Source organism: Chenopodium album, chromosome 15 (assembly GCF_948465745.1).
Source record: "Chenopodium album chromosome 15, dcCheAlbu1.1, whole genome shotgun sequence".
NCBI lineage: Eukaryota > Viridiplantae > Streptophyta > Magnoliopsida > Caryophyllales > Amaranthaceae > Chenopodium > Chenopodium album.
Window position 1 is genome coordinate 44,057,665 of NC_137848.1, and position 72,089 is coordinate 44,129,753.

The 72,089-nt window shown below is 36.3% G+C and overlaps 2 protein-coding genes and 3 non-coding genes across 5 annotated transcripts; 2 read left to right on the forward strand and 3 right to left on the reverse strand.

Annotated features, from left to right (window-relative positions):
- The first annotated feature begins 6,467 nt into the window (after window positions 1-6,467).
- LOC145582299 (uncharacterized) lies at window positions 6,468-12,511 on the forward strand. Its single transcript, XM_081639298.1, has 3 exons — window positions 6,468-7,469; window positions 12,025-12,104; window positions 12,199-12,511. Exons 1-3 carry the CDS (start codon window positions 6,579-6,581, stop codon window positions 12,290-12,292), a joined length of 1,065 nt encoding a protein of 354 aa, XP_081495424.1. The 5' UTR covers window positions 6,468-6,578; the 3' UTR covers window positions 12,293-12,511.
- An 8,371-nt stretch (window positions 12,512-20,882) lies between these two features.
- TRNAQ-UUG (transfer RNA glutamine (anticodon UUG)) lies at window positions 20,883-20,954 on the forward strand. Its single transcript has one exon. It is a non-coding gene; the product is annotated as a tRNA-Gln (tRNA).
- A 4,103-nt stretch (window positions 20,955-25,057) lies between these two features.
- Window positions 25,058-25,139, reverse strand: TRNAS-GCU (transfer RNA serine (anticodon GCU)). The gene has a single exon. It is a non-coding gene; the product is annotated as a tRNA-Ser (tRNA).
- A 428-nt stretch (window positions 25,140-25,567) lies between these two features.
- Window positions 25,568-30,727, reverse strand: LOC145582300 (thioredoxin-like 3-1, chloroplastic). The gene is made up of 5 exons (XM_081639299.1): window positions 30,209-30,727; window positions 29,919-29,993; window positions 26,049-26,115; window positions 25,925-25,942; window positions 25,568-25,825 (listed from the first exon to the last, which is right to left on the reverse strand). Exons 1-5 carry the CDS (start codon window positions 30,511-30,513, stop codon window positions 25,727-25,729), a joined length of 564 nt encoding a protein of 187 aa, XP_081495425.1. The 5' UTR covers window positions 30,514-30,727; the 3' UTR covers window positions 25,568-25,726.
- Window positions 30,728-34,971: 4,244 nt separating this feature from the next.
- On the reverse strand, window positions 34,972-35,078 carry LOC145583624 (small nucleolar RNA R71). Its single transcript, XR_014100245.1, has one exon. It is a non-coding gene; the product is annotated as a small nucleolar RNA R71 (small nucleolar RNA).
- Between the last annotated feature and the right edge of the window lie 37,011 nt (window positions 35,079-72,089).

The window sequence follows — 72,089 nt, forward strand, 5'->3', positions numbered from 1 at the left end:
GATATGACAATTCGGTTCATAATCCAAGCAATTGTACCCAATATTGAAGGCTATAGCAAAAAATAATACTTCTAATTTATATCATTCGGATGTTTTTTAAATTTCTATTTAGCTCACTCAAAGTCATGGTCCACTTATCAAAGAACTAGCATAATAGCAGAATTATTGATCACATTCAAGAAACTGAATCAAGCATGCCAAGGTTAATATATCCAAAAATTAAATTCTGCCAATCTTATAACATCTCTGATTATTGAAAACAGATATTGTAAAGATGCTTCAATTTAAAAAATAAAGATAGAAGATAGCAATGTTAATTTCTAAACAATAAAAATAGATGATACAATATTTATTAAAAACTATAGGTCACACATAAAATTTGTCGGTGAAGGGTTTCAGTGACTGCCCTATGTTTGAAGTTTCGAAACTCACCTTAGTCGATGTATTTGATATCACAACAGAAGCTAAATCTTCCTTTGTCGTGTTATTACTCTCATTCAACCTCCTTCCTCTGCCACTAAACGGAACAAAACCTAATGGTTCCTTAACATCTTTCTCTGGCTTAGGAAGAGGTTTGGAAACCGGTTTTGGAGGCTCTTTATAGTCCAAAGGACGAGCAAAATCAACCTCTACATCAGTTTCAATCACACAAACCGCGTTTGATGGCATAGCTTCAACAATATCAACAAACAACGTCTTCCCCTGATGCCTAATAACAATAGTATCTCCTACAGTCAAACAAGCATATCCAGAACAAAAGGTGCTCTCAAGAACAGCTTTAGGGCTTCGAATATCCAAAAAATCCACACTATGAGGCTGCAACTTCACAAAAGTAGCCCTATCAAGAGTAACATTCTTGAGATGGATCTTATCTCCGCCTTCTAGACACATGTTTTTCATCATCCACTCGGGCATAAACACCACTCCCTCTTCACCACTAAACTCTAAGACTCCACAATGAGAGATTTTCTCCTTGTTTCGATTTTCGATCTTGAAAAGCATCGGAAATCCTACCCCTTCGTTCATCAATTCTTGTAAAGCAGATTCTGGCATAATAATTTTGTTTCCAACCTCTAAATTCGTTTTCCCTATATAAGAAAACGGATAAACGTTATACCATTTATTGAAACCTGCTTCCCATCGACTATTAGTCCTCTCCTCCTCTTCGCTAAGGACATCATCACCCTCACTATAATCACCAAGTTGTTCGTCATCATTAATATCGTTGATGTCATAATGATCAACACCTTCCATATTATAACCATCATGATTTTCTTCATCATTAAAATAATCGTCGTGATTTTCCTCACCATTATTATTATCATAATGATCAACACCTTCACTATAATAACCTGACGGATTCATAATTACGGTTGAAAGGAAACCTTTATTTTATTTTATTTTTTTTGTTTTTAAGCAAAGAGAGTTATTAAGCTAAAAGAGTTGAAAATATACGGAAGTATTTGATTAGGTTATTACTCGTACTTTTTTTGAGTACTTTTATAGATTATAGAGCTAAAATAATTTAGAAAGTTCGAGTTTATGTAGAAGTAGAATTCTTTTTTTGTTAAACATGATAAACCTAAGAATAGAAATTCTATCTTACGTAAAAAATAGAATTCTTTTTTTGTTTTTTTTTTATAACAAAATTCTATCTTACGTAAAATATAGGAATCTATTATTATTCTAATTTAAAACATGATAAACCTAAGAATAAAAATCGGTTAACAATTTTATTTAGCAAAAGGGTTAAAAAAAACTCTACAAAAATATTTTATTCATAAAAAAAATTAAAAAACAAACAAACTTTACAAAAATAAAATAAATTAGGGAAAATCTCAATGATAATCTCCTACTTTTATAGTTTTTCAACGGCGATTCCAAAATTTTCAAATTATCAAAAATAACCCCTAAATTCTAATCAATTGCTCCATATTAAGGGTCTGTTCTCATTGACTAAACTGAACTAAACTGAACTTGAACTTATTAGAGCTGAACTGAACTGAACTGAACTGAACTGAAAATAATCTGATGAGAACAGGGCTTAAACATGACATTACTAAGTAAAAAAAAAAAAAAAAAGGTTAGATGCATGTTAAATGGGGATTTTCAAGTTAAAAGCTCCTAACCTGGGTTAACTAGGAGCATAGTTAAGCTAATTCTCTGTAAAAGATAATTCTGCTATTCTAGAAAAGTGATTTTACATGCACAGTAAAATTTACAAGAGGATTATAAGTAAATACTCTCTTATTCTAGAGGAAGAAGAAAGATATAAAAGAATTGCCATCAAGATGAACGAGGAGAAGGAAAGTACTATCATACCCAAAACTAGAATTTTTGTTGCAGAAGACCGAGAACTAAAAGTTAAAGAACACCAAAACTTCGTTATCATCCAACATCATCGATTCATCGCATTTAACTCCAATTAATTCATGCCATGGTACATTTGATATCCTTCATTTTTCATAATCTCTTTATTGGGTACATCAAGATACATTTATAAATACAATGATGTTGTAAGTCCATCCATTGGGTCAATGAATTATCAAAATCCCGGGTAAAATTCATCAATTCCCACCAATTGGGTAGTCTATTTTTACAAAATTGAGCAAAACTAACAAGAAATAAAGTAATAAACCCACCTAATCTGTAAATTGGCCAAAACTTTGAAAAAGTTTCAACCTTTGATTGCCGCTTATATATAAGAGTGAACAAGTTACGTAGTAAAACAATCACAAAATACTACCTTACATTATGATCTTTCTTGTGATTTGAAGCGTAAAAAATATATAAAGACTAAAATCACAAATTAAACACTTTGCATACTACAATACATTATGGTCTTTTTTACCAATTGAATGTTGGTGTAATGATGATTGAGAATACACTTTGTAAGGAGGACCTGTGTTCGATCCCCGCAATAACAATTGGAAGGGGAATGAAATCTAACCACCTAGAATTAATTCCAAATTCGAAATAGCCTAAAGGATAATTCGGATGGAGCACAAAAAAAAATACATTATGATTTTTTGAAAACTAACAAAACAGAATTTGTCTTTTTTTTAACTTTTTATGATCGCTGAGAGAAGTTGAGTTTGAGTCGTGACGTAAAGTGTCAATTTCGTGAGTGACAGATGAAGGACAATGTAAACGAAAATTTTGTGGCAAAAGTAAACATTAGTTAATAATCTATTTTTAATCATAGTTAACAATTTAACCCATTCATCCCCAACTTAACCATTTATTAGTATCAATCTATTTTTTTACTTAGGGCCTGTTCACTTCAGCTTAGTTTCACTTCAGTTCAGTTCAGTTCAATTCATTTTTGCTCCAATCAGTTCACTTCATTTCAGTTTAATTCAGTTCAGCTCCAATCAGTTCCATTCAGTTCAGCTCTTAATTTTCCTATCTCATAAAATATTCATTTCAACTCAGTTCAGTTCAGTTCAATTCCAATCAGTTTAGTTCAGTTCAGTTCAGCTCCGTTCAGTTCAGCCCAGCTCAGTTCAGTAAATGTGAACAGACCCTTAGTAATGTCACGTTTAATAATTGAGTAGAAATTAGGAATCATTTTTAATAATATAAAAAAGGAAAATTTCACAAGAATAATCTAACCTTTAGTTGGTTCTTCCAAAATAATCCAACCTTTGGATTAACCCTGAATAATCACACCTTTACCTATTTGTAATACCTTGTATTTTCATACGTATTTTTCTAATTAATTAATTAATTAATTATTATTTCATAAAAAGGGTATTTTAGTAAATTAACTTACTATTTGAATTTTGGAGCAAAAGTGATATTTGAATTTTGGCGCCAAAAATATTTTGAAACCTAATTATTATTTTTAGATTTTGGATAAGATTAGTGAGATTGCTGCCCCCAGACTCATGAAAAAATTGGCAGATATATATTTCACGAAGGTCACTACATCTGTGGATTCCACTTTCTCCTTATCTCCGCGTCAGGTTGCCTTATGGAAGTCCCAACAGGGGAATCACTCTTCGGCCTGGTTGCGAACGGTCCCGATATCGGGTTTAGGTCAGACTATGAATGGTAAGACTTACCGTAGTGTTCTTTGCTATCGATTGGGTGTTCCATTGTTCTCCGTTTCAGCACCGTGTTCTACTTGCTCAAGGGTTTTTGATGGAGATATTTATGGGGATCATGCACTATCTTGTGCTGGGATAGTAGGTATTAAACATCGGCACAACGTTGTTCGTGACACCCTTGTTGATATTTGTTTTCGGTCTGGGATTTCTGCTCAAAAGGAGGTTAACGTTGGGTTGACTGGTGGGAACGAGGGGGCGCTACGACCAGCAGATGTGTTGCTTTAATCCTGGGATAGAGGTCGTGATGTATGTGTCGACTTGACGGGGTCTTCACCTTTGACACATTCGGGGTTGTCTGACTTCATTCCTGGTCGTGTTGTGTCGGCGGCGGCTCAGCGAAAGCGGGACAAGTATGGGGCACGTTGTAGGGCTATTGGCTATGGTTTTCTTCCTTTCTCCTTTTCTTCATTAGGGGAATTAGACAAGGATGCTATTGCGTTGCTGAAGCGGGTTCAGGCGTTCGCTAAGTCTCAGGATATTGGTGCTCGTGCAGCTGCTCACATCTTCAGTAGGATCGGGTTCGCTATAGCTAGAGGGGTGGGGGCCCAGATTGTATCTCGGCTCCCTACCAATTTCTTGTAAATTGATTGACTCTGTAGGTTTTGTTATAATAATAATAATAATAATATCGGGGTTGGGTCAGACTATGAACGGTAAGACTTACCGTTCTGTTCTTTGTTATAGGTTGGGCGTTCCATTATTCTCCGTTTCGGCACCGTGTTCCGCTTGCTCAAGGGTTTTCGACGGGGATATTTTTGGGGATCATGCAGTGTCCTGTGCTGGAATGGTGGGTATTAAACATCGGCACAATATTGTTCGTGATACCCTTGTCGATATTTGTTTTCGCTCTGGGATTTCTGCGAGATAGGAGGTTAACGTTGGGTTAACGGGAGGACATGACAGGGCTCTTCGACCAGTAGATGTGTTGCTTTATTCCTGGGATAGAGGCCTTGATGTATGTGTTGACTTGACGGGGTCTTCTCCATTGACACAATCAGGATTGTCTGACTTCGTTCCTGGTCGTGTTGTGTCGGTTGCGGCTCAGCGGAAGCGGGACAAGTATGGCATGCGCTGCAGGGCTATTGGCTATGGGTTTCTTCCTTTCTCCTTTTCTTCTTTGGGGAATTAGAGAAGGATGCTGTTGCGTTGTTGAAGAGGATTCAGGCGTTCGCAAAGACTCAGGATATTGGTGCTCGTGCAGCTACTCACATCTTCAATAGGATTGGATTCGCTATAACTAGAGGAGTGGGGGCCCAGATTGTATCTCGGCTCCCCACTAATTTTTTGTAATTTGATTGACTTTGTAGGTTTTGTTTTTAATAATAATAATAATAATAATAACAACAACAACAACAACAACATTAATAATAATAATATTAATAATAGTATGAATAATAATGTTGAAATCTGCTCTGCTCGGCTATCTTGAAATCTGCTCTGCTGAAATTTAATCTGTTCTGCTCTGCTGACCCCTGCTCTGCTCTGCCAATAAGCTCAAAAAAACAGAGCCTAATTCTTCCACACTTAACAAAAAGAAATTTTTTTTTGCAAAAAAGAATATTCTTAACGTAAATTCCACCACTACACAAACAATCACTTCTATTTATTCCCAAACAATCACCAATTAAAAAAAAAAAATTGTCAAAAAAAAAAAAAGTAAAATGAAAATGAACACAACATTCTAGACTGTTCTCTAAATCAGAACCCTCCAGATCCCAACCCCACTCCACACACACCTAGGGATGTCAGTGGGGCGGGTCAAGTAGGAGACCCGCCCCATCCCCGCCCCAGTGGGGCGGGGATGGGTCTTGGTTTGGTGGGTGGTGGGGCGGGGATGGGGATGAAAACGATACCCGCCATGGGTAATGGGGCGGGGGTGGATTTTAAGTTGTACCCGCCCCACCCGCCCCACTTCGTACCCGCCCCATCCCCACCTCATACCCACATATACTTTTATATTATTTTATAAAAATAATTACGTGAAATAAATATTAATTATAATATTTTGTACTACACTTATGTTATAAACAAAAATGTGTGTAATATTAAGAATATTTTTTTTAATATTATAATCCGTATTAATTATGTAGGATTGTGTATTTGAGACACGGAAATTTGGTGGGTCTTGGGTGGGGATTAGGCGGGTATTTGGTGGGGATTAGGCGGGGATGGATATCCAAGTGGGGGGTGGGGCGGGGATGGTTTTGGAGTTGTACCCGCCGGGGCGGGGATGGGGATGAATATTAGACCCGCCGCGGGGATGGGGATGGGGATGGGGATGAAAATGATAGGTGGGGATGGGGATGGGAAGGCCAACATCCGCCCCGCCCCGCCCCATTGACATCCCTACACACACCTACACACTTCCTTTTTCTTTTCTTCGCCTCCGCCCCACTTCTCGCTCCCCTTCTTTCTCTCTCTAAAAACCCATCACTTTCTCTCTCTTCAACCTTCTTCTCTGCAACAATGGCGAAATACGGCGAAGGAGACAAGCGTTGGATAGTACAAGACAGACCAGACGGAACCAACGTCCACAATTGGCACTGGGCTGAAACAGATTGTCTTGAATGGTCTAGAACAAAGCTCTCAGATTCTCTATCCAATCTCACAATCTTATCCGGGGAGGGAAACCTCTTCGTGAAGATAACAAAGCTCGAGAAGCTTGAAGGCGAGGCGTATGTGAACATCCGAAAGGGGAAGATTATCCCCGGGTACGAGCTCGCCCTTACCCTCTCGTGGGAGGGCGAGGCGAGGGACGATTCAGGAGTTTGTGTTTCAAAATCAGTCGGTAAAATCGAGATTCCGTATATCTCCGATGAGAATGCGGATGAGGATCCGGAGGTTAGGGTCAGTTTCGACGATGATGGGGTTGTTGGGAGAAGGATAAAAGAGGCGTTTATTGCGAAGGGTAAGCCGGTGGTGTTGGAGAAGGTGAGGGAGTATGTGGAGAGTATGGCAAGAGGTGGGCCGTGTAAGGAGGAGCTGGAGGTGAAGAAGGTGGCGCCCAAGGCGGGGGCAGGGGAAGGTGAGGGTTCGAAAGGTGGGGCGGGTTCGACACCGGCTGTGGCGGTACCGAAGAAGAAGGAGATGAAGAAGAGTGAGGAGAAGAAAGGGTTTAGGACGGTGAAATTGAGTGAGAGGTTTCGGTGCAGGGCGGTTGATTTGTATGAGATATTGATGGATGAGAATAGGTGGAAGGGTTTTACTCAGAGTAATGCTAAGATTAGTAGGGAGGTTGGAGGAGAGTTTAGTATTTTTGACGGCTCGGTTACTGGGACTAATGTTGAATTGAAGGAAGGGAAGTTGATTGTTCAGAAATGGAGGTTTGGGAATTGGCCTGATGGTGTTTTCTCTACGGTAATTTCATTTCTCTCTCTCTTTTTTTTTTTTTTTTTTTTTTTTTTTTTTTTTTTTAAAATTTTTAATTTTTATCTATTTATTTATTTATATTTTATATTTTTGAGTTATGTTTTTTGGGTAATCTCATTTTTTCTATGTTGATGATTTGAATTGTTTGATTGTATATTGTTGCTATTTATTGATGATATTTGATTTTCATCACATTTGATTTGTTGTGAACTTGTGATGTTAATCTGTGTTGATTGGAAATGGTTTTTTTTTGTTGGATTTTGCTTCAAATCTTGACATGGGTTTTGAAATGGCGGTTCGGAATTTATACTGTATAGTATAGGGTATTGATTAGGACTTCGGATGTGTAAATGTTTGATTTGAGTTTGTCTTCCTTGTTTGATCATATTTGTCCAGCTCTGGTAGATAGAGATGGATTTTTTTTTATTTTTTTATTTTTTTATTTTACTAAATTAAGTAGATCACTTGTATTATCCTAAAGCTTTGGAGTTGAGGAAGAGGAGTTAAAGTTGCTTGTGGAAAAGTTTGAGGTTTTCATTTGGTTAGATGGCATGTTTTTCTAGGAAAGATAGACATAATACGAGAAAAGTTTCCGCCTTTGAGTAAAGGAGTTACTGATCATGATGAGCAGGAGAAAGTTTTGCTTCTTACATTCAAGTTCCTATTCTTTTGCTCTGTTGTTGTTAACTAGATTTTCTTGAGGCATTGAATCTAATTACTCAATTGATAGTTTCAGTTGTATCAAATTGATCAAAGGCTTATAGTAATGTGATGAGTAAGTCTACTTAGGGCAATTAGTGGAAAAAAAAGGTGACTTAAGGGGCCATCGGTAGTTATAGTTTTCCCGCATTGAGGGGAGATTACATTGCCTTGCTTGGCTCTTAATGTTTAGGAATATTTTACATGTCAACTAGTTGCCTGAATTTTTGCTACCTCTGGCTCCAATTAAGTTATATCAGGTATTGGTTTACAATTATGCTTTTTACGCGTGTGTTAATATTGTATATTCACATGTAAGTTTGGCTTTTTTGCATAGTTAGATATACTTTGTTTTGCGCCTTGTTTGGATATAAGGAAAGGGAGGGAAAAGAAAGAAGGGAAACGGAGGACATTGTCTATAGTCTGGATAACAATTTTAGAGGGAGAGGGAAATGGAGGGAAAATTTTCATTAGTTGTTTGAGAATAAAATCTTTTCAAGTTTGGAAAGAAAAACTAGTAAAGTTAATCTTCTTCTCATAATCAGACATATCAGACTCCACCAATTCCTTCTTCCGTTGCATTGCTCACTCCACTGTTGTTTCCCTACTTCTGCCATTATCACCCTTAAATTTCACAATATATATATCCCTTGATTTGAATAATTGAGTCTAATTATGCATTACGAATAATAGCGTAGAAGGGAAGTGATTGAATCGGGAAATTAGGGTTTCAAAATTGAGGGAAAAGAGAAGGGAATTAAATTGGGGAAAGTGATGAAGAAATGAAGAGAGAGAAAATGTGGATAGTTGAGAAGTAATCTGTGAAGAAGATTAATCCCTTTTTAATTTATTTTATTCAAATTTGTGTATTTATTCTGGGTATTATTTTTGGGAAATCGCTGATGTTTTATGGGATTTGAGGATATTGAAAGGGATGATGGTACAAGGGGGTAGTTTCCATTCCCATTCTTTCCTTTTCTCTTTTATCTAAATAAAGGAGTTGGATTTCTTCCCTCCTCCGCTCCTTAGCTGAAATTGTATCCAACTTAATGATAAGGGTCTCTGGTTTTTGCCCCTTGTCCGGGGGCAGTTTTGCTCAGTCAACTGTATTAAGGACTGAGAGTTCCTCGTCTGAGGGGCTGAGGGAGGGCATAGAGGTGGTGTGTATAGGACTGACCCCCTTTTTGTGTGTGTGTGTGTGTGTGTGTGTGTGTGAATTTCATTTCCCTTGGAGTACATTTATAGTTTTATACTAGTACATTCATATCAAGGGAACACTTTTCAATTGTATGATTTTATATTCTGAGTGGAATTTGAAACTAAGGGTTTCATATAATCTTATGGCATGTCGAAAACTGATTCTTAAAAAGTGGGGTAAGTACACACTTTGCTGGAAAACCAGGGTTAAATGTTTAATTCTGTCACTGACATCTGACCAATAATAAATGAGTGATTTGTGCATGACTTATACCTAGAGTCAAGTCTTATATTTTTACCTCTTTCAAAACAAGAGTAGATTTTAAGATATTGAAATGTAAATGAACCTCTTCCTACAGGGCGCTGCCCTTACTTGATCAAGATGAGCCTTAAGACTTGTTGACCTTACAAACTTAAGACCATTGAAAATGCAGAAACAGCTTGAATTTGTACTCTTGATTGAAATTGGTTCAGAAGGGCACCTTGCCTAGATAGAAATCATCATAAAAGAGTCAGTGCTAACTGCTAAGTGTGAACACATTAGCCCTTTCAAACCATTCATACATTTAAGCATGTGCCCCGTACAACACCTGAAGCATAAATATATTCTCCTTTTCCCTGGAACCCCTTGATTATACGGATACCTTAAACAACTTGTGCCGGAGAAAGACCTTATCCCAAGCAGTATTTTGGATATCATAAAGTGACCTGCCAAGCTCAACTCTTTGGTAACTTCAAGGTGTTAAGCCTGAGAACTGAGAGGATGCCTGAAACCTCTTGACTAGTACAGATGCCCAAAATAACTTGTAGAATGACCTTATTCCAAGCACTATCTAGAATACCAAAAGTGACCTGCCAACTGCCAAGATTAGTTCTTTGTAAACCTGGAGGAAGCATGAGATCTGAGAAGATGTCCTGAACTGATTTGAAACTAGAGAGTAGGAAGTCTATGTAATTGAAAATTTCACAAGTTATGATAATGTAATTGGAAATTTACCCTCTCTAGAAAATTCCATTCCATGCTAGCCCATAAATATGGATCAAAATAAGAAAATATACTGACCTATTTTCTGGCGTGCATCATTTATTATCTATGAGAACCTACGTACATTAGATCGGCTCAGCACAAGTCATTAAGTCAAAAGGGACAAGGGAATGAAAGAAAACCTATGCAAGGAGATACACTAAAAATCTTTGAAATATAAGAGGAAAAACATGAGTGAATGACAGTTTATATAAGTTCCGATGTAGTTGCACCCCTTTTTTTACTGAGATTACTAGAAGTTTCATTAGCATTCCAGCAATGCTCATCTTTTTTAAGGATAGAGTGGTTTAAGCTGAATAGATCATATTTAAACTATGAGGGATCCATTTATCTCTATAAGAAGTCGATTAAGTGGCTGCTTTTAGAGAAGACTAGGAAGATGGCACAGATGGAAACAAAGGTGATTACATTATTACCCAAAAAGTATAAAAATTGATGATTAGATAGCTGATAAGCTGAACTTTAGCCAAATAGTTTCTTTTTATGATAAGCCGGAGAGCGAAATTTTGATTTTTATTTCTTATTGGAAATGGATCTGAAATTTTTCCACTGTCGAGATTTCAGCTTCCTGGTTAATTATGCTATCCGTATTTGGTTCCTAAAATACTTCGTATCTTGCAAAACAAATGTATAGAAATTAATTCTACACCTGATGCTAAGGAGAATGGGGCAGTGAAGAATCACTAAGCAAGCATAAACAGTTTTGAGTTTTGACAAAGAAAGAATTATCCTATGAAAATGGCAGAACATTGAAATCATGTGCTGGACTAGAGAGTTACAACTTACAAGTTATTTTGAGCTATAAAATATTTCTTAGTATCCTTCTCAATTATCTGTTTACTGCAAATCAGACATTAGCTCATTGCAAATGCCAAACTGACACAATCCTTTAAATCACACGACCACAAGAGATCTAATAGTCTGAGAATACATACTCTATAGACCCACTTGTCCACCCCAATAGCAAGATAAGAGGTAATACTATTCTATTGAAGCTTATATTTTGCTGAAGATCATATTGAGAGTTTAAAGCTAAACTTCAAGCCTGTTCCCTTGGTAAAATTGATTGAAAGTCTATATTTTTTGATACCCAAAGCCCCTATAAATTTAGGATGTTGAAGAAGGTGTCACCTTATTTCACCCTATGTAGATCATGATTATGAATTGCATTGCGATTACAATAATTGACGTATATAATTGAGTATCTTACTGATAGCTGTTGGGATCTTAAACAGAATAACGTGATTGTGAAAGTTTGAGGTGGGCTGAATTTTGAACTACTAAATAGAGTATACATTAATATGTGTGAAACCGCACTTTAATGCTTTTTTGTATGTGGTGTAATTACTAGTCTTGTTGTTGTGTGGGAAGGGGGATGGAGAGGATTTTGCTGTACCAAGTATTATAATATTGTAGCATTTTGCCCATTGTTGCCATTTAACATGTTGATGAACAAGCTAGCAGTGCGAGAACCTCTGCAACGAGATTCTGTTGTAATACTACTACGCATTATTTTATTATTGTATTTATATTTTACACCATACATTTAATTTTTGATTGATGTAGTCTTTCTATTGATCTCATAATAATTGGTGTATCCAGGTGAAGCTGACATTTGAGGAGCCAGAATCTGGTGTCACTGTGGTTAAGTTGGTTCAGACTGATGTTCCCGAGGAAGATAGGTTGGTTGTAGTTTAGGGTTTGTGTCTGTCTAATATATTGTATGTATGCCCACTGGTTCTTGATAGATTGATGGTATGCTCTTATCTGATGCAGATATGGGAATGAAACTGTGGTGGAAAACACAGAGAGAGGCTGGCGAGATCTTATCTTCCAAAGGATTCGAGCTATCTTTGGCTTTGGACTTTGACCACTCAGCTAAAAATATTCCTTTGCCATTTCAAGTGTAACACACTCATTGATATATTCCTTGTTGTTTAGCCATGAATGTTATTTGTTGAAGTGGCTGGACTATTTTCAGATGATCATGAAAGTATCGTGGACAATATCGTGTCTCCATCTGTCATATTATCATGTAACAGTGATTCTTTTCAGAAGTTTTGAAGTAATGAAGAGGCTCTTCTCTTCTTATTTTTGTCGGTTTTCTATTTCTGAATTGATGCAGCTCATTTCTTTCAGTTTCCTCATTTTTGATAGCTTAACTACTGCATAAACCCCGATAGATGAGCATCTTTTCTTCTATTTTCTGTGTTTATTATTAGTCTACACTCTACACCCTGATAATTGGGCATCTGAATGTTTTTGACTCATATAACTATGAGCATAGAAGGGAAGGAGCTGATGTTTTTGCTGCCTAGTTAGAAATCCTTTTGTCCTAACAAGCTATGGTCAGTATAAGGGGGCGTTTGGTTCAAACAATGGTATGGGTTTGGAATGAGGAATGAAACCTGGGTGGTATGGGGTTGGAACTTGATACTTAATTTCATGTGTTTGGTTTTTATCTAGGAATGATGGTTTTCCTTTTAATTTTAAACCTAAAGGTATGGGTATGAGCCATACCCACCTCTTCCCTTGGGTTTCAAAAACCCATACCTTAGGGGTTTGAGGTATGGGTTTGAAAAATGAAATTTCAAGAAACAAACACAAGGTATGGGTTTTGGTCATTCCAAATCTATACCTTATACCTAATATGCTTGAACCAAACACCCCCTAAATGATCCAACTGTTGAAACTGAAATGGATTGGATACCTCGTGCCAAAGTGTGCCCAAAAAATGTGTTCAGTATTCCTGTATAAACTTGAGCTATGTTTTTGTTATTCCCTCCATATTCTATTGTTACGTATTGACTTTGGTGGTTATCGTGTAGAGACTTTGACAATAAAATGTACTACGTATTATAAGTGATTTACAATTGGTGCTTCCAGATCCTTGACCTCGGCAGGTTGACCAGGGGCCTCCTCACCTTGCGGCAGGTGTTCCGGAGTCTTGAATATATTTGTAATAAAAAATGCGCATTTGAAGATCGTGAAGGTTAGTATTACAACAGAAATGGACTGGAGGAAGTATTTTGGAATTACATTTAATCCTATAAGGCTATTAAAAGTCTATGCAAATATAATTCTTAGAGGATTTTATACTATAATGGTTTGGCTTACATTTTGGAGCCAAAAGTAAAATTCAAATACTCCCTCCGTTTCAATATCATAGTCCCATATGGAATCAATTACATAAAATAAGAAAAAAAGGATATTTAGAGTCTAACATTAAAGTAAAAAACAATTCATAAATAGTTTTGCCTTATTTAAATATTTTTGATTTTTTTAGGAAACCGTCAACCATAATTGCATAATTTAAGGGAATAATTTCTTTATTTAGAGTCATGTCATCAATTCACAATCAATTAATTTAACCAATTCGAATTACAATATGGTGCGTGATTTATGGATGGAGAAAAACTGGAATATGCAGGCTCTTAATGTTTTGTTCACTGATAGGGAGGTTGAAGCTATTTGCTCCATTCCTATCCCTCTATTTGATCGGAGAGATGGATGGGTATGGCATTTCTCGAATGATGGTAGATATACTGTTAAAAGTGCCTACAAGATGCTGTCTTTGAGGAATGAGCGTGAGAAGGCATCTACTTCTGGTCGCCATGATGACTTTGACTGGAATGCTCTTTGGAGTGTGGATGTTCCTCCAGAGATGATGAATTTTGCACGGAGAGCTGTTAAAAATGGTGTTGCTACACGAGTAAATTTGCAACATCGAGGCATGACCATTGATAATATGTGTGGTTTATGTGGGGAAAAGAGTGAGGACAGTCTTCATATGCTGATTTTCTGTAATGAAGCAAAATTAGTCTGGCGTCTCTCCCCTTTGCGCTTGGAAGTTGACAGGTATGAAGGAAATAATTTTAGAACTTGGCGTGCATCAGTGAGAAGTAAGCATAAAGACCACCAATGGTGGAGTATTTTTTGGAGTCTCATTTGGGGTTTATGGCTTAGGAGGAATGCTTGGGTTTATGAAGGAAAGAAAAAAGATGTTGGTGAGCTTATTCAAAAGGCCGTGGGTTTGGTGGGAGAGTATGTGCAAGTGTTAGAGGCGAGTAGTATCGAAGGGTCGGTTCGGCCTCAACCAAATCAGTGGTCTGCTCCTAGTTCTGGGATAATCAAAGTTAATTCCGATGCGGCTGTATTCAGCAACAAGTGCGTGGGATTGGGAGCTGTGATGCGGGGTCATCTTGGTGATGTGGTGGTCTCCTCGTGCTTAAAGGTGAGGGGTGCTTTTGACGTGGATGTTGCGGAAGCTATGGCTATGAGGCATGCTCTGAGCATCACTCTCGAATCTGGCTTCATTAAGCTTTGTCTTGAAACCGATTGCCTTAAGCTCTACTCTTGCTTGGTGAAGTCGGATGCTAGTCTTTCTTTTTTTGGGTCGATTGTTCATGATATTTTAAAGCTTTCTAGTTCTTGTTTTTCTTGTTCTTTTTCTTTTGTTAAGAGGGAAGGAAATCGAGTTGCCCATAGTCTAGCTTCTCTTTGTAATAACTATGGGGAGCTTAGAGTTTGGATGGAAGATGCTCCTGCAGCTGCTTTGGAGTTTGTATTGGCTGATATTAGTCTTCTCTCTACTTAATAAAGTCTTGCATTTCCCGTCAAAAAAAAAATAAAAAATAAAAAATAAAAATAAAATAAATAAATAGTTTTGCCTTATTTAAATATTTTTGATTTTTTTAGGAAACCGTCAACCATAATTGCATAATTCAAGGGAATAATTTCTTTATTTAGAGTCATTTCATCAATTCACAATCAATTAATTTAACCAATTCGAATTTAATATGTATAATGTAAGAAATAAAAACTAAGTTAAAATGGAATACATCCAATATGGGTAAATTTTTTAAAACGCCCAAAATAATATATGGGACTAACAAATTGAAGTGGAGGGAGTACCAAGTAAAAATAAGTGAAGAAAAATAAGTGAAGAATGATGTTTCGAGAGTAAAGATTGTTTATTAAAATACTCGTCCCACTAAGAATTGGCTTTGTTCTTTTTTATCTTCCTAATGTATGTTCTAATTAGTTCTTTTTTGGAAAATTTTCAATGGTGATCCTCGAGTTTTGCTATATGGAAATGGTGATCATCTTGAAATTAAATTAATTTTTGGGTCCGTTTTACGCACGGGCTGTATATAAGTTACGGAGTATTATTTATGATACAAAAATAACTTTTACAATCTAGTAACACTGCGCATGCATGGTGGTTATATAAAATCAAATAACTAAAGCTTAAATCCTTGTTATAAATTTACATTTAACATCAAATATGAAATTAGAATCTATTTCTAAAAGAGAACATTTAATATCTTAAAAGTGTTTATGATCTTTTGACATGTTAGCAATGCCATACAATATGGGTTTTCCTGAATATTTTTACACCCTTTGCCCTTTCCTTTTCTTGCCATTCAACTTTTCCTTCTTTGAACTTTAATTTATCTCCTTTCAATCACCATTTTTATCGTAGAACAGATTTTGCACAACATTTTTGGAGATATTTTTGTCAATTTTATTAAGGGAATTCAAATGACGTCAAAATTGCTTAATTAGAAATTTATATTAGGAAAGGAAAAAGGGTAGATGATAAAGGGCCAATGAATTAAATAACACATTCAATTAAATTGAATTTGAAAGATGGTCGGATAAGAGGAAAAGATTAAGAAATTCAATATGTTGAATAAATAGGAGGTTACAAAATTTTTAGAGCTATTATTATGTAAATGGGGAAGATGGAAAAGTTCTACAATAACTAATGACATATAAAGAAGGTCAATAAAAGAAAAGGATTATTAAGAAATTTAAAAGAAAAGGACACGTGGCAAAATATTATACTTCATCTGTTTCATAATGTTAGTCTTGTGTACTATTTTGGACGTTTCAAAACCCATATTAGATATGTTCCATTTTTAACATAATTTTTTTTGGAATTAATTGGTTGTGGATTGATGACATGACTTTAAATAAAAAAATCTCTACTTTGAATTTTGCATTATGACTTATGCTCCCCCCCCCCCCCCAAAAAAAATAAATAAATAAATAAAAACCTTAAATAAAGTAAACTAATTATGAATTATTTTGTACTTTAATGTTAGATTTTAAATATTCTTCTTTTTTTATTCTATGTGATTGATTCTAAATAGGACTACATTATGAAACGGAGGGAGTAACGAAATGTAGAAAGAAAGGACACGTGGCAAATAAGGTTTGTGTCTTTAAATACTAAATAAAGATACTGATTATACAAAACGACCTTAGTTAAAATTTTTATCCCACTAATAACCTTATTTTATTAAATAGTTGATTAAAATTAACTAAGTGTAGACACCTGATTGTGTCTCCCCAAAACCAAACCCAGTGATGAGTACCTTTCATGTTACTTGATTATCGAACGAAGTGAAAGTGTGAAAAGTCTTGTGATGCGTCTGTTTTAATAAAATATTCTTTCTTTCTGTTTTAAAAAATGTACTCTATTTATTGAAAATGTCCAGTCCAATTTAGTTTGGTCCATGATAAGGGTCTAATGATTGTGTAGTTGGATTGGGCTCGAAAAGAGCTTTCCAACGACGTATTATAAACACAATTTCGATGAATAATGAGGAAGTTATGGCTAAAATACTAAATTGGACCTGAAATGGTTTTATGGCCCAATGATCTAGTGGAGGGCCCATTAATTAATATTCCTAAAATTATTAGGGTTGATTTTAATCTTCTAGAATAATCTAGAAGGTTATTTTGAGTTCTAATGGATTAGAAATAATAATTATATCTTTTATGAAAATAAAGAATTCTATTTGGATTAAAACAAATGTTTTAAAGAGATTAAATCTGATTTTTATAGATAAGTACGGGTGTTGTTAATCGAATTTAATTAGATTAAGGATTCCGTACAGGTTTTTAGAAAACGCGTGAATCAACGCGGAACGACAAAATCAGGGCGCAACGACAAGCCTGTCGCTGTCGACAGCGACAGGCCTGTCGCGTCGCGCTGGATCCTGTCGTTCTGGGCAGTTTTACTCCTGATAGGATTCGGTCTTTTTTTTATCGTTTCCGGGCTATTTTCTCTATAAATAGGGTCGCATTTCCCCGTTTTTTATGGATTCAACAATTCACAACAATTCATCATTCATCTTCTTTCTTCTTTCTCTTTCAAGCGATAGCTTTTCTTTCTTCCTCTTTCTAGCTAGCCTTTTTCAAATAAAAAATATCGCATTCACGAGTTCTAGACACACCTAGCCAAGCTCGAACTTGTCTTCGCCCTAGACGTGAAAGGTTGATAATTTCTGAGGGTTTGGTCCCAAATCCCTATTTCAATTATTTAAATTAATTGTTTAATTTAATATTTTCTTGAAGTTACTAACGAGTATATTTTGTTATTAGAAAGAGATACGAGGCAACAAAGTAAGTTTGTTTTATTGCTATATTCTTTTGAAAGCATGTTTAAATTATTTTACTTCCTAGTATCATGTTAGGATGCTTTTATTGCTTTCTAATATCATGTTAGGATGCTTTTATTGCTTTCTAGTATCATGTTTAGGTTGCTTCCTATTTTCTTCTATCATGTTAGGGCTAAAGATTTGATCTTTATTGTTTAGTGACATGCTAGGGTTTGGTATTAATCTTGTTAGTATCATGCCTAGGATCTTGCTATTATTATGCTTTGATGAAATTGGGATTATCATTATGTTGATGATTGTTATTATGTTGCTTGATATTATTATTGTTATTGTTTGATCACGCCCTCTCTTGCAGGTTTAAAGGGAACTTGCATTTGTAATCACGCTTAATAAGATAATTAATAATCTTGTTTAGGCTAATATGATTATAATTCAAGTGATCGCCAATAATAGTTTTGTTTGTGCATTAATATTCAACCAACATAGATTAAACAGGTTTAGGATTAATATATTGATTGTATGTTGATCAGAAAGCGCACATGAATATGAGAAGAATAAAGTAGAGGCCTATTTCTAGGCAGATTCAATCTCTTTTAGGTTGGATTTGTACCTTCATCCCCGAATATCCAGTCATGGTTCCAGACCACTGTGGAGTTAGCGATCTCATGGATCGTTAACCTTTACCCTGTGAACGGTTTACAAGTTCCTAAAACTTGTTGGCGACTCTTTTACTCTAGCTTCCTTCCCTTTGGACGCCACCATGCTTAAGTGTATGATCACAATGGGGCTCAAGTGTGGGATGCTTGAAATATTCCCACAACTAAGGTTAGTTTTTTTTTTTTTTTTTGAAAAAAAAAGAAAAACACTTTAACAAAATAACAACCACCATCCATCCACCCACACCCCCAGCTCCACCAGCTAGCCACCCTATACCACTCCCTTTCACTGTCAACGACCCTAATTGCCCAACCACCTCTAGATCACCGAACTTGGAACCACGACCACCCCCAGACCATCAAACCCAAACCCCGATCACTTTTGACAGTTGAACACATAACGACGACCACCCGCATTACCCATAACTCCAAACCCCGACCCATCGATCCTCCCTCTCTCTCTTTCTTCTTCGGCCTCTCTTTTACCCTCTGTCTCTTTATCTTTTGCCTCCTCCCCACCAGTATCAAAAACCTCAAACCTTAAACCCACCACCCCTCTTCGACTGAAACGACCTAGGTCGGAGAAGGAATGATTAGAGGAGAGGGCGGAGGCGATGGTTTGGTGGTTTGGGTCGTGGGAGGTTTGGCATTTCAGATGAGGGGTGTTCGGTGGCTCCATTTGGGTTGGAGGTGGTGCTAGCTAGGTCTGGTGATGGATAAGGGTGGAGGTGGTAGCTGGGTTGGTGGTTTTTCTTTTTAATTTTTTTTTTAAAGCTAATCATAGTTGATTTATTTTTTTTATTTTTATTTTTTTTAAAACTAAATAATACCCATTAATGTCATAAGTGAGAAAAATTTCTTAATTAGGGTCATTTTGTACAATAAAAAAAGGGAGGTCACCATTTCCGTGTAGTAAAACTTGGGAGTTATCATTGAGAATTTCTCTTCTTTTTTTTCTTTTTAGTTTTGCTTCTTCTTTTATATGGTAATAAAAATTCAATGAGTAATATTAAAAATTTATATAAACCTCTTTCATTAAAAAAAAAAAATTATAAAAACCATAATTTATTAATTTTTTATTGGTAAGCGAGGCCCCACATTCCTTTTTATCAAAAGAGTAATTTGTGGGTGGGAATGCCTGGGTGGTGCCTCGATCCCGGGTTTCGGGAAGCGGCTCCACTGCTATCACTCCCATGCACAAAACTTTTATATAATTTAAGAGTTGTTTTTGCAACACTTCACCCCATCACTTCAAACCCCCAACTCTCAAGGGCCTGTTCAGCATTAGTTTTTAAGGTAGCTGTTAGCTTTTAGACCTAGTCAAAACACTACCTTAAAATAATACTAGTGTTTGATGAATTAGTGTTTTAAGTATCTGTTAGAGGTAAAGGTAGCTTTTAAGTAGCTGTTATTGAAAGCTAAAAAAGATAGCTTTTGAAATTGTAAAGTAGCGTTCAACCCTTTTTTTTTATTTATTTTTTAATGAACTTTTTTTTTCCTATTCTTTTTGACTTAGTATTATTTGTTTTGGCCAACCATAATATCAAAATTTTCTATTTCATATCCTTTTTTTTTCCTTTCATTATGAGGAGTATTTTTTTTTCTATCTTTTTTTTTAAATTGATTATTTATTAGCAATATATGTTATACTACATAATATTTGAAATTATCAAACATATATGATACATAATACGTCACACTAATAATAATAATAATAATAGTAATAATAATAATAATAATAATAATAACAACAACAACAACAACTGTATTTATAGTTTCAATCGCTACTTTTACCGAATACTCATAGTATGAACCGCTAGCTTGACAGCTAACCTCTAACAGCTACTACCTCACCGCTCACAGCTACCTTTGCAGCTCATAGTTACTCAAAAGCTAATAGCCAACAACTACAACTAGTTTTACCGAACAGACCGGGTTCTGGGGAATGGCTCCACTGCTACCACTCCCATGCACAAAACTTTTATATAATTTATATAATTTAAGAATTGTTTTTGCAACACTTCACCCCATCACTCCAAACCTCCAGCTCTCAATTCTCATTTTTTTTTTAAATAACTTCCAAATAACTCCCACATCCCTAATTGTTCTAAAAAATAAATAAATAATTCCCTTTAAAAAAAATTTCTGTAACTTCCACTTATACTGATTATCCTAACAACATACAAAATTACATATAGATATAACCCATGCTAATGCATGGGTACATTCTAGTAAACCATAAAGTCCATAATTTATACAAGTAATAATGACATTGATAAATACGGAGTAACATTGTCAAAGTCAGTTGTGTTAAAAAGGAAAAAAAGGGAGAAAAAAATTAGGAGAAACAGTTAATATTTTTAAAATATAACTGAAAAATGTGACCATCAAAGGTTCTATGGTGTAGTGGTTAGCACTCTGGACTTTGAATCCAGCGACCTGGGTTCGACTCCCGGTAGGACCTTTTAAACATCCTTTTTAGACTTTCTTTTTCAATACAATATGCAAAGACATCCTTTTTAGACTTTCTTTTTCAATACAATATGCAAAGACATCCTTTTTAGACTTTCTTTTTCAATACAATATGCAAAGCCATTTTTGCTTCACTTAATTAACAATTTCAGAACACAAGAAACTTAAAAAAAAAATAAATAAATACTTCCTCCGTTTTTTTTTAGTTGTAACAGTTTGACTTTTACAATGTTCATGTGTTTCACTTAGACTAACTATGATGATTTATACCTAAGGAAAAATTTAGTCTTGTGAGATCTTGTTTTTTTTTTTGCTCAATTCATACTAATTTAATATCAAATGTTTATCATTTTTATATATTGGTAATTAAAGACATTAACGATTGAAATTATGAATCGACGATCGTGAAAAGAAAAGTGTTGCAAATAAAAAAAAAACAGGGGAAGTATATTATAAAATATTAGTATTATGAATCTATACTTGTAACTAATTAAGCACCATGTTACACATTTACGATCAACAACAATTTGACTTTTACATTATTCATATATTTACTTTGACTATATTTACATTTTATCAATATATAAAAATTATATGTTGTCATGTAATTATTTTTGGTTTAGTATTTATCAAACGGTTGACGACGTTTTGTGATAATGATTGGGCGGCGTGTCATTTGACTCGGTGTTCTTTGACAAGTTATCTTGTGTTTTTAGGTCGCTTGCCTGTTTCTTGGAAGACTAAGAAACAACCTACCGCATCTCGCTTTTCGGTCGAAGCCGAATATCGTTCTATAGTAGTTGCTACTTGTGAGTTGAAGTGGTTGAAGGCATTGTTGCTTTCTCTTGGAGTTGTTCATTCGAAGTCTATGCAATTGTTTTGTGATAGTCAGTCGGCCTTGCATATTGCTAAGAATCCGGTGTTTCATGATCGTACGAAGCATATTGAGGTAGTTTGACATTTTGTTTGTGATGAGTTGTTGAAGGGTAATATTTCTACCTCCTATGTTTCTACGAATCATCAGTTGACAGATACTCTTGGACGACAATAGTTTGGGTTTTTGTTACGTAAGTTGGGCATTCATAATTTGCATGCTCCAACTTGAGGAAGAGTATTAGAAGTCGGTTAGTTTTATATATGTTATTATTGTATATTTGTCAAGTTTATCTTGTTAGGAGTTTTAGGCAAGTTAGGCCTTGTTTTAATTGTATTGTGTGTTAATATTAATACAAAAGCTAAGTCGTTTTCTCCAATATTTTTTTTTAGTTTAACATAGTACCAACCTTTTATACTTCTTTTGTTTCAAAAAAAAAAAAAAACCTTTTATAATTCTTACTAATTTATAATCTATATTATTATTAAAACTCTAAGGTAAGGAGTGTTATATCGCCATGTATCTTTTTTTTTGTGTTATTGCGCCACATCATATTCCAAGCTTGCCACATAATTGAAGTGTAGTAATGTTTAGTCTTCTTGGAAAACTCTTCATTGGTTTAACCTCCATGTATTAATATTTAATTAATTGAAAAACTCTTCATATGTATAACCACTACTCTATTTAAATTTCCTTCTTATTAATAATGCAGAATAATATAATTTGATTGAAAACCTTTTCATATATACATGTAACCGCCCTATTTAAATTCCCTTTGAAATCCTTAATAATTTCAAAATAATATTATTTGTACTATAAGAAATTAATCATTACTCCATTTTTTGTGCATTAATTCATAAAATTGCAATAATTAATAGTATATATTGACATCAAAATTTTAAAGATTTGATTTATCATTTTTTCTTGATTAACAAAAAAAAAAAAAAAAAAAGTCAAACCAACTAGTTGACACAAACAACTAACTACGTACTTAAGATCTCATCTTAAAAAAAAAAAAACCACACACACACACACACACACTATTTAAGCTCTCAGTGTCAAACAAGGCCAAAGTATAGTTTGATTAAAGTAATAAATTTATAATAAACCGGGGTATCGCCCAAGCTTATAACTAGTTATAAATATTAATGGTCAAATTTGTGCATTGACATGTATCGGTCAAATTGTTGTGATTATTACAATACAGAGGGAGTACATGATAAGATATTCTGTAACATTTAATTATACTATGTACAACATTTACTAAAAACAATTGATATACATTATGTGCAATAAATATTTTCATTCATTTTAAGTTGTTATCTCTCTATCTTAATGTTCATCACATACGTTACCATTTTCCATTTAACATTCACAAATAAATTTTACCTAAATATCATGTAAACTCATTTGTTACAAACATTATGACATAGTGTTAGTATAAGTAAAATACTTAGTACTCAACTTAAAGCTAATGATGAATAGTGTAAAATGTCAAACTGTGACACTTAAATAGTACTTGCTTGACTTGTGTTTCCGTAGCCGTCTAGCATTTTATTGACTTATTGTCACTGTACTTAAAGATTAATTTAACATGTCAAAGGTTCTATGGTGTAGTGGTTAGCACTCTGGACTTTGAATCCAGCGACCAGGGTTCGACAGTATTATTTTTATTGTGACTTTGTGAGGATGTCTTTTAAACAATTTATTTTTACCTGTTTTAATTTGGCCAAATCTCAGGAAAATAAGTGTGAATAGTGACTTTCATTAAAGTTGGTCTGTTCTTAATGTTAATTAACATAATTATAAAATGAACTAGTTTAAGGCCCGTGACATGCACGGTAAGTCTAATTTTTTTAAGAAAATTAATTATATCCAACAAATAAAATTTGATAAAACATACAAATCAAATATATAGAAATTATAATGTCATAATCTATATTAATAGGCAAAGCAACAAATTATCTAAAAATGGATTTTTTTAGTCTACCCAAACTCTAGAATTTTTCAAGCGGGGCTAAGGACCTGTTCTTTTCAGCTTAATTTCAGTTCGACTTCAATCAGTTCAGTTCAGTTCCTAATTTCCTTCTCTCATAAACAATTCATTTCAGCTCTATTCAGTTCAGTTCATTTCAGCTCCAATCAATTCACTTCAGTTAAGCTCAGCTCAGCTCAATTCAGTTTTTAGAACATGCCTTTGATCAGGTTTAGTGGTCATATTAGTGAATACTTATTTATTAATGCATTTTTAAATAAACATCAAAAATCAATTGAACAACAAACTAAAATCTCCACTAAAATTATTTGCAAAAGTGCAAATATACACAAAATTACAAATAATATATCATTTTCATATCCAAAAAAATCATTTGTTAAATACAACATTTATTTTATAGCCATACTATACTCTATAAACCAATTTGTGATAATATATACGTATAGTAGTAAAATTTCATAAACAAAATTGTAATTAACTTGAATATATATTTATATTGAATTGAAATAAATATTAGCTAGAGGTATTTGGAAAAAAATTTAAGTGATGTTTTAAAGTAATTTTTTTAACATCTATTATATGAATCAATTTATAATAACTTTTTTTGGCAAAATATAATAATACTCTATTTAAAAGATAGTTAAAAGGATTTGAAATAATTATTTATTTATTTTTGAAAGAAGTTGAAATAATTATCTAGGTTAATTAGGTAAATGTATATAGAATAATTATGAATACTAAATAAAAAGGAATATATATTTGTCATAAAGATAATATAAAAAATTTGGAATGATATTATTATAGAATTAAATATTAACAAAAAAAAAAAAAGAAGTTAAAAAGGAAAGGGGAGTTTTGGAGGGAAAAAATAGCACCAGGATGTGACAAGTGTCACTCTCGATGTCTGTTTTAATATTAAGTTATTGATTAATAAATTAATCTGTTTTTACCTAATTGGTCATACATATATAAGCAACCAATTTATGATTTTCAAAACAAGCTTATACTTTTTTTTTTTATGAGGGAATCAAAACAAAGCTTGTACTAAGGCTCAATAAAAGACGCATGTTAAAACTTTAAATTATGACCAAATACTTAAAAAAATAAAAAATTTACAAAATTAAATATTAGGCTCTTGAATAATATTTTTAAGAGTTGAAGATTAATTTAACATGGCATGATTACTTAACTAGTCGAATGCAAAAATAACAAAAAATTGGTAAATCGTCGCCTGAGAGATTCGAACTCTCGCGGGGAAACCCCATGTACTTAGCAGGCACACGCCTTAACCACTCGGCCAAAGCGACTTAATTGTTACACAGTTCACGGTAAAAGTATACATTGTAAAACCTAAAAAGATTTAATTATCTTCTTACTTTTGGCCTTTTGGGGCACAAATTGTAAGTTTTGTAACTAGGCAGATCTGCTCTAATTTTTTCTTGGTTTCGCATTTAAAACCAAAAAATAGTTAAGATTAGTAGTCAATACAGAGTATAGAATGATTTATCAGAACGAATGACAATAGACCAATACATGACCAATCCGATATCAAATATGACTTGAATCAATTGCCTTAGTCCGAAACCAATCCAACCTGCAAGTTTGTCACCTCTTTATTACTTTACTTCATTCACTTCATGTTAAGCCTAGAATGAGTTTTTCACATGGACTGATATATAAGCAATGAGAACTTAATTGGACATAACCGAAATAGTAGTACACAGTTAGCAAATCGGAAATATAACTTTGGTTGTTTTTGATTTACAAGGAAAGAAAAGTAATCTTTCAACTGACTCTATACAATATAGTGATGTACCAACAAAAATGAAGATTTACCGAGGTTGAAGAAACTGAAAAAAATAAATGGTAATTAAGATAAGAGAGGTCTGTAGATTTATATGAACTGCTGGATCATGTCCTTCACCTCTTCCAAAACTAACCAAGCTTTATGGCCACCAATTACTTCCGCTTTCATTTCTCCGTCTAGCCATAGCTGCAAACAAGAAAGTGAGGTTAGCATTTCAATACCTTAGAATCTTTAAACAGATTTACAAAACTAAATGAAATATGAGAATAAGTAGATCAAACTCACTTGGATCGTGGGCATTTTCTGATGTTACATGCAAAATAGGGAATTGATGGTTAAAGGAAGTTAGAGAGAAATAAATGGATGTGACTGTAGAAATAAGCATGGATTATAGAGGAAATTGTCTCACTGAAATATTTCCGCGCTTGACTAGAGCTTGAGGCACATTGTTCACATCCACGTAGTAAAATTTGACCCTTCAAGAAAAACAGACAATGGAGAGTTAATTATAAGAAGAAGAAATCTATTAAGAACTACAATTTTCTATCTTGGCAGTACTACATACATATGCATATAACCATATAGGTATAAGAAAGTTAGGAAGCTATACCCTTACACATATATAAAGCTAAACCTACTGCATGATAGTTCATATAGTTCAAAATTTATAACCATAACTGTTTGTAATCTTTTGATGAACATATAATATTGTTGGGCATCTTCCAAGAGGAGGATCAGGAAACCAAGTGGTGAGACAAATCAAACTCAATAACTCGAGGAATAGCCTAAGAATATTCAAATGGAAGAAGATGAAAGATTGAATTAATTACTGAATCACTCCTCCTCCTCCTCCTCCTCTTCTTCTGCCTGAAAGCCATAATCCCATAAGTGGGGTTGGTTACATGAACCAACATGAGGACTTCCTAGGAGGTCACCCATCCTAGTACTACTCTCAACCATTGTGGCACAAGCATATTGAATCACTACAGATGTAATAAACAAATTACTGAATCACTACAGATGTAATAAACAAATTACTGCAAGTTTATGGTGGATAAATTTTGTACAGGGTGTGTTCTTCCCAAAACAATTAACTCTACTAAAAAACCAAGCGACTAAAGTAAGCATACTATTAGTTTGTTGCTGAGTTTTTATGGCTCCCTACAAGCATATGAAGCATTGTTCAGCAAGGACAATTAAGGTTCAACACAAGACTCTTTAATAAGGCACAACTCAAAATTACATAGCAGAATGATGACAAAAAATTATGAGGATATAAAAACTGAAATAGACTATGTTTTGAAGGGATAAGATGGGTTTCTTCCATGAGGCACCCTTTGGAAAGCAACACTAGGTGCAAGATTGTTGTTTCAAAGAACTAAAATTTCGAAGGAAAGACTAAATGCGTATTTTGCATAAGGTTTACCCATATTGAGAAAATTTGCAGAGTGAAGCAAGCCAAACAAAATCAGCAAGATAACATTAGGCACTTGAATCAATTCAATTGCAAGCATGAAGCATTACAGTTTTATGATGAAGACAATGCATATTATAAAAGCAAAAAGAGGTGGCTAATAGACAGTGCTTGTACAATCATATGACTCGTCAAATTACTGGAAACAAAGTGGTTGCAAATTGAAGAAAATTAATTATGGAAAGAGTACGGTTCATCAAACTTCAAAAACATTTTGAGAGGTTGAACTGTTGAAGCCATTGAATGTCATCTTACAATTGGCTACATGCCTTAAAGATTAGGGAAATGGGCAAGACAGGTAGCCGGGTAGGTGCATGTTAACTAAAAAAAAAATTGTCCCAGAAATTCTGGAAAAGGCCATATATACTTCTATATACTTTATCAATAAGTAGTAACTGACAAAATGTGCAAGGCAAATTCTTGTTATAGCTTGATGTGGACAAACATCACCTGTCAAGCATCTTAGATTAGCATCTCAAAAAAGGAGCAGCTTTGACTCATCAGAGAGTCATCTTAGTTATAGCTCACAATCAAGAGGTTTTAAAATAGAATACTCAATACTCAACTTCACTAATGTAATAATTTATACAAGTAGAGATATCCAAGGTTGATGGTCATATAAAAGGTTGATGCACGAATCCACAGAAGCTTGATGGGTAGTTTGGTAGGAATTTGAAGATTAATCTGATGCATGTTGCAAGCTTGCCTTTGAGGTTTATGTATGACTTAAATTCCAGTTCAAATGGGTGACATAAAAAAGAATTCTGATATAACAAGGTGAACTTCAGATATAGAGTTATGTTCAAACAATAATATGATAAGCAGAGTTTTACAGTCCATAGGAGACACCCACTGGGCCACTGTAGAATTCATGGATTTTGGAAAGGCGAAAATTAGTTGCTTGATCAGGAACTAAGGCAGAGTGTATTATGGATTACAATCGAAAATTACTAACATTCAAATGGACAACAGATATTATGGTAGCAAAATTTTTTTATTTGTCAGACCAAACATATGAAAGTGAAATGATGATGAAGATGAGATTGAAGTCAAGTCAGTCAACTGTCAATACAATATCAACTTGCACATTGTTTAACCAAGGCACATACAAATGGAGAATATGAGTTTTTGAGACATAAGATGCAGAATGACAAGCAAACCTCTCAAAGGAGAGTGTTGAAAGATGAGATCTTTATTATTTAAGAATCAGAAATTCCAAGTAGTTGCCAAACTACAAACAAGAGTGTTGACTCAAGGCAAAATAAAAGGTTCAGCGGTTTTAGCCTAAAAATGAAAAATGGTGATCTATGATCAACAAAGGTTACATAAACTTTGTAAAAATTATATGAATGCCTTGCTGCTCTTTGAAGGATCAAAGATACGCAGCAGAAGAATGATTAGACGAAAAAACATCTGATACAGCTCACAGCCAGAGAAGATTTTCCATCATGGTGTTTCTATTTTCCATCTGATACAGATGGGTGTTGGCTCAAATGAAACGAATAAGCTATCCTCATAAACACCAAAGTCCAATTAGCATTAATTCCATTATGGTGTTTCGATTTGACTGCGTTCCATAACATTAATGAAATTCAGGGGCCTAGATACTGCTTTCTTTGAGAGAGAATAAGTTGCAAGCTCAGTTCTTAGATCAAAATACAAGTTTAAAACTAAAACATGATTTTGATATCTTGTTATGTGAGTGGTGTTCCCTGAGGTTATACATCGTAAAAGTTAGTTTGAAATTGTAAGAAGTCTACCTATAGGATTTTTAAGTACTGATTTAATTATAAAATTAGTATAATTATTGGAAATTTGTCCTACCAAAGTCTAATAAGACTCTACTTAAACTTATATGTGTTGAATATGAGAAACATATTGGATGTAATATATGTTACGTATTGCTACATGGTTTTCTTCTTTTGAGTACAATTGCCTTTAAGAAAACGTTAATGAAAAATTCTACTCTAAATTTTGATGATCATTTTTGGATGGAGTGAATCCTCTCTTAAAGAAGTAATTAAATCGAAGTTCACAACACACTAATGCATGCCCTAATAACAGTATATCACATTTCCATAATTAAAACATAATCACAAAACTTAAACTAAAGTTTAAAACTAATACATAGCTGGACTATATGACAGATTCTACTATTTATCCAATAACCTACTTTCACAGTAATGGCAAACCTTACTTTTATATGGGCAAACCCGCAGGAATTGATTGTGCAAGAAATGTACACAATGAGTATCCAAGGAGCCAGCAAAACAGCTTAAGTAGGCATTCCAGTTAAGGCAGATGTAGCACCCCATTCACTAGCAATGCTCAAATCAGGTAATACTATAAACTTTGGTACCGCCTTTAATTGAACATAATTGTCCTCCCACTGCCCCCAGCATACAGACATGAAGTTATCTACTTATCTGCTACAACTAACAATCTTTTTGTACAAGAAATTGTAGGTGTATGTCAATTTAACAAAGTCAGGAAACACAATACAGTTACAGAAACACTCTTAATTACGAGGTACAACAAAGCACGAATATAATTAAGCGTGCACGACTATGAAATTGCAGGAGTGCATGGCCACCAAATAGGCTTAGATAGCAAGTAGGACAGCAAAACACCACTAATTGTTGATTCTACAAGAAGCAGACAAAACCATCCAAAAATGTATTCATAATTTCATATCATGTATGCAACCTTCCAAATAAACACTGTTTAGCACGAAACTTAAGCAGGATTTTAACTTATCAAATAGAGAAATCTAAACTTCTTCTGAGTAAAATAGAAAAATCTTACTTGGTATCATATTCAGCAGCCATTTTTTCCAGTTTAGGCTTGAGATAAATGCATTTCCTGCACCAATTAGCCATCCTACCATCCAACAAAAACTTTAATTAAACACCCAAAAAAAAAAAAATAGCATTAAAGTATGCTACTTTTTTTTTTTTTTTTTAATATTTTTTTACAAAAATTATTCCAAATCCCAGATTTTTAATAGAAAAATAAGTTGAAATAATGCAATCAAACAAAACATAAATCTCCAAAAAATTTCAGACAAATTGATTTAAGAGTGGAAAATGACAAACCAATCAATGATAACAGGTTGAGAATTATCCTTAGCTTGCTGTAAAATCTGGTCAAGCTGATCACAATCTTTGATGGATTCCATTTCAACACTAGAAGGTCTCGACAAATCTAGCCAACCAGCATGCGCCATAATCTCTCTTTTCTTCAAATTTCTACCATCTATGCTGTTTTTTTGGTCTTTTAATCCAAACCCAGAATTTTTTACAAGAAATAAGCACCACCCATTACTCCATTTTTGTGGAAATTGATCTTTTGGGTGTGAAAATCGGTAAAATATTTGAGAATTTGGAGCTAAAACAGACATAATAGTAATTTTTGAAATTGGGTTTTGAAGTCAATCTTGTTTGAAAGGTGGGTGTTAATGGGTTATCATAGTTTTAAGGTTGACTGACTGAGAGTAAAGCATGTAAAATGCTTCATTTACCAGTTAAAAGGGGATGCAAAATGAGGACTTTGGAATATCAATGGAGATTTTTGTGTGCTTTAATTATTGGCGTTTTGTCAAGAAATATGAAAATAAGTAAAGGCTTATCCGGAATGTGAGTTGGAACTTTCAAGTGATATTGGATTAATGTTAGATTGCTAGGGGTGGCCATTGGACCCAACCCACTGGCTAATTGGGCTCATTGGATTAAACTAGGCGAAATTCTATAGTTTAGGTACATTAACCAGAACCGAACCACCTATAAGTAATAGCTAGAACAACATTAGCTTTTGCAATGGTTGCAATCGATGTCATAAATGACATTGGAGATTTTATAAATAAGCATACTTAGAGCAACTCCAATGGCAAGCTAATTTGACAATTAGCTTGTCATGCCACATCATCTTTTAAGCTAATTATCATTTTAGCTACTTTTTGCTCCAATGGCTAGCTATTAAATTAGTAGTAGTTGTTGGATAGAAAATACATGAAAAGAGCTTAATTGGTGTGATAAGCATTTTATTTTGGCAAGTTTAATTCCCAAGCAAATTAGCTTGGCAAAGCTAATTTGCTTAGCCAAGCTAATTGAGTTTTCTAATTCCAATGGTCAAACTAGTAGCTAAAAAATTATTGAAATTGCAAGCAAGTCCCTAGCTACAACCATTGGAGTTACTCTTAGTTTTGTTGTGGCAATTAAAAATAACGATTTATGACACACATTACACCAATTGCAAAAGTTGATATTGTTCTAGTTACTACTCATAACTCATAGATGGTACTACTCGCTGCACCCAAGGCATGTGTTGTCTTATGATTTTGATGATGACTCACCTAACTTATTTACATACTAATAAGTGTTTGATTGTTTAATTGTGTGATCAGAAGTGTTGACTAGGAGAATTGAGATGTCTTTTAAAGATACCATGAGGAATAAGAATGCATAGGATAAATTTATCTAAAGAAAAGGGTTCCCTCAAAGGAACTGATACTTTAGGGTTGAAGCTTTGAGAAGAGAAGTTCCTTCGCAGGAACAACAACTTTCAGGGTAAAAGTTTCACTAGAGAAGAGAAGTTCCTTTGAAGGAACAGAAGTGTCAGAATAAATGCATCATCTAAGAAACATGAACACTAAAATGTTTTTATGTTTTAGGATTTATATATGTAAGTATAAGAACTAAGTTAATACTTTGAATAACTATGTGAAATGAGTCTAAAAGATATTTTTATGAGTAGCTTATTTATAGGAAAATAGGAGTAAGTCTTGTGTGTGACTAGCCACACGGTGTGGCCACATTGGTTTATAAGAATAATCCTTATTTATATATATGAATAACCCTTATTTTTCATAAGAGTAATCCTATTTTGTTCAATAAAGTAACTCTAATTCATTATATGCGTAATATCAACTAGTTTAGAAACAAGTAACCCCATTTGTTCATTTTGAGTAACTCCTAGTTTTTTTTCTTTTAAAAAAATCAAAGAATGATTCCATTTAATAATGTAAGAGAATAACCCCATTTTTTCATTTAAGTAACCCACATACATCAAGGTAACCCCATTTGCTCATCACCGTGAGGTCCGTAACCCCCTAATTTTTATTAATTGTCTTACGTGTGAAGTGGTCACACCATGTGACTAGCCACATATAAAAACTTGTGGAAAAACATTTGTTTTAATTCTTATATTTTTGAAAGCTAAAAGATTTTATTTTTCTGAAAACGCGTGATTTGTTGAAATAATAAAATCTAGTATATGCTTTCCTATATATTCTTGCGGACTACTTTCGTTGATTTAGTCCAACCTACATTGTTATACCAGCTCGTCTTGTGTGTGGCTAGCCACACCGTGTGACCACTTATAAAAGAGCAAATACAGTAACCCATATAACACTAATTGAGTAACCCTATAACACCAACGAAGTAACCCCTTTAACACTAATCATGCAAGTAAACCCCTATTACACTAACGAAATAACCCTTGCCACACAGTGTGGCCAGCTACATATAAGACTTTGTGTTTTTGCACATTAAGGAGGATCATGTCCTAATTTTTAGTACATACATGCTCTTGCTTAGTGGGTATGGAGTAGTGGCATCAAGTTGAAGCAGCATATTACGTTTTTCCTAAGCTAAGCGAGTCTATAAATAGCATGTTATTTCAGTTGAAAAACCACCCTTGGTCAAGTATAATTTTATCTTTTATTTTCTTAATCGAGTTAAGAGTCTTATTGATATGTCTATTTTATATAGTGATTTACACCCGTCCCTTAGTCATAATTAGGAGTATTTTTGGCTCTTTAGAGCCACTTTTATTACTAATATGTGTTTTATAGTATTTTTGTAGTTTTGGTAGTGTTTTGTAGGAAATTGCAGATTTGGAGCATTTTCCCGGATTTATTTGGAGCCACTACGAGCACTAGAAGATATTGACCATATTTCATAGCCCAAGGTTGGTTAGAGTCATCAAACCGGTGATTAAGGGCTTGACTTAGAAGAAGACGAGGCATTGGACCGGGTGATTAAAGCCCCAAAGAGGAAATTAGCATTTGGGTCAAGTTATTAGCCCAAACAAGAGTCCAACTTAGCCTAAGAGCTTCGCCCGGCCGGATGGAGGTTCGCCCGAAGGCGCGCCCGACCGGGTGGGGCAGAAGAGGAAGGAAGCATCCTTTGCCCGAGCTCGGGCCCGACCGGGTGCGAGAAATGATCTCATGATGAAAAAGGTGCGCCCGGCCGGGCGATGCACCGCCCGATCGTGCGCATGTTTTGGGGACAATTCCGACGATTTTTACTTAGTTTCTAATTAGGATTTTTAAGCTTTGTATAAATATGTTTTGTTTAGTTTTGATACAATTACCTCTCTTTCATTAGCTAAACTCTCTCTTAAGCTTAAACTTCTCTCTTGTTTCTCTCTCTACAACTTTTTGCTTTTATACAATTCATTATTTCAGTTAATTTTGGTAACGATTTCTTCCCTTTTATTTTCAGTAATTTATTGCTTTTGTTCATCATGTTTTGTTTAATTGATTTTATTAGTTTAGATTTAATTATGTGTGAGTAGATCATTTTCTAGGGTTGTGGGGATCCATAAATAATATGAAAGGGGTAATTATTGTTGATTGTCAATGCTTGGTTAATTTCCTATTGATTGATTTAATGCTATGCAATTAGAATAGGCTTGGTTTAATTGTATGAGTTATGCAATATTGATTCGAGATTCAAGAGATGAGAATTGATTTTTAGGCTTAGTTACAATAGGCAGGTTAATTTATAAATGGTTAAGTGAAGATTCGAGAGATGCAATTTAATACCGGTAGATTAATTGTGTGATTGTAATACGTAGAGAAAGCCCTTTATGATCTGATTAATTATGACAATGATGATTGATTATTATATTTTACCCTGGAATATTGTTTATTGGAGAACCTATACCCTAGACTTTTATTAATTGATTTCTTCCTATACTTAATCTCCGTAGTTTAATTCTTTTTACAACATTAAATTGGTTACTTAATAATTTAGATTATATTAATTAATTAGGAATAGAAAGACTTGTTTCCCTGTGGTTTGACCCTACTTCCCTATCTACTTTAGTTAAAGGAATTAGGTAATTCTTTTAATTAGGAGACATGACTTTATCCTGTCAAAATTTGGCGCCGTTGCCGGGGAAACAAATTTATTTTTATTTCTGATTGTTTTTGTAGTTTAGATTATTCCCTTTTGTCTCAGAGGACGTAAGTTCTTTAAGACAATTCTCATATTTGTTGTTTAGTTATTTGTTTATGCCCAGATGTTCTAGATCAGGTTATATCCCATTCGATCCTGAGATCGAGCGCTCTTTTCATAGACAAAAGAATCTTTACAGGCAAATACTGGTGGGTTCAGGGGGTGATATTCCTAGGGACCCTTCATCTGATTATAGTGATTCGAAAGCTTCTTCAGAAATAGAATCAGAGATGACATCAGTTCCACCTTGTAAGCTCAGCGATTATTCGCAGTCGTCCCTGACGAATTTTCCACATCTTACTCCTACTCCAGATTTCGAGGGAGTGCAATTCGAGATCAAACCCCAGTTTATCACGATGATCGAAAGAAAGCTATTTAGTGGGGCTAAGGGTAAAGACCCTAATCTTCATATTGCAGATTTCTGTTAGTATTGCAATACCATTAGGCAAGCTGGGGTCACGCAAGACCAAATCAGGGAGATTCTTTTTCCCTTTTCTTTATGTGGTAAAGCTAAATTGTGGTATAATGGATTGAATAGAGCTGCACTTGGTATTACTGATTGGGAAACTCTTGCTTTGAATTTCTATAATGAATATTATCCTGTAGAGAGGACAACTTTGTTGAGAAGTGCAATTCAAAACTTTACCCAAGAGCTAGACGAAACTCTATATGAGGCTTGGGAAAGATTCAAGGATCTGTAGAGAGAGTGTCCCCATCATAACTTAGCACAGTGGCAGTTAATCCATGTCTTTTATAATGGGATTGGAAATTCATCTAGAACAATTTTAAATTCTGCAGCTAATGGTAGATTTATGAATCTAAATGTAGATGATGCAGGTCAGTTTATCAAAGAGATGGCAATTCATAATTCCCAATACGGGAATCCTAGAGGCTTTGCAAACAAAGGCAAACATAATGTTGATTTAGTATCCTTTTTGCAAGCTTAGTTAACTTCAATTAGCCAGAAATTAGATAATCTTAGTACTGCTATTCCTACTTCTATAGCTAATGTTCCTGCTGTTAATAATTCTAATGAAACTTTTTGTGAAAATTGTGGAATTGTAGGACATTGGGAGCAAGATTGTAAGAGTTCCATGGAGCAAATTAATACCTTCCAAACCTATAGGCAAAATAACCCATACTCCAACACTTATAATCCTGGCCTTCGGAACCATCCATATCTTTCGTACCGGAGTACCAATGTGCAAATTCCTCCACCTCCACAACAACCACAACAACAACCACCACAACAGCAGAAATATTACCATCCTAACTCTAGACATAAAACCCAATCACAAACCCCTCCATCTTCTGACCCTGCCTTGTCAGAAATTAGAGCAATGATATCAAATATGCAAAAGCACATGGAGAGTAGGGATGCTCAAATTGATTCGATCCTAACTCATAATAAAATTATGGATAATCAAATTGCGCAGATTTCATCTACCCAATAAACCCGTCAGCAGGGAGCCCTACCATCGCAACCAATCCACCCTAAGGATCATGCCAATACAATTACTCTAAGGAGTGGTTCACACTATGATGGGCCTCTTATGCCCAAAGATGATGAACCTGTTTCAACAACAATTGCTAATCCTAATTCCCTTATACCAAGTGCTAATGTTACTAACCCTGTAGGGCTACAAGAGAAAAACTAATTCTTCTAATGTTTATTTGCAGGGTAAATCTCAGAACAAGGTTGGAGATGTACAGGGCCCAGTCATCAAAATTCCATTCCCAAATAGACATTTGAAGTGTAAGTTTGATAAGCAATTTGGTAAGTTTTTGGAGGTTCTAAAAAATTTGTAGGTAACAGTTCCTTTCATTGATTTAATCACTCAGGTTCCTACATATACTAAATTTATGAAAGATATTTTGACTAGGAAAAGGGCCTTTGATGAGGTAGAAACTGTAGCTTTTTCGGAGGAATGTAGTGTTTTATTGCAAAATAAATCCCCTCCTAAATTAAAGGATCCGGGTAGTTTTTCTATTCCTTGTCATATCGGTAATGTATTCATTGATAAAGCATTGTGTGATTTGGGTGCTAGTGTTAGTGTTATGTCATTGTCTATGTGTTCTAAACTTAACATGGGTGATTTGAAAGTTACTAACATTACTTTACAGATGGAAAACCGTTCTGTTAAATACTCCTTAGGTATTCTAGAGGATGTCCTTGTCAGAGTTGGTAAATTTTTTATCCCTGTTGACTTTGTTGTTTTAGACATGGCTGAGGATACACAAATTCCCATCATATTAGGTAGGCCTTTCCCCCACACTGCAGGAGCCATAATTGATGTTAAAAATGGAAAACTAACCCTTTATGTAGGAGATGATAATATTACATTTAATTTGGGGAAAGTTTTGAAAAGTCTTATGCTTAAGGAAAATTGTTGTTTGATTGATGTAATTAATGTGATGGATGTTATTTGTGAAGATTGCTTACCACAGGTTCTTGCAAGGGATCACTTGGAGGAAATTCTTTGTGGTGAATTTACTGCAGGTGACGCAGGTATTTAGAGTATAGAGGTGGACGCCATAGAAAAATCTCTTGCTATTGAAGAACCTGATCCCATAGAGAGCAAGAAGGTAGTAAAATAGGTCAAGAAACCTGAACTAAAACCTCTCCTTTCTCATTTAAAATATGTTTTTCTTGATGAGTAGGAATTATACCCTGTAATCATTAGTAGTGCATTTGATGACCCACAAACTTCCCAACTTCTAGAGGTTCTTCGAACCCACAAAAGGGCAAAGGGTACAATATTGATGATCTTAAGGGTATTAGCCCTGATTTTTGTATGCACAGGATACACTTAGAGGACAAATATAAGCCATGTATTCAACCCCAAAGGAGGTTGAATCCTAATATGCAGGAAGTAGTCAAGAAAGAGGTTATGAAATTACTTGATGTAGGTATTATCTATCCTATTTCTGACTCAAAGTGGGTAAGTCCTGTTCAAGTAGTGCCTAAAAAGGGTGGGATGGCTGTGATAAAAAATGATAAAAATGAATTGATTCCCACTAGAACTTTTACAGGGTGGCGTATGTGCATTGATTATCGTAGATTAAATATCGCCACTAAGAAAGATCACTTTCCTCTCCCCTTTATTGATCAAATGCTTGAGAGGTTAGCTAATCATAAGTTCTTTTGTTATTTGGATTGGTATTCGGGGTTTTTCCAAATTCCAATTCACCCTCAAGATCAGGAGAAAGCTACATTTACATGCCCTTATAGTACTTTTGCATATCGTAGAATGCCCTTTGGTTTACGTAATGCCCCCCACTACCTTTCAACGTTGCATGATGAGTATTTTTTTTTCCTGATTTCATAGAGTCTATCATGGAAGTCTTTATGGATGATTTTAGTGTGTATGGGTCTTCATTTGATGCATGCCTTGTAAATCTTGCTAAAATATTGAAAAGATGTGAAGAATGCAATTGGTGTTAAATTGGGAGAAGTGTCACTTTATGGAGACAGAGGGAGTAGTTCTTGGTCATATTGTATCTAATAAGGGTATACAGGTAGATAAAGCTAAGATTTCTGTGATTGAGCAATTACCTCCTCCAGTTAATGTTAAGGGGGTTAGAAGTTTCTTAGGTCATGTGGGGTTTTATTGTCGCTTTATCAAAGATTTTTCTAAAATTGCTAAACCACTAACTCAGCTTTTACTCAAGGATGCCCCATTTGATTTTAGTAACGAGTGTCTTGAGGCTTTTAACAGGATCAAGCAGACTTTGTGTAGGGAATATTTCAAGCATCCCACACTTGAGCCCCAATGTGATCATACACTTAAGTATGGTGGCGTCCAAAGGGAAGGAAACTAGAGCAAAAGAGTCGACAACGAGTTTTAGGAACATGTAAACCGTTCACAGGGTGAAGGTTACACCCCTTCACGATCCATAAGATCGCTAACTCCATAGCGGTATGGAACCATGACTGGATATTCGGGGATGAAGGTACAAATCCAACCTAAAAGAGATTGAACCTGCCCTAAATAGGCCTCTACTTTATTCTTCTCATATTCATGTGCGCTTTCTGACTAACATACAATCAATATATTAATCCTAAACCTGTTTATGTATGTTGGTTGAATATTAATGCACAAACAAATCTATTATTGGCGACCACTTGAATTATAATCATATTAGCCTAAACAAGATTATTAATTATCTTATTAAGCGTGATTACAAGTACAAATTCCCTTTAATTCTGCAAGAGAGGGCGTGATCAAGCAACAACAATAATATATATCAAGCAACATAATAACAACAAATCATTATCATAATAACAATCAATAAAGCTTAATAATAATAGCAAGATCCTAGGCATGATACTAACAAGATTAATAACAAATCCTAGCATGTCACTAAACATTGAAGATCAAAGCTTTATCCCTAACATGATACTAACATGATAAAAGAAATAGGAAGCAACCTAAACATGATACTAGAAACATACATGATATTAGGAATTAATATAAAATAAGGAACATGATTTCTATATCAAAAGAATAGTAAATAATCGAATTACTTACTTTGATGCCTCGTATCTCTTTCTATCAAAACAATACACATGTTAGTAACTTCAAGGAAAATATTAAATAATAAATCTAATCAAAGAATTGAAATAAAATTTGGAACCAAACCCTCAGAAATTATCAACCTTTCACGTCTAGGGCGAAGGCAACTTTGAGCTTGGCTAGGTGTGTTTAGAACTCGTGAATGCGGTATTTTTATTTGAAAAGGCTAAGCTTAGAAAGAGGGAGAAAGAAAAAGCTATTAGCTCGAGAGAGAAGAGAATAGAATTAGATGATTGTTGATGATTCTTGATGATTATTGGTGAATAAAAACGGGGAAAAATACGACCCTATTTATAGATAAAATAGTCCGAAAACGAAAGAAAAGAGTTAGAATTCGAATCGGAATAAAACAGCTCCTGTCGTGAACGACAGGACCCAGCGCGAAATGACAGAGATCATGCATGGCGACAGAGTCTGTCGTCGTGCGACAAGGCTGTCGTATGGCGCTGGTTTAAAAGATAAAATGCGCTTTTGTACGGAATCCTTTTCCTAATATAATTAAGTAATTAGACTCCGCGTTTATCAATTATAAAATCAGATTTATCATAATAAAACAATTATTTTATTCGAAATCAAACTCTATATTTTCTAAAGATATAATTATTAATCCTAATTCTATTAGAATTCAAAATAACCTTCTAGATCATCTTAGAAGATTAAAATCAATCCTAATAACTTTAGGAATATTAATTAATAGGCCCTCCACTAGATCATTGGGCCATAAAACCATTTCAGGCCCAATTTAGCATTTTGGCCATAACTTCCTCATTATTCATAGGAATTGGGCTTATAATATATCATTGGAAAGCTCTTTTCAAACCCCATACAACTACACCATTATGGGACCCTTATCATGGACCAAACTAAACTAGACTAAACGTTTTTCATAAATAGGGTACGAAATGAATGCATTTTTAAAACAAAAAGAAGTATTTTTATTAAAAACAGAAGCATTCACAAGTCTCTTTCACATTTCACCTCGTTCGATAATCAATGAAATGAAATATATTCATCACTGGGTTTGGTTTTTGGGGAGACACAATTAGGTGTCTACACTTTGATATCAGCACCTATCATACGTGCCCCCGATTGGAATCTTCCTTTCGAGATCATGTGTGATGCTAGTGATTTTGAATTAGGAGCCGTGCTAGGACAGAGAAAGAATAAAATTTTGCATGCTATTTACTATGCTAGTAAAACTTTTGATTAAGACCAAGTCAACTATGCCACTACGGAGAAGGAGTTTCTTGCTGTGATTTATGATTTATAAAAATTTAGATCATATCTAGTTGGCTCTAAAGTTATTGTTTTTACTGAATGTAGCTTTGAAATATTTGATAGTCAAGGCGGAATCAAATCCTAGGCTCCTCCGTTGGGTTCTCTTGCTCAAAGATTTTGATGGGGAAATAAAGGAAAAGAAAGGTGCAGAGAACGTTGTGGCAGACCAGTTGTCACGAATCAGGTATGATGAGGGTAAGGATTCTCTTCCTATAGATGATTCTTTCTCTCATGACCACTTGTATGCAATCGTAGAGCAACATCCTTGGTATGCCGATTTTGCAAATTATTTGGTGGGCGGTACTCTACCTCCCGACTTGTCCTACCGACAGAAAAAGATATTCCTTTATGATGTTAAGCATTATTTTTAGGATGATCCTTTTTTGTTTCGTGAGTGTGCAGATGGATTATTTCGCAAGTGTGTTCCCGAATGGGAAGTTCACGGTGTTCTTCCTAGATTCCACAACTCACCTTATGGAGGACATCATGGTCCCACCAAAATGGTGGCAAAAATCAATGAGTCGGGTTTTTACTGGGCTACCATGTTCAACGATGCTAACTCTTTTGTGCAGGCTTGTGACTCTTGCCAGAGGGCTGGCAACATCTCGTGTCGGCATGAGATGCCTCAAACAGGTATATTGGAAGTTGAAATTTTTGATGTTTGGGGTGTTGATTACATGGGAACTTTTCCTTCTTCAAGGGGAAATCGTTATATACTTGTCGCCGTTGATTATGTATCCAAGTGGGTTGAAGCCATTGCCACATCCACCAATGATGCAAAGGTGGTCCATAAGCTTTTCAAGAAAACCATCTTTCCCAAATTTGGAGTACCTAGAGCAATAAATAGTGATGGAGGATCTCACTTTCATGAGTGGAAGTTAGATACCCTTCTCAAGAAGTATGGTGTATGCTATAGAACAGGTTTAGCTTACCATCCTCAAACTAGTGGCCTAATTGAAGTTTCTAACCGTGAGATCAAGGCTATTTTAGAGAAGGTGGTAGTGAAATCTTGGAAAGATTGGAGCGATAAGTTGGATGACACCCTTTGGGAATATAGAACTGCATTTAAGACCCTAATTGGTACTACACCTTATTGACTTGTGTATGGGAAAGCATGTCACCTCCCGGTGGAATTAGAATACAAAGCATATTGGGCTATTAAATAGCTCAATTTGGATGCTAAGCTAGCGGGAGAAAAGAGGCTTCTACAACTTAACCAATTAGATGAGTTTAGGTTGATGACCTATGATAGCTCACGCGTCTACAAGGAGAAGACCAAGAGATGGCATGACAAGATGATCCTTTCAAGAGAATTCAAAGAGGGTGACAAGGTTTTGTTGTGCAACTCTAGACTTAAACTTTTCCCAAGAAAGTTGAAGTCAAGGTGGTTGGGTCCTTTTTTTTGTTAAGAGGGCTAACAAATTCGGTTCTGTGGAGTTAATTGATGAACATGGTGGTGAGTTTAAGGTCAATGGCCAATGACTTAAGTTATACCACGAAGGGGCTATGATTGGTGCAGTTAAATTACTTCACCTAATCGATTCTGTTCTATCTTGATCAACATATGGTAAGAAGTTCGTGCGGAACCTAGATAAACCAGCGCTTTGCGGGAGGCAACCAGTATTTTCTTGCTTTTTAGTTAAGTTTTCTTTCTTTCTTTTTCTTATGTGAGAGGAGAGAAAAGGGAATTTAATGTGTTTCAGAGCGTTTTTGCACAGTTTGGAGAAAAAGAGTTAGTTAAATTTGGAGTAAAGAGTAGAAAAAATCAGACTCCTAAGTGCTGTAGCGCGCTCGACCAGGTGAAGCTCCACCCGACCGAGTGCGAGAGGAGAGTTCGAAAAAAGGAAAAGTCGCCCGATCGGGCGCATCACCTCCCAAACAAGTGCGAGAAGAGGAGTGGAAAATCAAGTAAATTCGCCCAACCGGGCGAAGGAGCGCCTGATCGGGCACGAGACTTGACGAGTACAGAGTGCAATTTTCGCCCGACCGGGTGGGAGCCCAAGCTTAAATATTCAAATCAGATCGCCCGACCGGGTGAGGGGGCGCCCGACCGGGTGCGAGAATGATGAACATCAAGGTTAAGATCGTGCCCGACCGGGCGCAACACATCCCCCTACGCCGGGTCCCCTACGCCCCCGGTTTTTTTTTCTTCTTTCTTCTTTCTTTCCTCGTTTTTCTTCCAACCTCCATACTTTCTCTCTCTAAAACTCAAATTTTCTCTAACTTCTCTCTAAGATCCTCTCTCCATCTCTCACCCAAATCCAAAAATTTTCACATATTTTTTCTCCTCTCTTCATCCTTTATAATTCTATATCAATTTTGTTCAATTTTGAACAAATTTTTCCAAAACCCATACTTTAAAATGGCTTCAAAGAGGGCAAGAACTCAAAGGGGTGTGGTTCGGGTTCGAGTCAAGTCTATGATCCGGATTTGCAGCTCGAGCAATGGCCAACCATTCGAATTACAACACCGACTCAACGAGAACGGCTCACCAAGCTCTATGAACGTGAGGTAATTCCTTCTCGGTGGTTACACCGATCCTCTCTTGAGTCTTTAGGCTTATATGATCATGTAAGGAGATTCATGAACGATATTGGTATGAGGAAATTTGTCGATATGCATTATCCCACTTACCGTGAATTAACATGTGAATTTTTTTCTTCTTTGAATGTTGAACAATCTAAGAATGGTCCTAATTTGCATTTTAGGTTGAACAGTAGAAATATTAGTTTAACTTATGTTGAATTTTGCAAATTTTTTGATCTTGAACCCTAACTCCTTACGGCTTGGCATGAGGAATATAAAGTGGAAGATATTTATCGTGTTTTAACGGGTTTACCGACCCCAAATTCTCAACATTCTAGTGCCCGACCCTTTCACCATCTCATCCCTAAAATCTTTCAAAGATTTTCGGGCACTTGATTTCTAGCTAGACATGAACCTGCACAATGCACAAACGAATGAACTAGCTATCATAGGACACTATGTATTTGGGTATGGTAAGTTGAACATAGGTAGATATATCATAAACCATCTAGGTAGGCATGCCACCGCTAGTGGTGGCCCGGGTAGGACGCCTATCCGCCTAGGAGGCCTTATCACTAGGATAGCAGTCAAGAAAGCCGGGTTTAGTAAAGCTAAGAGTGAGGGTTTCACTAACTGTGGAGGGGGGGATACTCTTATGACCACTAGATATTTGCAGAGTTTGGATTGGATAGAGTTAGACTGTCAACAAATCCCCCATTGGTGTGTTAGGGTAGGAACGGACCCCCCTTGTGTATCTTTCCCTTTCCTAACCCCGGGTTGATCGCCTTTCCCCCGGGCAAGAGACCTACACCTATGACATTTTAGTTGCCCATGCCTAAGGGCGAGTACCACCACACCCCATGTGCCACAGCTTGAGCCCATGGTACCACCATCACCACCTCATGTACCACAGCATGTACCTCCACCACCCCCTAGGCATGATCCCGAGACCGTATGGCACTTGCAAAGTATAGGACATGCCATAGGTCGTATTTAGGAGTCCCACGGGGAGCTTAGGAGGATGGTTGGCTCCTTAGACCAACGATTAGGGTATCTTGAGAGGAACCAAGGTAGAGCCCTGTATCCTATATACGATGACTATGCTCGTTAGGGCGCTGTTCCCGACGAGGCTATTTACCCCGATTGGTTTCAGCCACCACCTCAGGGATATGTAGATCCATCCTCCCATGGCATTTACACTGACTATTCTTCTTTTCACGGCTATGGCCAGAACATTCCTTTTGGGGGGCTGGGGGTGAGATTTAACCCTAACTATTTTGGTTGTAGCTCTTCTGGTGGTGCAGGTGGTAGCGGCGAAGGATTTAGCACGATGGATGATGATGCTGAGGATTAGCCATGCTGGGCTAGTTCCCGAGCCAATGAGGACATTGTCAGATCTTGGCTTAGGGGAGATTTTTGGATAATGGTATCTTTCTTCTTCTTTTCTTTTATTTTTGGTGTGTTTAGTATAAATTTATTGCTTTCTAGTTTAGATTTTATTGCTTTGAAAAAATTTAAAAAATACAAAAAAATTAGAAAAATAAAAAAAAAATACAAAAATACGATCCAATGAATGATAACTCATGCTTCCCTGTGCCCCATACATTTATGAAAATTGTTTTTATTCTTGGTATATGATGATGAGTATTGAGGATAGGCTAGCTATGATTTGATGTTTGATTGCTTGGATGCCTTAACATGAGTCAATTTTGCCCAACTACTTGTGAATATAGTGCTTGACTAGTTGATTGGTTAGGAATGTGTGTTAGTTCCTGGTATGTCAATGAATTTGAGTATTGGTTTGCAACTTTGAGTAGTGTTTGTATGACTCATTATATTGCACATTGAGGAGGACGAAGGTATTTGTTCTTTTAGGTAGCCTTCAGATGAAGTTAGATACATTTGTTCCTTTCTTGCTACCTATGTTGTTGCCTTGAATTTTTGTTGTTTATTAGCCACATTACAAGCAGATTTTTCCCCATTGGTTACTAGTCCCAAGCTTGGATTGGGGGAGCTATTAGTGGGTGAGGTGAGGGAGTTGTGGAGTGCTATTTATTTGCACAATTCGGGTGGTTATGAGAAGTTATTTGTTCTTCATTCTGGTTTATTTTTGATGATTTTGAAAGTTGAATTTCTTGAAAAAAATAAAGCATATAGTGGAAAAAAAAGAAAATGAAGTTCAAGAAAAAAAAACAGAGAAAAAAAATAAGTGAACTTCAAAAGAAAAAGAAGAAAGAAAAAAAAAGAGAGCAAAAAGAAAAAAAAATTGTTTAATGTTCAAATGTTCTTAGTGAAGGTTGATAAAAAAAAAAAATGAGTTTCAATAAGAAAAAAACAAGTTGAAGAGTCAAAGTTTGTTTGTTCACTCAAGTTCTACATTGTTATATTTTTATGAGTGAAATTGTAAGTGTTGGGAATGTTTGATATGATTGGATTATATGTTTGGTGAACTTTTGGTAGAGTTGAGTTATGTTGGAGATGGTTGGTCTTTATTTATTTTTGACCTTGGTTTATTAGGATTTTGGCTCCATTTAACATGGCTTTACTCTCACATTGTCCCAAATGTATCCTACCCTTTACCCTAAGCCTTACATTACAAGCTTTAAAGACCTTCCGACCTTTGTGCATAGAGTTGTGTGAATGTGAAATTAGTTGCTTATCAATGCAAAGAATGATTTGATATATTTTGAGTCGACTATTTAGGTTGAGTGCATGTCTTTCAAACACACGAGTGTTGTGATTTGGGAGGGCATTGCTCACATAAAGGGGTTGGGATGGAGAGTGATCAGATATATTTTATATCCGCCACATAAATGAGAGTTGAGTGTGAGAGCAGTAGTCTTGAATTCTATACGCTCTTGTGGTTTTCTCTATTTGACAATTGTTAGGGAGGATGAGTGATTGGATGGATTTGATTGGTTGGTTTTGATGCATACTTGTTGGATTTGCCTTGAATTGGTTATGTTTGTTTTTGATCGATTTGCGGAGAAGTATGTTTTATTTGTTCATTGATGAGCTATTTGCTTTGGGACAAGCAAAGGTTTGGCTTGGGGGAGTTTGATATGTCTATTTTATATAGTGATTTACTCCCGTCCATTGGTCATAATTATGAGTATTTTTGGCTCTTTAGAGCCACTTTTTATTACTAATATGTGTTTTTCTAGTGTTTTCGTAGTCTTGGTAGTATTTTGTAGGAAATTGAAGATTTGGAGCATTTCCCGGTTTTATTTGGAGCCATTACGAGCACTAGAAGATATTAAGGGTCTTTCATAGCCCAAGGTCGGTTAGAGTCATCAAACCGGTGATTAAGGGCTCAACTTAGAAGGAAACGAGGTATTGGACCGAGTTATGAAGCCCCAAAGAGGAAATCTGGATTGGGCTAAGAATTGAAGCCCAAAAGAGAGTCTAAAGCAATGCCCAAGTAGTCCGCCCGATCAGGCAGCCCAACGGCGCGCCCGACCGGGCGGGGCGGAAGAACAAAGAAGCATAGCCTCGCCTTGTCTCGCGCCCGATCAGGCGTGAGAGATGCCTTATGAAGAAAAAGGCGGGCCCTTTGGGCGAGATGGCGCCCGACCGGGCGCGTGTTTTAGGAGGCGATTTCTGACGATTTTCACTTAGTTTCTAATTAGGATTTTTATGTTTTGTATAAATACGTTTTATTTAGTTTTGATACAACTACCTCTCTTTCATTAGCTAAATTCTCTCTGAATCTTAGACTTCTCTCTTGTTTCTCTCTCTGCGACTCTTGGCTTTTATACAATTCATTATTTTCGTTAATTTCGGTAATGATTTCTTCCCTTTTAATTTTAGTAATTTATTTGCTTTTGTTCATCATGTTTTGTTTAATTGCTTTGATTAGTTTAGATTTAATTATGTGTGAGTAGATTATTTTGCAGGGTTGTGGGGATCCATAAATAATATGAAGGGGTAATTTATTATTATTGATTGTCAATGCTTGATAAATTTCCTATTGATTGATTTAATGCTATGCAATTAGATTATGCCTGATTTAATTGTATAAGTTATGCAATATTGATTCGAGATTCGAAAGATGAGAATTGATGTTTAGACTTAGTTTTAATAGGCCGGTTAATTTATAAATGGTTAAGTTAAGATTCGAGAGATGCGATTTAATACCGGTAGATTAATTATGTGATTGTAATACGTAGCGAAAGCCCTTTATGATCTGATTAATTATTGCATTGATGATTGATTATTATGTTTTATCCTGAAATATTGTTTATTGGTGAACCTATACCCTAGACTTTTATGAATTGATTTCTTCCTATACTTAATCTCCGTAGTTTAATTCTTTTTACAACATTAAATTGGTTAATAATTTAGATTATATTAATTAATTAAGAATAGAAAGACTTTTTTCCTGTGGTTCGACCCTACTTCCCTATCTACTTTAGTTAGAGGACTTAGGTAATTCTTTTGACTAGGAGATACGACTTTATCCTGTCAAGTCTATCATGTAAGTTTTTATGGATGATTTTAGTGTGTATGGGTCTTCATTTGATGCATGTCTAGTTAATCTCACTAAAATCTTGAAAAGATGTGAAGAACGCAATTTGGTTTTAAATAGGGAAAAGTGTCACTTTATGGTGACTGAGGGAGTAGTTCTTGGTCATATCGTATCTGATAAGGGTATACAAGTAGATAAAGCTAAAGTTTCTATGATTAAGCAATTGCCTCCACCAGTTAATGTAAAGGGGGTTAGAAGTTTCTTAGGTCATGCGGGGTTTTATCGTCGCTTTATCAAAGATTTTTCTAAAATTGCTAAACCACTAAATCAACTTTTGCTTAAGGTTGCCCCATTTGATTTTACTGACGAGTGTCTTGAGGCTTTTAACAGGATCAAGCAGGCTTTGATATCGGCACCTATCATATGTGCTCCTGATTGGGATCTTCCTTTCGAGATCATGTGTGATGCAAGTGATTTTTCATTAGGAGCCGTGCTAGGATAGAGAAAGAACAAAGTTTTGCATGCTATTTATTATGCAAGTAAAACTTTCGATGAAGCCCAAGTCAACTATACCACTACGGAGAAGAAGTTTCTTGCTGTGATTTATGCTTTAGAAAAATTTAAATCATATCTAGTGGGTTCTAAAGTTATTGTTTTTACTGACCATGCAGCTTTGAAATATTTGATAGCCAAAGCGGAATCGAAGCCTAGGCTCCTCCATTGGATTCTCTTGCTCCAAGATTTTGATGTGGAAATAAAGGACAAGAAGGGTGCAGAGAACGTTGTGGCAGACCACTTGTCACGAATCAGGTATGATGAGGGTAATGACTCTCTTCCTGTAGATGATTCTTTCTATGATAACCACTTGTATGCAGTCGTAGAGCTGTTGGATTTCGATGAGTCCGACCCATCGCGGAAGGAAACCCGAGCCAAGATCATACTCACAATAATTATAACCATAAAGCGTAATTAACTTAAACAACAAGATTAAGAAAGAGAATAATACCTTTGGCGCGTGCTTCGCTCACTAATTGAGCTCTTACTTCGAAAGCTCTTAGCCCCGCTCACACGAGGACCTCCAACGAAGTCCACCCGTAACCCGAGCACCAAAAATGGTCTATTTTTTAGGAGTTAGCTAAGCCCGACCTTAAAACCTGAGTAATTAATTGTGTTTAAAGGTTTTCACAACGGTGATGCCTTTTTCAACAATTACTCAAGCAATTTTCCTAATACCCCAACTTGGGTATTCATAGGGAAATGCAAGAGTGAGAAAAGCTCACCCATCAATGTGGGATATATTATTTTTCCCTTTTATTTTAAATCAAAAGTAAAATTAATAATCAAGCTACTAATAAATCAACAAGTGGCATGCTCACAAGAGAGGTTAGGTGAGGACCATTTGGAGAAGGGGGGGGGGGAGGACCAAACTTGCTCCCCACTCCCTCTCCTATAGCCGGCCAACAAAACACCCCAAACCCAATTTCTTTGCACCACGTGGCATTCCACCACTTGGGCACCAAGGCATTCAAGGTGGGCTGCCAGCCGCTGCCTCCCCTACGGCCCAGCAGGCCACGTACCGTATGTGCGAGCTGCTATGGCCGAAGGCTGCTGCTAGCAAGCCACGTATCATGTGCGGGGTGCTAGCTGCAGCATGCTAGCACACCACGTACTAGGTGCGGGCTGCTAGCCGCAGCTTGCTAGCAAGCCTTGCACATGGTGTGGGCTGCTAGCTTCGGCTTGCTGGCATGCCACGCACCAAGTGCGGGCTGCCAGCCTCGGCCAGCAGCTAGCATGCCTCGCACTAGGTGCGGGCTGCTAGCTGGTCATGCTAGCCAAGGTGCGCTAGCACGCATTGCTAGCCACCTTGCTAGGCCATATGCCCTTAGCACTCGGGCATTCCGATGCTAGAGGTATTTTAGTAATTTTGTTGATTTATTACTCGTCTCGTCTTTTATTATTTTCGACTCGACTTTCGACGCTCGGTTTCGACGGTCCAAGCTCGAATTTCCGATGTCTAAATATTAATTACTCGGTCGACTCATTAATTCCTTTCGAATTAATTCGTCGCTTCGGCTCGTTAGTTGCTTGGGTATGACCAAAAGGGTTCAGTCAAGATTAAGCTATAATATTAATTATTAGCTTTCTGATCACTTGACCTCACTGAATAATTAGCTTTCTAATAATTTCGAACCCTCTATCAAAATAATACACTTGTTCGAAGGACACCATTCCTTTCAATCTCCCACTTGTCCTTCCGGACAAGTGCGCTTTTAGTGTATAGCCTCTTTTTTCCTATGTTACTTAATGTCTCTTCATGAACTATAAGGTAAGATTTATTCGTCATCCTTATATGTCCAGAAATGTTTCTCGATCCCGAGTCCGTCTATCAATAAACAGATGATTTCTAAAATCCATCTGAGCACGGCCATGCATTTTACAGTCTCACTCTTCGAGAGGCCTTGTAAATAACAAAGACATCTTCCCTATTTTAGTAGGGGTACATTCCCAGTCTTGTAATGTAGCTTCTCTTACTGAGAGGACCTAGCCGCCTGATTGTTGCCGTTATAATCCCCTTTTACGGCAGACATTTGACAACATCAAAGCAGACTAGTACTCAAACAAGAGAACTCACAATACTCATGGTCGAGGAAATAGGTTCCGATAGCCATAATGAGAAGTATACTTATGACGATTTTTAATCTCTTAAAGTATTCTCATAGGTCGATCTAGTATGGTTGTAAACCAATACTTGTGCAAATGATTTATGACAATCATGTCCTTGTAGCACAAGAAACGGTGCTATAAATCAAACTACACACTAATCTTAAGTGGTCATTAACCGTCCATTGTTTAAATGACCTTGATTAGGGATAATTCTCGATTATAATATTCAATGTTCACTTAATAGGTGTTTCCTTACCAAGACTGGTCTTGATACCCTATTTTGAACATTATCAGAATCGAATGGACTCATTATTTAATCTTAAACCACAATTAAATAGCAAATGGAGTAATAAAATATTGCATGAAATTTAAATTACTCCAAAACTTGAATGGTTTTTCTTAGTGTCTTACATTAAATGTTCAAAAATTAACTACAACACTAAACAGGGATATCAAAGCTAGTCTCCAACGTGCCTGATTCCCATTGCCTCAACGTGCTTGTTGTGCTTCATTTGAGGCAAAGGTTTAGTAAGTGGATCGGCTACATTGTCATCCGTTCCAACTATACAAATTCTGAGTTCCATTCTCGAATCATGTGAAACCGCCGCTTGACATGTTTGACCTTCTGATGTTCACTTGGCTCTCTGGCCTGAGCAATAGCTCCATTGTTGTCACAATAGAGGGCTGTTGGACCCTTGATTGAGGGTACAACATCAAGTTCACCAACGAACTTACGAATCCAAACAGCCTCCTTAGCTACTTCAGCAGCTGCCAAGTATTCGGCTTCAGTTGTAGAATCTGCAATTGTGCTCTACTTGGCACTCTTCCAACTAAACGCTCCTCCATTTAGACAGAACACATATCCAGATTGCGATTTGAAATCATCTTTGTCTATTTGGAAGCTCGCATCGGTAGAACCTTCAACAACTAATTCCTTTGAACCACCATACACCAGGAATTTATCCTTGTTCCTTTTCAAGTACTTTAGGATATTCTTGGCCGCAGTCCAATGGGCCTCTCCTGGGTCTTATTGGTAAAGGCTCGTAGCACTCAAGGCATACGATATCTGTCCTAGTACATAGCATGGCATACATGATCGATCCAATGAGCGAAGCATATGGAATCTGATTCATCCTTTCCCGCTCATCAGGTGTCTGTGGATACTGCTTCTTGCTTAGGATTATGCCATGTGACATGGGTAGGTGACCTCTCTTGGCCTCCTCCATGCTGAATCGAGCCAGTACCTTATCAATTTAAGTACTTTGGCTCAATTCGATCATCCTTTTTGATCTATCCCTATAGATCTTGATGCCTAGTATGTACCGAGCCTCTCCCAAGTCTTTCAATGAGAAACACTTTCTGAGCCAGGCCTTTACAGACTCTAACATCGGAATGCTGTTTCCAATGAGCAATATGCCATCGACATATAAGACTAGGAAGGCGATGTCACTCCCACTGACCTTCTTGTAAACACAAGATTCATCTGGATTTTTGATAAAACCAAACTTACTGATGGCTTCATTAAATCGCAGATTCCAACTCCTGCTAGCTTGCTTTAGCCCATAAATGGACTTCCTAAGCTTACAAAATTTCCCAGCATTGTTTTGGCCGACAAAACCTTCAGGCTGTGTCATATACACAGTTTCTTCTAGAATACCATTGAGGAAGGCGGTTTTGACGTCCATCTGCCATATTTCATAGTTGTAATATGCAGCAATCGCTAGGAGGATCCGAACGGATTTAAGCATTGCGACTGGAGAAAAGGTTTCATCGTAATCAATACCATGAACTTGCCTGTAACCTTTTGCTACCAATCTAGCTTTGTAAATGAATACATTTCCATCTTTGTCGGTTTTCAACTTGAAAATCCACTTACATCCGATAGGTGTGTAACCTTCGGGTAAGTCAACCAAGTCTCAGACTTGATTTTCAAACATGGAATCCATTTCAGATCTCATGGCCTCTTTCCATTTAGCAGAGTTGGTGCTTTCCATCGCTTGCTTGTAGGTTGCCGGTTCATCTCTATCCATAATCAGGATGCCCTAATTCTCGGTTAATACTATACCAAGATATCTATCAGGTTGAGATCTCGGCCTCTGAGACTTACGTAGGGTAACGGACTGAGCATTTGCATTGTCGGTTTGACTTTGTACATTTTGATCATTTTAACCTGCGTCAACAGATGCTGTTTGAGCACTTTGACTGTCAATCTGATTTTGTTGCTCATCCTCTCGAACTTCATCAAGTTCGATTTTCCTCCCACTTGTCATTTTGGAAAGGTGCTCCTTTTCCAAAAAGACACCATCGCGAGCAACAAAAACTTTGTTCTCCGATTTGTTATGGAAGTAATACCCTTTGGTTTCTTTTGGGTAGCCCACAAAGTAGACCTTGTCAAATTTGGGATGAAGTTTGTCAGAAATCAATTTCTTGACATATGCTTCGCATCCCCATATCTTTAAGAAAGACAACCTAGGAGGCTTCTTCGTCCATAACTAGTATGGAGTCTTTTCTACAGCTTTTGATGGAGCACGATTCAATGTTAGTGCCGCAGTTAGAAGTGCGTGTCCCCAGAAAGAGATAGGAAGATCACTAAGACCCATTGTAGATCGTACCATGTCTAACAAGGTTCGATTTCTCCTTTCGGATACTCCGTTCCATTGTGGAGTTCCTGGAGGTGTCAATTCTGAAAGTATATCCTTATCTTTCAGATGGTCATCGAATTCTTGGCTCAAGTAGTCACCACCTCGATCCGATCGAAGGGCTTTGATTTTCTTGCCAAGCTGATTCTCAAATTCACTCTGAAATTCTTTGAACTTTTCAAACGATTCAGATTTGTGCGACATGAGGTAGGCATAACCATATGTGTCTCCCAAAAACCAAACCCAGTGATGAATACCTTTCATCTCATCGAACAAGGTGAAAGTGTAAAAGGTCAGGTGTTGCGGTTAGTTTTATTAAAAACTTCTTTCTTTCTGTTTTCGAAAAACAACTCTATTTTATGAAAACAGCCAATCCAGTTTATTTTGGTCCACGATAAGGGTCCAATAATAGTGTATTTGGATGGGGCTTGCAAAGAGCTTTCCAACGATATATTATAAGCCCAATTCCGATGAATAATGAGGAAGTTATGGCCAAAATACTAAACTGGGCCCGGTTTGATCTTTACATGCGGCCCAATGATCTAGGGGAGGGCCCAATGATAATTATTATTCCTAAATTTATTAGAATTAATTATAGTCTTCTAGAATTCTCTAGAAGGTTCTTTTTAAGTCCTAATAAGATTAGAATTAATAATTATATTTTTAATAAGTTTTATTTGGAATAAGATATTATTTTATGAGAAATACGATTTCAGTTTTCATACGGACTTTACAAATCAATTTTGATTGATAAGCGGACTCCGTGTTTGAAAGCGTTTGGCGACAGGCCCATGCGACAGGCCTTGTCGCCACGCGACAGACAGGCCCTGTCGCCAGGCGACAAGGTTGGTTTTGCAGCGACAGAGTGGAGTTTTATTCCTTATCTAATTCTACCTATTTTCGGACTTTTTTCTTATAAATAGGTCCTAAACCTCTGTTTTTATTCACAACCTACAATTCAGAATCATTCATCAATCATCAATTCTTCTCATCTCTCTAGCTTTTAAACAAAATTCCGCATACACGAGATCTAGAAACACCTAGCCAAGTTCGAAGTTGCCTTCGCCCTAGACGTGAAAGGTTATAATTTCTGAGGGTTCGGTCCCAAATCTCTACTTCCATTATTTAATTTGATTGTTTGATTTTATTATTTTCCTTGAAGTTACTAACGCGTGTATTTTGTTATTAGAAAGAGGCACGAGGCATCAAAGTATGTAATCTTATTGCTCTATTCTTGTAGAAAGCATGTTTAAATTTGTTTAATTCCTAATATCATGTTAGGATGTTATTATTGCTTTCTAATATCATGTTTAGGGAAAAGGTTATAATATCAAATATGCTTATTATGATTCATGCGATGCTTCCTATTCTCTTTTCTAATAGCATGTTAGTATCATGTTAGGGTTAAAGCTTTGATCTTTATTGTTAAGCGACATGCTAAGGTTTGTTATTAATCTTGTTAGTATCATGCCTAGGATCTTGCTATTATTATGCTTTATGCTTTAACATGATTATGATAATTATGATTATTATGATTGTTATTATGATTTATGATAATTATTATGATTGATTATTATGTTGCTTGATGCTTATTTATTGTTATTGCTTGATCACGCCTTTTATGCATGTTTAAAGGGAATTTGTGCTTGTAATCACGCTTAATAAGATAATTAATAATCTTGTTTAGGGCTAATATGATTATAATTCAAGTGATTGCCAATAATAGTTTTATTTGTGCATTAAATTCAACCAACATAGATAAACAGGTTTAGGGTTAATATGTTGTTTGCATGCTAGTCAGAAAGCGCACATGAATACGAGAAGAATAAAGTAGAGGCCTATTATTAGGGCAGGTTCAATCTCTTTTAGGTTGAATTTGTACCTTCATCCCCGAACCCTATTTGGTTCAAGACCTTTTGGAGTTGACGATCTCCTGGATCGTTAAGGGGTGTAACCTTCACCCTGTGAACGGTTTACAAGTTCCTAAAACTTGTTGGCGACTCTTTTGCTCTAGCTTCCTTCCCTTTGGACGCCACCATGCTTAAGTTTATGATCACAGTGGGGTTCAAGTTTGGGTTAATGGCTTGAAATATTCCCTACACTCATCTTCCATATACATGCTACATTCTCTCTTGTAGTGTCCTTGCTTACTACAATAGAAGCAGCGTATCTTAGCTTTGTTCTTGAACGCCTTCTTCTTAGGCCTCAGAGAAAACTTAGCCCCCTTGCAAGAATAGGTTTTTTGAAGCTCTTGGATAACTTCCTCTAAGGATAGTTTGTTCCGTTTGGTGGTAAGTCGCATCTTTAATGCCACATAATCCGAGTGGAGTGAGCTCAGAAGCATATGAGCCGCTTGTTCATCCTCTACCGGTTTGTCAATTAGCTCCAAGTGGGTGAATAACCTAGTCATCTTAAGCACATGGGCTTGAAGTGGCATCCCGGGTCTAAGTCTTGCACTATAGACCCTAGCCCATACTTCTTGCCTCTCTTTGGTGAGACACCCATCTTACGGTGGCTTGATCCTCATGTTAGAAAGTGACCTAGTTACCTCCTCCACAAGACCATCATAGTTGCCTTTGACGCTCTCGTGACCCTTAAATTGACTACATCCTCTAGAGCTTTGAGGAGCTTATCCGGAAAATAGTTGGAGAATATCCCCTTCCATTGTTCCGGAATAGAGTTTTCCATGAGTCGTGAGACTCTCTTGCAATCATAACTCCACTCTTATAAGTCTCATCGCTCATAACCCCTTTTGAGTAGAAACTCAGGATGGGCGTATCCAGAATATGCTCTAAGTAGCAATTTTGGAGGGTCTTTCGGAGTTCTTCTTCCCATTCCTTAAAGTTCACCAAATTCAAGCAAAATGGTAACTTTTCGAGAAGTTCTGGGCACATTAGATTGTTGTTGATAGTTGAAGACATTATTCTACAATTGAAAGAATTTGAAATGAAAAACCATTCATAATACTTAAATAAGATTGAAATCATGCATTTTAATCAAACTTATTTAAATGTCTTATTCACACATTAAAATTGTCCCCGTTTTGGTGAGAATAAATCGATTCCAAGATCCAAAGAAACAAAGAGTAGTTAAGCATGCTTTGGCTTGTCTTAACACTCAATCTTCGAAGGTAAGCAACGCTTTGCTAATGGCTCCAAGCCACTCTTGGTTGGATAAAATCGTCGCATCTAATGCTCTGTCAACAACTTATCCACATTGCCACGACATGTTAAGACTCCATCACTCATATCGTTGAGTATAACCAAAACCAACTTGCATACCCGATATGCCTTACGTATCCTAGGGAGTAATAGTGATGCCTCGCTTTGGCGTAGCCCATCACAATTCTCAATAGGTCGATAAGTGTTGTTTTGGAATGGCAATTTCACTCAATATTTTAGGGACATAGGGTTTCTATGATGGTTGATTTAAGTGAACTTAATTTATCATCACAACATTCGAAATCCTAAACATGCATCTAATATATAATTCTTATATAAATATTCATAAATAGATATATATCGAAAATATAAATAAAGATGCATTTGGCAACTAGCATGACCCCTTGAGTCTTCAAGTCTTCAAGGGACGACTTTTGCAACTTCATGACTTCGTCTTCTAAGAACCTCCGTCTTCAAGACATTACCATAATTATTCAAATACTAGTATCTACGATTAGGACTAATCTAAATATTAAGGTACAAAAATACTCATCGGTTCGCAGACCGTATTTAGATTACAAAAATACATCACGGATCGCAGTCCGTATTTTCTATCCTAATCGGGCCCCACTGGTTGCCATTTTATAAAACCTGTGAGAGAATACACATTCCATTCATCCATTCACTATTTGTGAATGGCCCATGCATTTTACAACAATAAACAAGTAACAATGCATAAAACACGCGTAAACTAGTAACTAATTTAGGTCGTTAATCCAATTAACATGCCTAATTAGAACTAGTCAATGTTGTTTAATTGATTATGTAATTTAGCGCGATTAATAATTGAAGCTCCCACTAAACTCCGCATTTATCTTAATTAATCCAATTAATTAAGTCGGTAAACCCAAATATTTGCCAAAATTAAATTTTGCAAGTGCCACTAAAAAACCGAGGCCTAGCCTCCAACATTTATTAAATAATTAAAACCAAATTAAATTAATAAAATAATTAAAACGGCAAAATAAGCAAACATGAAGCCAACCGCATTCAAGTGGCTAACGCACTAAGTACGTGTCATACGCAAGCCAAGGTCGTCTAGCAACCCCGGACTATACGGCTTGGTGCATATGCCTCCATCACCCCACGTAGCACTAGCTAGGCCGAGCCCAGTAGTGTTTGCTACGGGTTACCTGATGGTAGGCACACGCACTAAGGCTGCTTGCCTCTTCGCACCAAGTACCAAGCAACACACACACACACACCGCTCAATGCATGCACCGGCCATGGCTAGCCACGGCCAGCCACAACGTTGCACACATGGTGCACGCGCACAGCAGCTAGCTGCTGCCTTCGCTGCCATGGTGCCGGCACAAGCAGCAGCCACGCAGATCAGCTGCACCAAGCTCAGGCAGCCCACTTGGCAGCCACATATGGGCTGCTATGCAGCCCGGCTAGCCAGGTGAGGCACTTGCCTCGGCTTTCGTGCCATGGCCCTCGGGTTTCCAACCCGATTTTTGCGTGACATGAAATTAATTCAAAATTAAATTTAGAACTAATTTGATGAACAAATATGAAAAATTAAACAAGTCCAACTTTAATTATAAATTCATTAAGGTGTATACAACCAAAATTATTTCCAAGAACCATTCTTTAATAAAATTAGTTTAACTTGGTGCAATAAAATTTAAAGGCAATAGCTCACTATTAATTTAATTAATTTAAATTAATCATGAGATTTTGACAAAATAAAAGGGAGTTGGAAATATGAACACAAAGTTCAATATAAAGATTCCAACTTTAACACTTGTGAATCCTTGAAAAATTATATCTTCCAATATGAAGATAAATGAAATTTCTATCACAAGATTCAAATTTATGATTCCAATCAACTTTATACATGATTAAATCAAAAGCTCAACCAAAAATTCATGGAATTTAGTAACTCAAAGTTTCAATCACTTAAAATAATTAAAGATTGAATCTTTAGTACTTGGAAGCAAAGAACAAATTTTTCACACTTTAATGCAATGGATTTGCAATTATGTGAAAAATAAAAACAAACTATCAAGCACCAATTACTACCAAGTAACCATGCTTAAAGAGTTTTAAAATTGCATATAAATTAAGGAAAAAACCAAATACATAACCAACATAAATATGCCATAAAGATTCAAGGTTAGAAAGACTTAAAATTTTTCGTCAAAACGACAAATCCCTCGAAAAAGGCATTTCTGGTCGTTTTTTGGCTAAAACCACTGTCCTGAAAGGGAAAAAACCATTTCCACAACGCCTATTCCACCCAAAATTCATTATTTTTGGGCGAAAATCTGGGTTCGGGGCTGAAATCAGCTATAATACGGGCTTAAAAATAATAAAACCGAGCTACTAATCTAATTAGCAACTTAAAACCAGAAAAACTAAGCCATAATAAACACCTTGAAAAATATGATTATAAAAATAATGAGCAAGGCTCCGATACCGCTGTTGGATTTCGGTGAGTCCAACCTACCAGCCGTAAGTATTATCAATCAAAATGATGTAGGGGGGGGGGTAAGTATTACCAATCAAAACCCGAGCCAAGGTGTGACCGGAAGGGTTCAGTCAAGATTAAGCTGTAATATTAATTATACATTAATATTAGTGATCGGAAGCGGCCTCCACCCAGGCATTCCGATCACTTGGCCTCACTGAATAATTAGCTTTCTAATAATTCCAAACCCTCTATCAGAATGATATACTTGTTCGAAGGACACCATTCCTATCAAGAGCCCTTTCACTAAAACGACCATATCTTAAAATTTTCAAGTTATTTTGATCTTATTTTAATTGTCCTGGAAAGTAGACTTGTTAAGCTTTCCAATGATATATTATATGCCTTATTCTGAGTTACGGATCAAAAGTTATCATAGTTTTAAAAATGCGTAAAAAATTGGAATTGCCGCACAACAACTAATTTGCCGCGTTGCGGCAATTGTTGATGTGTCACGGTGCCTTGTACCGTGACATAATATTCTGTACTGTGTCGCGGTACACATTCCGCGACACGGTGCTTTTTCCGTGTCTTTTCTCACATTTCTGGAAAAGCTATACACCGTGAGACGACGCCACATGCCGCGCCACGGTGGACAGTGCCGCGTCGCGGTGTCCTTTGTCATGTCACGGTACACATACCGTGACACGGGAAATTTCCGTGTTATCTCCGCATACCATACTTCACACATTTTATCATTTAGGGCAGAACTTTGTACCGCGGCACGGTAGGTAATACCGTGACACGGTGCCCAATGACCGTGTCACAGTTCCCCAAATTAGGGCTTTTATCTTTTCTAGGGTTCCGTGTGCTCCCCTACTCATTTCCTCTATAAATACGAACCCGATTTCCTTAGTTTCGGGGCAGCAAATCATTCTCTCTTCCTTTCTTCTACACCAAAAATCATTTTCTTCTCTCTCACTCTCTCTCTCTCTTATTCTAAGCCTTAAACCTATATTCCTAATTACATCATTCCTTCCTTAAGCACTCCAAGGAGTCCATACAACACCCGAGGTTCCGTCCTTAAACCAAGGCGTGAAAGGTAGAATTAACTGAGGGTTTGGACCAAATCAACTCTTTTTATTTGATTTAATTTCAATTTGATTTTATATTTTTATTGAATTTACTAACAGTTTATTCATGATGTAGCAATTCAAGGAAACGCAGAAAGTGAGTAATTAATTCACTTAATTACTCTTATTATTTTTATTGCTAGTATCATGATTAGGGTTATTATTATTATTTGATTTGACTAACGATATTATTGTTGAATTGCTTCCAATACTAATGTTAATTTTATTATATTTTTTTATGATCACCATATTGCATGTTAAAGGGAATATGTAATTGAAAATCACGCCTAAAAAGATAATTTGGACGACCGGTTTAGGTTCCTTTTTAATCTTGTTGTTATTAAATCAAGTGATCACAAATATTTTAGAATTATGTGTGTGCATTAATATTCAACCAATTTAGAATAATAATAGTTTGGAGCAAATTGAATCTTTGTTTGTATGCCTTTGAGATCGCAGGAATCACTTTTCATTATAAGAATCGAGTAGAGGCCAATACGGGCGAATGTGACTCCATGACTCACTTCGTACAATCATCCCCGATCCTCCTTTCGTGGTTCTGAACCATATGGAGTTAGTAATCTCATGGATTATGAATGAGGTGTAACCTTCACGAGTCAATCGTTGTTGCCTTTCGTTGTCCCTTATCGTGGTTGCCTTAAATGATCCGTAAACGGTTTACAGGTTCCTTAAAAACTTGTTGGCGGCTCCCTACTTTCCTTGTCCCTAATCGTATATGTCAATTCCCACTTGCTAAGAGTGCCAAGCATATTCACACATGCTTAGCGTAGGCGCACTTCGAACGACACCTACAATTTGGCGACTCCACTAGGGAGGATTTTTGGTTATTTATCGACTTGAGTGATCGGTATTTAATTAAGATGAGTGGATAAGACTTGAAAGATTCTTGAATCGTATTCCTGTGATTAAATTGGCATTTTTGCATTTTCATTGATGTTTTAACATCGTTTTTAGGTTTGCCCGTAGGAAAAATTGAATAACTTGATTGCGAACAAAGAAAACAGAAGCATCAGTCAGATTCCTAAATGCCTCGTCACGGCATGACTTTCGTGTCACGGCATGATTGCCGTGTCACGGTGCAGAATGCCGTGACACGACTTTTTTACCGTGACACGGTGCTTCCTGCCGTGTCGCGGTAGTTGTGAAATCTTTCTAGTGGCTTTTTTTTTATCACAGTCACCTTCCTTTGATTTTTTATGAAAAAACGTGTGTGTGTTCTACATACATCTTATCCCCGGGGAATTTAAGCTCTATCAATCAAAAAATGCTCATGGCAATAAGGGTTCATCCGAGTCATTAAATTCACCCCAACCATGGAGTCGAGTTCGATTTCATCATGAACTCGGGAAGCCGCCCGTTGGCATGCACCCTCAAAGGAGACTGCCTTGCTAACGCGTCCAAACTCTTAACCATGGTACCCTTTTTACAGCAAATAAATTTGACCATAGTGGAACATAGAACTTGACCTTAGGTTGCGAACTGTTCTTTGCATCATTGTGCCTACGTGCCCTATGTGTGATCGTTTTGATCTTAACCTTAATGGGTTTTCTTTATCTATGGTGGTTTATTTTATGACTAACTAATGCCAATGGACCGTACTCACTTAGTAATTAGCGCAAACACTAAAAAAGAAAAAAAAATTGGAAAAAACACACAAAAACACCTGGAACTGATCACCGCGCCACAGCAGAAATGCTGCGTCACGGAAATCAATGCCGTGTCACGGCAGCTTTTACCGCGACACGGTATAGTTTGCCGTGTCATGGTGCCCAGGGAATAAGTCCAATCAGCTTTTTTTTAGTCTTCCGTGCTAATTTGGTCCTCGCGTCGGTCATTTTGGTTACTGTTCACATGTCTAGCCATACGATCATACCAAGAGTCTTATAAATCAATTAATCACTCATGAGTCAAGTATAGTCCACACACTTTCTTTATTTTTCGACTCGAGTCGTGCACCATGTCGTTTATGATTGTATACTAGGTTCATGCACCTCTTTTTTCCGTCATAAAAATGAGTGGATCGGAGTTTGTCTCACCTGTTTTCAAATGTCTATCTTTCCCTCTTCCTTTCTCAATTTCGATCAGTGCGTCAAACCATTAAGTGAATTTATTTTATTTCACAGTACTTGGTCAAGGAGCAGGGACAGATTAATACGGTTTGAGTCATTATTGCAACAATCTCTTAGGTTTAAGAGGCGTTCAAAGAAAAATTTGCCATCTCCACATTACTTATCACCTTCAAACTACTTTCAATTCGTTCCATGGCCACTAAGGAAGATATTGAGAACATCAACAAATCCATCGAGGCACTGTATGCCATGATGCAAACCCTTACCACTAGGGTCACTACCATGGAACAAAACAAGGTCACTACTGCTACCCTTGACAAATTGAAAGAAAAGATGAGCAAAATTTTCGAGGATTTCACCTATGTGGAACAACCTCCCACTCCTTTGAATATGAAGGACAGACTCCCTGAAAATTTCTCCACTGCTGATATTCCAAAATTCAAGCCTACTGACAATCTAATATTCCATTTGAAGGCGTTCTCTGCAACCATGACTCTCAAGGGATTGGACATAACACTCTTCCCCATGGTGTTCCCTCTCTCTTTAGAACGTGCTTGCCAACAATGGTTTTATTCCCTAGATGCCAAGCATACTGCAACTTGGCAAGATGTCACTAACAGTTTCATGAATCATTACAAGTGTAACATTCAAACCAAAACTTCTAAACGTGAACTCTCCACTCTCAAACAGAAAGAGAATGAAGGCTTCATCGCTTATCTGAACAGGTGGAGGGAAACGGCTGCACTCTTGGTAGATCCTCCCAAAGAAAGAGAGATGGTTCGCCTCTTCATCCAAAATCTGACTCACAAGTATAGAGAACATCTCAAATTTCTTCCATTGAACACTTTCGAAGCTGTATACGACATTAGCATCAATATCGAGGACGAACTAATAAAGACTGCTGGTAGTAACAATAACAACACTTGGAAAAACAAGAAGAACGACCTTCCTTCTTTTTCGTCTTCTAAGCATGAAAATACTACCAACAATATAAGCCAAGTTAATCTCAATGAAGTGTTAGCTCTAAATGCTCCATTGCCCAAGAAAAGGAGAACTTACACTCCTTTAGGAATGACATATGATGCGGCCTTTGAACGCCTTTACACTCAAGGCTTGATTACGCCTATTGAGCCATTTCTAGAGGCAAAACCTGAAGAAAGGAGCGCCAAGTGGAATCCCAATTCCCATTGCAAGTTCCATCAAGGAATGGGCCACACTATCGAGCAATGTTAGAATTTAAAGGACGTTATTCAAGACTTGGTGGATGCAAACAAACTTCCTGTCCCTCCAGGCGGCAAGAAGTAATGAACACACGGCGCACAGTAGATCCTTCGTGCAAGATTCCATGATTTTTTTTCATTCATCTCCATTCCTCCATTCATGTCTAGCATAGGTTTTCCATTTCGAATTTCTACATGCTTCATGTGTTTCGTTCACCTTTTCCATTCATAAAATAAGCATATTTCCTTTACATCTCGATCATAGCATTTTTCATTCATTCATTCAAAAAAAAAAAAATCAATTGCTGAACTAAACACAAGGTACATCAATGACTTGAGGCACCTTTGCAACTCATTCATCCCCTATTAACCATTCAATCACATATCCATTCATTCGTCAACCACTTTGAGCCTCGTCCAACGATTGGCCTTATTTATTCAACCCACATTCACCTAACCCTGGGATGGGAAGGTGTGCAATTTGTGTAACATTCAGAAAGCAAGTTAAAAAAAAAGAATAAGTAAATAAAAAACAATGTTTAAAGGCAAGTGAATGTCTTGGATACGAACATGTCTGAATTGCGTCTCTCATCGAGTGCTTGGTACCGTGCCTGAGAAACATGAATGCTTAGTGAGTGATGGACAGCATGATCCGAGATTGTCTACATTGATTCAAAAGAATTATAAAAAAAGAGAAAGAAATTCAAATAAAAAAAAAAATGTATGAAAAATAAAACTTGCAAAGTCCAAATTTTCAAATACACAATTATATATTTCGGGGGCTTCTCTCGGGTCTTGAGCCTTTTACCCTTTTCTTCCTTAAACCATCAACTTAAACACATTACAACCCTTGAAAGACCTCTTTGAGGTGTACATACACTTGTGCAAAGTTTGGTTAGAGCTACGTTCGGCCTGATTCCTAACAAATACGTAGACAACCTCACATCGAGGTGCGGCCACATTCATATTCATATCCACACATGATTGAGTCATTTCCAATGCTTATCCCTACCCATATAGAGCTAGACTTGGGGGCTTAATCCCACATCACTTAGCTTACCCGGCCTAAAGAGTCATCATCTTTGACTCTTCTCACATCTATTTCCATCACCATAGCCTTTGTAGCTAGCCTTAGTATCACATTCACACACTTCTTTCACACATACATAGCCATATCATCTTTCCCTTAGGAACCCTTTATCATGAAATCTTTTTCCCTTACCGCACATGCTTCATTGTCTTTCAAGACAACATTCATTAGAAGAAACATTGTGTACTTGCTTAGCTTCCTGACCTGAGCAATGTTAATTGTTTCATGCATAGCATAATGTGCTTAGCAACATTTATATATCAATGATTTGTAATCATACAAAGCATATCGTGATTAGCTCCTTGACCTAAGCAACGTTCAATCACTTCATCTATATACGTGCTTAGCTTCTAGACCTAAGTGACGTTCAAGATCGTTTCTTTACACCATATGATGCTTAGCTCCATGACCTAAGTTCATTCATCTATCGTGTCACATGATGTAATTGTCCTTAGCCTCCTGGCCTAAGAACATGCATCATGCATACATTATTTTCAAGACAAGCAATTCATTCCATACGATTCATTTCGTCTTGCTCAACGAGGAAGTTCAAAACTTCTTCCCTTTTTCATGTCTTTTCTTTCGAGGAAGTTCAAAAACTTTTTCAAAATTTTTTCATCGAGGGAAATTCAAAAACAATTTTTTTTTCACGTCTTTCTTTTTCGGGAGAAAGTCGGTACGCTCCACTTATGAAAAAAATGACGAAATTTTTTGCTTTTACATCTTCGTTTACTTGTGTCTGCACACACACTCAAATCATACACATACACACACACTCACAAGACATACACACGTCATGTCATGTCAAGTCAAGTTTGGTCAAGTCAGTTGGTCAAGTCAATCGCAGTCTATACGGGTCCTTTGGCAAATTTTATTTTGCAGGTCTCACTTACAACCCACGTTCGGGGACAAGCGAACCATTTACAACCTACGTTCGGGGACAAGCGAACCATCTACAACCCACGTTCGGGGATAAGCGAACCATTTACAGCCCACGTTCGAGGACAAGCAAACCATCTACAGCCCATGTTCGAGGACAAGCGAACCATCTACAACCCACGTTTGGGGACAATAGAACTATTTACAGCTCACGTTCAGGGATAATTGAACCAACTACAGCCCACGTTTGGGGACAATCGAACCAACTACAGCCCACGTTCGGGGACAATCGAACCATCATCATTTTTTAGTGATCATCTCCCAAGCGAAGACGATTCACAGCGTAAGGTTCTTGATACCTTGAGACTTGCAATCTCATCATCATACAAGTTTTTCCTCAAGCATGGAAAATTGTCGGTCGTCGCCACCTCTCAAGGCGAAGAAGTCAGCGATTATATCACAACAATCTTCATTCGGTGGATTTCTTCAAGCACAGAAAGCTACCGAACTCATTTGCCACCAATACACTGGTGTCAAAAGCTACCAAATTCATTTCCCACTGATACACTGGTGTCAGATACTATCGAACATATTTTCCACCGATACAATGGTGTCAGATAAGCATTCTATCCCTTTACTCTTTTATCTGTGGAACTAACATTTTTCTATAGGTATCGGCGTATAAAGAGTGATTTAGGATCGCAGAACGTTTTAAATCATTCTCCGTCCCTATTGACTACTTTGACTATCATTTTCGAAACTAACGTTACTACAAACTCAGTCAAAGTGGGGGCTTCTATAGACATCTAAAAATGTCTCCCCAAAACCAAATCCGATGATGAACAACCTTTCACCGCCATTATTGGTCGGGTTGAGTATTTAACCTTTTGAGTGCTTAATCCATATTTTCATTTAATACATTTCATAAACCAACTCAATTCTTAGCCCATTTTGCTAAACCATAACTTATTTTTCTCTTTTCGTGTTCACATCACAAAACCGTGAGAAACTATTTTATGGCACTATAATTTTGATCCAATTATTATTTTTTAGATAGGCCTTGAAATAAGCTTTCTAACGATATATCATAAGCCCAATTCCGATTTAAAACGAAGAAGATATGAGCAAAATACTAAACTCGGCCCAAAACCGACACCCTTTCACTAAAAAAAGAAATATCTTAAAATCTAAAAATTATTTTGACCTGATTATAATTGGGTTGGAAATTAGACTTGATAATCTTTCCAATGATATATTATATGCCTTATTCCGAGTTATGGATCAAAAGTTATCATAGTTTTAAAAATGCGTAAAATACTGGAATTACCGCGCAACATTTAAATTGCCGTGTCGCAGCAATTGCTGACGTGTCACGGTGCCTTGTACCATGACACGGTATTTTGTACCGTGTTGTGGTACACATACCGTGACAAGGTGCTTTTTCCATGTCTTTTTCTCGCATTTCTTGAAAAGTACATCGTTCGGGGACAAGCGAACCATCTACAGCCCAACATGCTAGTGCCCGACCTTTTCACCATCCCGTCCCTAAAATGTTGCAAAGATTTTTAGGGACTTGTTTTCTAGCTAGACATGAACCACATAATGCACAAACGAACGAGCTAGCTATTATCGGCCACTATGTATTTGGGTATAGGAAATTGAACATAGGTAGATATATAATTTATCACTTAGGTAGACATGCCACCTCTAGTGGTGGTGGCACCAAGACCCCTATCCTATTAGGAGGTCTAGCCACTAGGATAGCGGTTAAGAAGGCCGGGTTTCACGAGGCTAGGAGTGAAGGTTTGACCAACTGTGGGGGGGGGGGGAAACTCTCATGAACTTGAGATAATTTCAATGGTTAGACTGGGTTACAGTAGAACCGACTCCCTAATGGTGTGTTAATATAAAATCAAACCCCTTGACTTGTAGAGTATAGGTCAGGCCATAGGACGTATTGAGCAGTCCCACGGAGACCTTAGGAGGATGGTTGGCTCCTCAGACCAACGGTTAGGGGATGTTGAGAGGAACCAGGGTAGGGCCCTTTTTCCTATGTATGATGACTATGCTCGTCGGGGTGCTATTCCTGACGATGCTACTTACCCCGATTGGTATCAGCCTCCACCTCAGGGATATGTAGATCCCACTGCCCGTGGCATTTACACTGATTATTCCTCTTTTCACGGCTATGGCCAAGACTTTCCTTTTGGGGGGCCAAGGGGGCATGTTTACCCTAACTACTTTGGGGTAGCTCTTCTGGTGGTGCAGGTGGTAGTGGCGGAGGATTTAAAGCGATGGGTGATGATGATGAGGATTAGCCGGGCTAGGCTAATTCCTGAGCCAATGTGGACATTGTCTGATTTTGGCTTGGAGGAGATTTTTTGATTTAGGTATCTTTTTCTTTTATTTTTGGTGTGTTTAGTATAGATTTATTGCTCTCTAGTATAGATTTTATTGCTTTGATAAAATTGAAAAATATAAAAAAATTAGAAAAATAAAAAAATAAAAAAATATGATCCAATGAATGATAAATCATGCTTCCTTGTGCTCTATACATACATGAAAATTGTTTTGATTCTTGGTATATGATGATGAGTATTGTGGATAGGTAAGCTATGATTTGATATTTGATTGCTTGGATGCCTTAACATGAGTCAATTTCGCCCAACTACTTGTGAATATAGTGCTTGACTAATTGATTTGGTAAGGAATTGAATGTGTGTTAGTTCCTGGTATGTCAATGAATTTGAGTATTGGTTTGCAATTTTGAGTAATGTTTGTATGACTCATTATTATGCACCTTGAGAGACGAAGGCGTTGTTCTTTTAGGTAACCTTCAGGTGAAATTAGATACATTTGTTCCCTTCTTGCTACCCATGTTGTTGCCTTGACTTTTTGTTGTTTATTAGTCACATTACAAGCCGATTTTGCTCCATTAGTTACTAGTCCCAAGCTTGGCTTGGGGGAGCTATTAGTGAGTGAGGTGAGGGAGTTTGTGGTATGCTATTTATTTGCACAATTTTGCTAGTATTGAGAAGTTATTTGTTCTTGATTGTGTTTTTTTTTTTTGATGATTTTGAAAGTTTATTTTCTTGAGAAAAAAATGAAGCACGATAGTGAAAAAAAAGAGAAGTTCAAGAAAAGAAAAAAAGTAAAGAAAAAAAAAAGAAAAAAAAAGAGCAAAAAGAAAGAAATTGTTCAATGATCAATTGTTGTAAATGAAGGTTGTTCAAAAAAATTTAGTGCAAAAGAAAAATCAAGTTGAAGAGTCAAAGTCTGTTTATTCACTCAAATTTTACATTGTTATTTTTTTATGAGTGAAATTGTAAGCATTGGGAATTATTGTTGGTGATTGAATTGGATGTTTGGTGAATTTTTGGTAGAGTTGAGTTACGTTGGAGATGATTGATCATTATTTATTTTTGACCTTGGCATTAGGATTTTGGCTCCCTTAAGCATGGCTTTACCCTCACTTTTTCCCAAATTTATCTTACCCTTTACCCTAAGTCTTACATTACAAGCTTTAAAGACCTTCCGACCTTTGTGCATAAAGTTGTGTGAATGTGAAATTAGTTGCTTATCAATGCAAGGAATGATTTGATATATTTCGAGTCGACTATTTAGGTTGAGTGCATGTCTTTCAAACACACGAGTGTTGTGAGCTGGGAGGGCATTGCTCACATAAAGGTGTTGGGATGGAGAGCAATCAGATATAATTTATATCCGCCACATAAATGAGAGTTGAGTGTGTGAGCACTAGTATTGAATTCTATATGCTCTTGTGGTTTGTTCTATTTGACAATTGTTAGGGAGGATGAATGTTGGATGGATTTGATTGGTTGGTTTTGATGTATACTTGTTGGATTTGCCTTGAATTGGTTATGTTTGATTTTGATCGATTTGGGGAGAAGTATGTTTTATTTGTTCATTGATGAGCTCTTTGCCTTGGGACAAGCAAAGGTTTGGCTTGGGGAAGTTTAATATGTCTATTTTATATACTGATTTACCCCCGTCCCTTGGTCATAATTAGGAGTATTTTTGACTCTTTGTAGCCACTTTTATTACTAATATGTGTTTTCTAGTGGTTTTCGTAGTTTTGGTAGTGTTTTGTAGGAAATTGCAGATTTGGAGCATTTTCCCGGATTTATTTGGAGCCACTAGAGCACTAGAAGATATTGACCATATTTTATAGCCCAAGGTCGGTTAGAGTCATCAAACCGGTGATTAAGGGCTCGAATTAGAAGAAGACGAGGCATTGAACCGAGTAATTAAAGTCCCATAGAGGAAATTAGCGTTTGGGCCAAGTTATTAGCCCAAACGAGAGTCCAACTTAGCCAAAGAGCTCCGCCCGGCCGGATGGAGGCTCGCCCGAAGGCGCTCCAGACCAGGCGGGACGGAAGAGGAAGGAAGCATCTTTTGCCCGAGCTCGTGCCCGACAGGGCGTGAGAGATGATCTGATAATGAAAAAGGCGTGCCCGGCTGGGTGATGCACCGCCCAACCGGGCTTGTGTTTTGGGGACGATTCCGACGATTTTTACTTAGTTTCTAATTAGGATTTTAAAGTTTGTATAATACATTTTGTTTAGTTTTGATACTATTACCTCTCTTTCATTAGCTAAATTCTCTCTTAAGCTTTGACTTCTCTCTTGTTTCTCTCTCTACAACTTTTGGCTTTTAATACAATTCATTATTTCCGTTAATTTTGGTAACGATTTCTTCACTTTTGTTTTCAGTAATTTATTGCTTTTGTTCATCATGTTTTGTTTAATTGCTTTTATTAGTTTAGATTTAATTATGTGTGAGTAGATAATTTTCTAGGGTTGTGGGGATCCATAAATAATATGAAAGGGTAATTTTTGTTGATTGTCAATGCTTGATTAATTTCCTATTGATTGATTTAATGTTATGCATTTAGATTAGGCTTGGTTTAATTGTACGAGTTATGCAATATTGATTTGAGATTCGAGAGATTGAGAATTGATGTAGGCTTAGTTTTAATAGGCAGGTTAATTTATAAATGGTTAAGTCAAGATTCGAGAGATGCGATTTAATACCAATAAATCAATTATGTGATTGTAATGCGTAGCAAAAGCCCTTTATGATCATATTAATTATTGCATTGATGATTGATTATTATGTTTTACCCTGGAATATTGTTTATTGGTGAACCTATACCCTAGACTTTTATTAATTGATTTCTTCCTATACTTAATCTTCGTAGTTTAATTCTTTTTACAACATTAAATTGGTTATTTAATAATTTAGATTATATTAATTAATTAGGAATAGAAAGACTTGTTTCCCTGTGGTTCGACTCTACTTCCATATCTACTTTAGTTAGTGGACTTAGGTAATTCTTTTGATTACGAGACACGACTTTATCCTGTCACTTATTCCACACTAGTGAAAAAAAAGTGTTCTTATATTCTTATATTAGAGTTAAATTTTTCGAATTATAATTTGGGAATTGGGGAGTTTGAGTGAACTGTGTTTTAGCTTTGAGTGAATCTAGGAGAAGCAAAAAGAGAAAGAGAATAGAAGGGTAATAGGTTTAGGAACTTATTGCTTTGGGGCTTTAGAGTCTTTACTTTGTAATAGGTCATTGCCCTATTCTAATATTTAGTCTTTTCCTAAAATCCCTTGTGGTTGTGGTTTTTCTTCTTGTTTAGGGCCAAGAAGTTTTCACGTAAAATCTCTCTTGCACTTTTGAGTTCCTTAAGCTTATTTGTTTTAATTTCGCAAAAGCGAATTCATCCTACTACACAATTCACCCCCCATCTTGTAGTATTCATTAAAACTACAACATGATTAGTGAGTGGATATAAGATAAAAGGAAATTTTGCATTAAACCACCTTTTATAACTATTTTTTTGCAGGAAACCACGTTATAAATTTATTTTTTTCAGTAAAAACACTCCTTAATCACTAACTAGTTTTTCGGCGGCCAAACTGATATGAAATAACCAAGAAAAGAGGGATAAAAATCAACTAACAACAACTTCAAATCATCAAAACAAGATAAACCTATCTTAACAATCACCAAGATATATGAAATAGGGGTTCTTAATCAAAACAAACACAATGTAAAGCTAGGATTAAGGTGTAACCACAAAGATTAAAAAGTTGCAATCACAAAGAAAACAAATAATCACAAAGATTATGGGTAGATAGAGAAAATCTCATTGATTTCAAAATTAAGCAAAAGTTTTTCCCAAAATAAAGCTTAACCCTATTTAAAGGCTTTACAAATAAATCCTAAATTTCTTAAATTACAACCCTTGGATTACAAATAAAAGGCCAAAATTAACGGTGTGTTTGGATTGAAGGAAATGGAGGGAAAAGAAGGGAAGGGAAATGGAGAGATGAGATATCTTTCATTTGTATAACAAATGAGGAAGGAAGGGAATTGGAGAGAGAGAAATGGAGGGATTAAATTGCAAGAAATTTATCTCTCCAACAAGGGAGTGATTTGGAAGGAAAACTCAGCATTCTTCCTTCCCTCCTCTTATCCTCCCCCCTTCTTTATTTTCCTTCCCCATTATTTATCCAAACACAGTGTAAAAGATAGCAAAAATAAGCATAAAAGAAAAATGTTGTCTGCTCGAAATAGGGCCTCGAGAGCGACCGCTCTAAAGGGTAGGAGCGGGCGCTCCTCACTACTGAAACTTTAAGTGACACTCATAGGAGCGGGCGCTCCATTGTAAGGAGCGGGCGCTCCTCGCGACTGCCTGGACAGCTCGACTTCAAACGTTCATAATTTTTTGTTTCTTGCTCAAATTTGGCATGTAACCTGTCGTTGGAAAGCTCTTAGACTGCTTTCACATCCAACTTGAATCACCCGAAAATTTCTTGTAACGAAGAAGATATCGCTGATTAAATTTGAGTGTTGCATTTTTTTTGCCAAGTTAAAGCTTTCTCTTTCTCATCCTTTTTTCCATGCTTCATCTTCAACTATAATTTGTAAAATCAAGACACAAGGATTGCTCTTATTCACCTAAACCACATAATAACATAGAGAATTCACCCAAAATGTTGATTGAGCCTTAAATGCCACTAAAAGAATTGTATAGCCATATAATATGTAGGTTTCAAGGATGCTCTCTGACGAGGGGAAAAACTAGGTCGTTCACTAATCCTCCCTAAGCCAAACAAAATTTATAAAAACTAAACAAACCTAAATACAAGTATAGAGGTAAGTCAAGGGTCGAAACCAAAGGAACGATTATGTTCAAGTGCTTTCGATTGGGCGCCTAAGCTAAGTCAAAGTCAAGGGTGAAGAAGTAACAATAGACAACTACTAAAACAAATAACCAAACAAATGAAGCATTAGGGAATGGGGATCAACATGTAATCATGACAATTGCAACAGTTTAGGAAGAACATGCTAATCAAAGGTTGTGAAGACTAATGATAAGAGCTATCAATTGGAATCAAAGATCTATCTCCTAATTGTTAAACTAATGGTCTCTACGAATAACAAACTAGGAGAATCACAATCTAAACCAATCGATAATTGCAATTCCTAAATCAATGTGGC

Excerpts from the sequence above, each read along its gene's own strand:
- LOC145582300 (XM_081639299.1), bottom strand. The coding sequence starts at position 30,513 with ATGTCTGTTTTAGCTCCAAATTCTCAAATATTTTACCGATTTTCACAC. Across the intron at positions 29,994-30,208 it reads CAACCTGTTATCATTGATTG|GATGGCTAATTGGTGCAGGA; the intron begins GTTTGTCATTTT and ends GTTGGATGGTAG. Across the intron at positions 26,116-29,918 it reads GCTGCTGAATATGATACCAA|GGTCAAATTTTACTACGTGG; the intron begins GTAAGATTTTTC and ends TTTTTCTTGAAG.
- LOC145582299 (XM_081639298.1), top strand. The coding sequence starts at position 6,579 with ATGGCGAAATACGGCGAAGGAGACAAGCGTTGGATAGTACAAGACAGA. Across the intron at positions 7,470-12,024 it reads CTGATGGTGTTTTCTCTACG|GTGAAGCTGACATTTGAGGA; the intron begins GTAATTTCATTT and ends TGGTGTATCCAG. Across the intron at positions 12,105-12,198 it reads GATGTTCCCGAGGAAGATAG|ATATGGGAATGAAACTGTGG; the intron begins GTTGGTTGTAGT and ends TATCTGATGCAG.